The 64,637-nt window shown below is 38.4% G+C and overlaps 2 protein-coding genes across 2 annotated transcripts; one reads left to right on the forward strand and one right to left on the reverse strand.

Moving 5' to 3' along the window:
- Positions 1 to 4,851: 4,851 nt before the first annotated feature.
- Positions 4,852 to 41,062, reverse strand: PPAT (phosphoribosyl pyrophosphate amidotransferase). The gene is made up of 11 exons (XM_052642321.1): positions 40,935 to 41,062; positions 16,637 to 16,703; positions 12,923 to 13,129; positions 11,570 to 11,682; positions 11,321 to 11,466; positions 10,590 to 10,662; positions 9,690 to 9,841; positions 8,844 to 8,971; positions 7,779 to 8,000; positions 6,351 to 6,471; positions 4,852 to 5,117 (listed from the first exon to the last, which is right to left on the reverse strand). The coding sequence occupies exons 1-11, from the start codon at positions 41,060 to 41,062 to the stop codon at positions 4,852 to 4,854; spliced, it is 1,623 nt and encodes a 540-aa protein (XP_052498281.1).
- On the forward strand, positions 18,304 to 59,233 carry PAICS (phosphoribosylaminoimidazole carboxylase and phosphoribosylaminoimidazolesuccinocarboxamide synthase). The gene is made up of 13 exons (XM_052642319.1): positions 18,304 to 18,685; positions 24,535 to 24,966; positions 34,728 to 34,793; positions 37,253 to 37,389; positions 41,888 to 41,954; positions 46,450 to 46,647; positions 51,766 to 51,944; positions 53,061 to 53,240; positions 53,339 to 53,452; positions 54,865 to 54,948; positions 55,809 to 55,989; positions 57,431 to 57,589; positions 58,993 to 59,233. The coding sequence occupies exons 1-13, from the start codon at positions 18,304 to 18,306 to the stop codon at positions 59,157 to 59,159; spliced, it is 2,346 nt and encodes a 781-aa protein (XP_052498279.1). The 3' UTR covers positions 59,160 to 59,233.
- The last annotated feature ends 5,404 nt before the right edge of the window (positions 59,234 to 64,637 follow it).

The raw sequence follows: 64,637 nt of genomic DNA on the forward strand, positions 1-64,637 counted from the left end.
ATCTGCTTTACTCAGTTTACTGATTTAAATGTTTATTACATCTAAAAAATACCTAGACAGGTGTTTCAACAACAACTTGGCACCAGAGCCTAACCTAACTGAAACATAAAATTAACCATCACATCTAACATAACCATCAGTGAAGCCAAACAGGCAATTTTCAATGATTGAGGAAGGGTGTGAGGACCAACCCGGGTCTCCTTTGTGTCATCGTTTTCTGTTTGACATAGTGCAGTGAGAAATTCCAAAACAGTTAATCGATTCCTGCCATCCAACCACTGAGCTACATAAGAAGACAATTTCTGCACACAAAAACAAGCTTACATTGCATGCTGCTGTTTACTCTGAAGTGTCTGTGCAGTTCTACTGTTGAGGGGTCTGGATTCTCTCTTTGATCAACATGAGGGCTGTTTTCCTTAGAGAAGTTGACTATACCTACTTGAAACCCAAAGAAAGGCATGAGAAACTCACCTGATGCTCTAGGGCAAGATTCTGAGAGGCAATGATATTAATATGATTAAGTGGATTGTTTGTCAAAGCACACTTTGCTAGATTCCAGGGAAGTAGAGATAATATCTCTTGCCTGGAGAATCCCAGGGACGGGGGAGCCTGGTGGGTTGCCGTCTATGGGGTCGCACAGAGTCGGACACGACTGAAGCGACTTAGCAGTAGCAGAGATAATATCTAAAATTGGTAGAGTAAGTACTATGAACTAATTATTTAAAACATACAGAGATTAATGACAGAAAAAATATTTAAAATGTGGATGCACTATAGAAGCCTGGAGATGGCCTCTGCTTTCTTCACTTTAACTATATGCATCTATTTTTATTGTTTTTGTTTTTTTGTTTTGTAGGACGCTGGTGTCTTTATTTTGTGATTTTTTTTTTTGGCCATGCTGTAAGGAATGCAGGATCATATTTCCTGACCAGGGATTAAACCTGTGCCTGCTGCAGTGGGAGCTCGGAGTCTTAACCACTGAAGACTGATTAAGTCCCCTGGTATCTTTATTTTTAAACAGACTGTTTTTAAAGCAGTTTTAGGTTCACAGCAAAACTGAGCAGAAGGTACAGAGTTCCCATGTGCCCCCTGTGCTGGGCTGTGCTTAGTCATATCCAACTCTTTGCAGCTCCATGGGCTGTAGCCCACCAGGTTCCTCTGTCTATAGGGATTCTCCATGCAAGAATACTGGAGTGGATTGCCATACCCTCCTCTAGGGGATCTTCCCAGGGATCGAACCCAGGGGTCTCCTGCATTGCAGGTGGATTCTTTACCAGCTGAGCTACCAGGGAAGCCCCCCAAACGCCCCCTACCCCCACATATAATAACCTCCATTGTTATCAATCCCCCCCCCCCACCCTGAGTGGTCCATTTGTTACATCTGATGAACCTACACTGACACATCATTATCACCCAAATTTTCTAGTCTACATTAGGGATCATTCTTGGTGTCATATGCTCTATTCAGTTCAGTTCAGTCGCTCAGTCGTGTCCGACTCTTTGCAACCCCATGGACTACAACACGCCAGGCCTCCCTGTCCATCACCAACTCCCAGAGTTTACCCAAACTCATGTCCATTGAGTTGGTAATGCCATCCAACCATCTCATCCTCTGTCGTCCCCTTCTCCTGCCCTCAATCTTTCCCAGCATCAGGGTCTTCTCCAATGAGTCAGTTCTTCACATCAGGTGGCCAAAGTATTGGGAGTTTCAGCTTCAGCATCAGTCCTTCCAATGAACACTCAGGACTGATTTCCTTTAGGACTGACTGGTTGGATCTCCTTGTAGTCCAAGGGACTCTTAAGAGTCTTCTCCAACACCACAGTTCAAAAGCATCAATTCTTCGGTGCTCAGCTTTCTTTATAGTCCAACTCTCACATCCACACATGTCTACTGGAAAAACCATAGCTTGGACTTGATGGACTTTGTTGGCAAAGTAAAGTAATATATGAGAACCCGATATATTCTATAGGTTTGGACAAATATATAATTACATTTATTCACCATCATAGTAATATAGAAAATAGTTTGACTATCCTAAAAATTTCCCCTGTGCTTCACCTATTCAACTGTCTCTCCCCACCAAGGCCTGGCAACCACTGATCTTTTTATTGTCTCCATAGTTTTGCCTTTTCAAGAATGTCATATAGTTGGACTCATACAGTCTGTACTCTTTCAGACAGGCATCTTTCACTTAGTCATAGCCATTTAAGTTCACTCCATGTCTTTTCATGGCTTGACAGCTCATTTCTTTTTAGGATCAAATAATATTCTATTGCCTGGATGTACCACAGTTTATTCATTTATCTACTTTATTTTTATTTTAAAGAGTACTCCATTCCAACAATGCACACAGTTTGAAAATCTAAGCCTCCTCTTCTGTGACACCTTCCCTGTTCTTGCTAGTGTTTCCCAGAACTTGGCCACTATCACAGTGCTTACTCAGCACTGCATTTCTAATTACTTTATTCATGCCTCCTACTCCATCAGCAGTTTGCCTGGTTCATAAGAGATGTCCTATTATTGAAATGCCTGAATCAGAGAAGTAAGATATAGGTGAAGCCAAGAACGGATCCTGAGCATGACTGTCACTGTGCTGTTCACCATGATGCACTACCCAAAAATCTTATTTAGAAAAAGTACACCCACATATTTAAATGTACTCATTACATGTATTTGTCACCAATGCATCACAAGGAATTCACAAAAAATAGGCTTAGTTTGCTTCACAGTACAGATTCTGTGAAAACATATTTCTCATTTTCTCTGCAGTTTACCATACCTATATAAATTTAAAGCAGCTAAACAACATTTGAGATTACACTGATATAAAACTGTAATTCACAGTTCAGAAACTTGTGAAATAAAAGGTCATGGTAGAGAAAGAGTCAGAAATCTGTAAAAGTACTAAAGTGTCACAGTACCATTTTCTTTTCTAAAAACACCTCAATAAAACCAAAAACTATGGAAAACACAAAAGTCAAATCAGAGATTTTGGTTTAGTACTTTCCCTGAGTCTCTTGTTTTATTTTAAAAAATCAAATGTAAAAAATGTAAGTAAGGCTAGTTTAAAAGCGACACAAAGGTCTCGCCGCCTCCATGGTGCCACAAAGAATACATTTAAGACCAGAAGCTACACACACAATGGTCCCAGGGTGTCATTCAAATGCCAGTGTGCTTGTGTTCCCACCACAGGGTTATGTGGCCACTGCTGCCTGCCACATATGGGCTTAAAGAGCTGTCAACAGTTTCTCGTGCCTGCCATGACACAACATATGAAATTACTGAACAAAGAGAAAAAGACTATGGTTATTAATAAATATTATAATTCTGGGTGGATTTGGACACTATGTACACCATATCAAAGTAATGCACCTAAAAAAACACTTTTATGTTTTAAAAATCTTACATAAGCAAGGGCTGAGGGTAAGTCACCTCAGATGTTAACAGTTAAAAAAAAAAAACCTTAAAAAAAATGCAATTATTTAGATCTCGGTAAAGTAGAACAAGTGTTTAATGCTTGGAATTAGATGAGTACACTAACTGGAAAAAGTTGTCTCCTTGTTCCTTAAAATTGGCCCCTACAGTGTTTCTACTTGATCATCTCATTGCATACACATGTTTGCAAGTGATCAAGTACTTCATTAAAAGGCATATAATCCAATGAAGGATAAAACGTTTGTTAGGATCTAAAAAAAATGTATCTTTTACTTCAAATGTACTAGGTTACTTCCTGTGCTTCTACTATAAGGGCACTAAATAGTATGGATCATATTAACACTTTCTGGTCAAATGTAGGAAAATTTTTTGCACAGACATCTTTTTACAATCAGGGCATTTCAAAGCTAGGTGGCGAACTATGTCTCCCTTTTGAAATCTTGACTGCAGACCAACAGCAAACATTTCAAAAGCTAATTTACTGTCTTAACATTGGGAGGTGGAATGATGGCTCTAACCACCAAAATAACTGCTAGTTATTGAATTTAATAATATAAACACCTCATCACACAGGTGAGCAAAGTGAGGCACAAAAGGTATTTTTTTTTTAAGAGAACTCTAGATGATAGATAACTTTGGGGTATAATAGATTCAAGTTTAATTGAATCTGATGTATTGAATTGTATGATATATAATGAACAATGAACTCACAGGTCCTGTTTGCATCACAACACCTTAGTCTAACCTCTTGCAAACTCTTTAAAGCATGGACCTGGCTTCATTAACCACTTGTCTTTTGACCATTAACCACTTGTCTTCTCTAACCAAGCTAGCTAATGCTTGAGTGAAAAAAAAAAAACAACACACATACTGTTGTATTAAATGCAATTAAGCTAAGCTAAGTCACTTCAGTTGTGTGCGACTGTGCGACCCCATAGACGGCAGCCCACCAGGCTCCCCCGTCCCTGGGATTCTCCAGGCAAGAACACTGGAGTGGGTTGCCATTTCCTTCTCCATGAAAATATTCCATAAATGAATTTCAGTAACTCTTAAACATTCCACAAAATTTCCTAACAACCTGTGAGAGTATAATACCTGGCAATCCTCTCTAAAACAGAAATTCACCTATCTGCTACATTACTGCTGATGATCTGAAATGTACATGATCTCTAAAAAATAACAGTACTGAATAAAACTGAAAGGATCATCCAAGTTCCTATGTAATACCAAAGTATTTATCCAGGATTACTGAATAAATCATAGCAATTTGGTATCCTTTTCAGAAAAAAATCTCAGAACTTACAAGCATGTGGCATTTCACATTGTACCAACTGAGTAACAGTAAATGAAGGTATAACCACTACAACTTCTTCACCAGCTTTTATGTCCTGAAATATGATGTCTGCCCCTGGCAGCTACCATTCCAGTTCCACAGGGTATTTTCCAGTCAGACAAGCTGTACAATGATCATTCTTTTCAAAACATTCCAGACCATTCCCATTTTCTTGAATCATAATATCTTCCTTTGTACAATGACCATTGTTTTCAAAACATTCCAGACCATTCCCATTTTCTTGAGCCATAATGTCTTGCTTTTTCACTCTCTGTTTTTTCAGTGTTATTCCTTCTTGCACAGATGAAACCAGTCCTTCTACTGACAGATATACAACACTGTTCGCTCCTAAAGGGGGAAAGAAAGGGGGAAAGAGGGGAAAAGGTCATGACACTTCCTTTGGAAAGGAAGAACTGCCTAACAGAGAATAGTTACAAACAGAAAAACATAAGCCAGAATAAAAATGTCTCCTTTAACCTTTCTTTTTTTTTTAATTTATTTTTTAAAAATTTCAATTATTTACTTATTTATTGGCCACGTGGCTTCTGGGATCTTAGTTCCTCTACCAGGGACTGAACCTGGGCCCTCAGCAGTAAGAGCTCATAGTCCTAGCCACTAGACTGCTAGGGAATTCCCTCCTTTAGCCTCTCTTTTTAAAAAAAAAAGGAGGGTGGTGGTGGTGGCTGAAGCATCAATAAAACACAGGGTCTTTATTATTTTTTTAAGTTTTAAATTGGAATTTAAGGGATAACAGCACTGGAGAATTTGTGTCTAAAATGGATTCAAAAGGCTTCAGGAGTCAGTTTTCTTGAATAAGAGATTTTGAAGTCAGGAAGATCTGGGTTCTCATTTAAGCTCAAGGTCATTTACTTTTCCCAGGTCTATATTTTTCATCTATCAGATAAGGGAAATACTAACTATAGCATTTTCATAACATCATTACAATAATATAGATGTGGTCCTGGCAAAGAGTGAGTGTTCACAATGTATCAGTTGGGTAATGTTCAAAATACTTAACTGGTAAGGTACAGATACAACCAGGCATGACCAGTCAAGAGAAACACCAGCCGTAAACAGTGAATGTGGTGGACATACCACACATGGATGAACATGTAGATGATATTTATAGTTTATACCTCACCTGAATTTGAAAGGTAAATGTCTTCCCAGGCTGACCTCCATCTGCAAGTCTTCTGACCTCATTGTTAATGATGAGTCTACACAAGCTTTTCACTTTGATTTGTACTCACATCCAAATTGTTTTATTAGAAACCTGTGGTTAAAGTACTTGTTTTTCTTCTGATCTGAGCTTCGGGAGATGTGAACTGATAACACAGCTCTCTGCTGTGAAAGCCCTTCTTCCTTCTCCTCCAAGCTCACCTGGCCTAGCTCTCTTATCACAGCACTCACTATGGTGTCCATCTACACCAGGCACTCCCACTGTTCGTCTGCTCAACGTACATAACATCTTTTAACAAATACTGAACACTGTTTTTCATTAAAAGTATAAAGATTGATAAGCTTGGATTTTCTGTTAAAAAATGAATAAAGATCAAAGTTTATAGAAATTTTGATACCTACCTAGATAATCTGAAATATGCTCAAATTCTGGTTTATTGGCAATAAGCTCTTCTTTTGTTGGTATGTTTATTCCCATGAAGCATGGATATCTAATTGGTGGTGAAGCTACGCGAATATGTACCTTGGAAAGAAATCATGGCATGTGTTCATTAGTTCGACATTCACTGGAAGAACAGTTATGCAAAATTCTGTCACTGGCAAATGCAACATAAAATTGTTTTACAGAATGTTTTAAAAACATATGGGCAGCAAAGCACACTACAAAATTTCTTTCAAAATAATAGGTAGAAAAAAATCATGTGATATACATACAGACCTCCAAGTGTTCAGTCAGAATTACTTTTAGAATTAACTTAAAGAACAACCAAGAATCCTACAGGAGCAGCCCTGTTCTAGACCCTAAAGTGACCTGGGCACGAATTTTGAAATGTTAGCCACTTGTAAAGGGTTCTTTATACAGAGCTGTCCATTGTTTCTTTCTGTCACCTACTGACAAGGATATTTCTTTCTTCTGATCTCTCATTTCTCATTTATTACATTCCTAGGACCATCTTCATTTTTCTCTTCTAACACTTGAAAGGAACTTTTGCCTACTTCTTATTTTACCATTTTATTAGTAAAAAGAAAATAACACCTACCAGGATATAATTAAAAAAAAGAAAGCCTTACTATTACAAAGAACTATGTTTGTCTACTTTTTTTAATCTATCATTATTTTCTGACTTTTGTCAGGAAAATTTACAAAGCTATAATCAGTGTCCACATTTACTTTTTACCTTTCTTATAACAGCAAAGATTTCCCCATGTTTAGTAGTCTTTATAGTTTTTAATGGTTGCACTGTATTTCATCATACTGATGTATCAATTTACCAAATCATTTCCTGCTGGTAGATATATGAGCTATTTCCAGTTTTTGTATTTATTTGTGTCTTATTCTTTTTTTTAACTATAGTATGAGTGCTGAACTAACTTTACACTTCTTTGTCTTCATTACATGACTTTCACTGAATTCCAAAGAATATCATAATCATAACTAGTCATTAAAAAAGGCTAGAAATCTTAAGCATAATTATCTTAGACTGTCATATTGCTTTCTATATCATTTTCTTCACAGTGGATTTTATTTCTAAATCTGATCAACTATTAGTAAATGACACATCTCATTTAGTAATATGAATTACTGAAGTATTTAGTTAGAATAAGCTTTGTGACTTGATAATATAACCCACTGTGTCAAATTATTATAGTAGGACTGCTTCTACATCTTCATACAAAAAGTAATCAATATCCTACAAATTTAAAAGTATTCTATTTTGTGATTTGCTAGTTTTAAATTAGGTTTATAAAAATTTTAACATAAAATTTCACCGATTTTTATCATATTATAAATTATTGGTGCTTTAGGATAGGTGTTTTAATATTACTTACCTCTTTTGCACCAGATTCTTTGAGTAACTTGATTATGGGTGAGATGGTATTGCCTCTCACAATTGAATCATCTACAAGAACAATTCTTTTTCCTTTAAAGTTGTCTGACAGTACTCCAAATTTTTTCGCAACACCAAGTTGTCTTAACCTCATGTTTGGCTGAATGAATGTTCTTCCTACATACCGGTTTTTACATAGCACCTCCACGTATGGAAGCCCACACTAACAGAGAAGGAATAAAAGGACAATGAGCAGCACATATATGGAGAACTCAAGGGCCCTGTTTTCTCTGGGTCATGCTTCCATTAGAACATGTATGTAAAAATTTTAAATGCAGTTATAATTTTGAGCTCTCCATTGTCAGATTACAATTTTCTGTCACTATCTAAACTGTCGGGAAGACAAGGCAAAAAGAAAAATTATCAAAAGTCTTCTACTTAGTGGGGAAACAATTCATTTTACTAGAATTTGTAATGTTTCTTACGTATTGTTATTTCTCTATCTTAGAAGGAAATGCTAAGAATGTGAACACATGACACAGACTAAATCACTATGAGAAAAATCCATATATTGTATGCATATTATTTCTTTAAAAAGTTCATAAAGTGAACTTCCCAACACAATGAATGTTGGGTATTAAACCCCAGAATCACTATAATTATATAATCTACTCAGTTATGAAAAATGCAGTTAAGCATAGTACTAAGAACATTATACAAAATTTTTAAAAATAGCTTTATTACTAACCACACTCAGCAAGAAACAATACACCAGTGGCTTACGAGGGTACTTTATAGTAAGTAAATATTACCACTAAACTCAATATATAGTATGATGTTATCTTCCTAAAATGAGGGGATCATTCTCCTACTCTTTGGGTGAATTTTTTGTGGATCTACTAAAAAACAGTGCCACTAAATGAAAAGGCTGAAAAATAAGTAACTCTTATAAAGAAACACTGTCTTTCTCCTTTCTCATAAATTGATGAGTTTCTCTTTATATACATGAATTTCTAATCCCAGTGCTAAATAAGCAATTCACTGTGTGTTAATGAAGAGAAAATACCTTTGTTGCATAACCAAGAGCAGCAGGTGTAGCGGATTCTGGGACAGTGCTGACCAAATCTGCATCCACGGGGGCTTCAATGGCCAGCTGCTGACCACAACGATATCTTACTGTGTAAACCATCTGGTCTAGAATATTTGGAAAAGGAAATAGATTTTTACTTAGTATAATATAGCCCAGCATATCATTATTGGAAGAAACTAGCTTGTTAAAACTCTATTAGAATTGAGTACCAAAAGAAAAGCAAAACCAAAAAACATTAAAGTGGAAACTCATAAATCAGGGGGAATTCACTCTAAAAAAAAAAAAAAATTAACCTTGGGATTTCCCTAGTGGTCCAGTGGTTAATAATTCAACTTGCAATTCAGGGGACAATGGTTCAATCGCTGGTCAGGGACCTAAGACCTCACATGCTGCAGAGCATCTAAGACCGGGCGCTCTGCAGCCTTCATGCCACAACTAGAGAGCCGGGTTGCTGCAACTACTGAAGCCACAACTAGACAGCCAATGTGCTCCAACTACTGAAGCTGGTGCACTACACCTAGAGAGTCCATGCACCACCACAAAAGATCCCACGTGACACAATGAAGATCCGAGGGGCCACAACTAGGACCCGAAGCAGCCACATAAATATAAGTAAGTTAATCAGTTAATTTAAAAAATTAACCTTAATACATAGCTAAAAATCATAATCTTTACTCCAAAAAGGAAAAAAATCTGACAGTCAGAGGAACTGTGATCTTTTTACAACATGTAACTGTGCCTTCAAAGCTTTTGGGCCTAAGCACTTTCTTGTTTTAATGAGATAACAGATTTATAACAATAGTTAAGAGATATTTTACTTACCTTCAAATATACTATCTGGTCTTGCAAAATAAACGTATTCAAAGATACAGAAAGCCATTGCGTTTCCTTCAGACCTTGGTATAATGTCAAGAGTTTGGACTTTATGTCTGGATATTTCCACAATTTCTCCAGGCAAGACTTCACGGTAATATCTTGGGAAACAATGTTAAAGGAGACTTTAAACCAATCCTTAAGGCTAATTATCTACTATAAAGTGCACAGAGTCCCTTTCCTTATAAAGGAAAAAGGGTTCAGTTTAATATAAAGTCTATTGGCTTAAAAAAAAAAAAGTATTTCTCCAACAGTAATTTCTATAAATCTGCTACCCTACACTTGAATTTAGAATTTTAAAAAATAAAAGTCCTGCATTTTATTGATTTGCAGCATAATGAAGGTTAAAGAGAACATTTTTATCCTGGCTTAAATTTTTTTGCTCATAACTATTCCTTGTTGAGGAGATTCTTCCTTTCTAAAATAAGTCTCACGGTATTTTGAAAACAAGATCCCAGTTCCAGGATGAGAAGGTACTACCGGCACGTTAGGGTTTCCCTAGTGGTTCTGTGGTAAAGAATCTGCCTGTCAATGCAGGAGACATAGATTCAATCTCTGGGTTAGGAAGATGCCCTGGAGAAGGAAATGGCAATCCCCTCCAGGATTCTTGTCTGGGAAATCCCAAGGACATAGAAGCCTGGTGGCCTACAGTCCATGGGTTCACAGAAGTCAGACATGACTTAGCAACTAAACCGAGACATTAATGTTAGTGCAACTGGTGAGCACAATGTACAAAAGAAACTGCATTTAAAAGCATGTGTTCCTGCCGACATCAGAAGCAAAACTTTCATGTAAAAATTTTTTTAATTGACATGGAAAAGTTGTTACGTTGAATGATACAAAATTTACCTTGCACCGATAGATAAAAAGCTACAAGATTCTGAAGACACCACCCATCCTTCCGTTTCTGATGTTTTTTTTTCTGTAAATCACAAGACAATCAATTAATTCAGTTATTGAATTCAAGAAATTTAAAAGGGGCTACCTATTTCAGGAGAACAGTTAAACACCAATTTTATAAACAAAAGAACTCATACACTATCCATGACTATGACCTTAAGAACTCTTCATTTGACTAGTACTGAAGATAAGATCGCAAGCTTCCTTCAAACAAAATGATTTCATGGCTTGAATAAGACATCTGACAAGTCAAAAAGAAAATCACTGAAATCATACTACACAAATGAAAAAGCTGGGCAAAGGATATGAATAGGCCGTTCAGGCAGAACCAAACAGGAATGCCCATTAAATATATTAAAAGTGGTTCATCCTCAGAAATATTCAAGGAAATGTACTTTAAAAACTAAGTGCCAAGACTTCCCTGGCAGTCCAGTGGTTTAAAAGTCGGTGCTTCCAATTCAAGGAGTACGAGTTCGATTACTGATCAGGGAACTAAGATCCCACGTCCTACCTGGAGTGGCTAAAAAAGAGGAAAAAACTAAGGGCCACTTTTTTCTTTTTTACCTAGCCTTTTTATTCAATAAGTTCCTAATACCTAAAGATTTCAGGGTGTGCCAATAGTAGGACAATGACTTGGAAAAGCATTATGAGATTATTGTATTTCTTTTGAAGTTCATTACCTTTATCATTTATATCAGAAATAGGAATAAGACGACCAATGCATAAAGGACGATTTCCATAGGGATCTCGGACTGCATAAATCACATCTTTGTGCATTATAAGCAGAGAGTATGCTGTGGGTGCTTCCTTCATTAAATTTTTAATCCTGGAATCAATTAAATAATTCAATGAATAATTTTCATTATAAACACATGCAAGACAAAGGTCTCATTATCACAGCTGCAAGCTCAGTCTACTTTTACAATTACCTTGCTACCCAGTCTGGGGTGTCATCTTGTTCCTGAGGAGGGGTATAAGCCAGTAGCTGGGTGATCATTTCACTATCAGAACTTGTTGACAGACCAATACCATGACGCAGAAGCTATTTAGAAAGGAGAAAAGTCATAACCATTAGAGGGGAAGCTCCAACTCAACCTTCACCCAATAGCCTGCCATCACAGAAAGAGATCAGATATTGTGTGGATGCTGTTATGAAATCCTGCATTCTACCAAAGGTGAAAGAAAGTGAAAAGTGAAAGTTAAGTCATTCAGTCGTGTCTGACTCTTTGTGACCCCATGGACTGTAGCCTACCAGGCTCCTCCTTCCATGGGATTCTCCAGGCAAGAGTACTTGAGTGGGTTGCCACTTCCTTCTCCAGGGGATCTTCCCGACCCAGGGATCGAACCCAGGTCTCCTGCATTCCAGGCAGACGCTTTAACCTCTGAGCCACCAGGGAAGCCCACCAATGGTAGGTATATATATCTAATAATATACTAATAATAGACTGTATATCTACTGCTGGAGGCAATGGGAAGTCTCTGAAGCTTTTCAAACAGGAAAAAAAAGTGCTTTAGGAGGTATACAGGAAAGCCTTTGAAAACTAGGTCTGAAGGAATGTAGACCTGCAGTAGGTAGGTGGGGAGGCAGCTGGAGACAGCATGAGGGTTTGGGATTGTGGTTCTAACTTTTTCAGTCCACTCCTGAAAAACAGGACACATTCCCATAAGAGTGGCACACTGCAGCAGGGATTTTTAACCCACGTTTGCTGGTGGTGGTGATGGTGGCTACCTACCATCAGCCCTGATGCAGTGAAATGTGCTGAGATGAAGCTGAGTACCTGCGTAAGGGGTTAGGTCTAGAAATAATGTACAAGGTATTGTTTGTAATTGAACTTTTGCTGGTGATCTCTAAATAGTGAGTTTTAAAATAATTTTTACTTCATACTTATATTTTTGATTGAATAAAATATTTGTTTTCATTTGGTAGCAAAAAACTGTATTATTACAATGACAATGCCAGAGCCTAAGAAAAGGGTAGGACAAAGTTCTGGGAATAATTAAATCAGTTTTCCAAATCACTATTCCAAAATAATGCATCAGAATCACCTCAGGAGCATATTACACTGCAGATTAAGCCACCTCATTCCCACCTCAGGCTCTGGGGAGAATATCTTAGAATTTGTAATGAGAAAGAAGTACTCCAGGTAATTCTGTTACAGTTGTTCTTTGCAATTAGGTAACAGGTGGCAACAACAAGACAATACACTTTACCAAGATCCTCCATACTTCTTTTCAATAATTTATCACAATCATGAAAAAAGCATTAAAAAAAAAAAACTTACCTTTTTCCTTAAGCGCACAGCATTAACTAATTCGCCATTATGTGCCACAGCTATTTTTCCATGAAGTGTTTCAACAACAAAGGGCTGGCAATTTTCTAATTCACAGTTTCCTGTAGTGGCATACCTTGTGTGTCCAATTCCAAGATTTGAAGTATATAATTTCTTCAAATTGTCTTCAGTAAATACGTGATTTACAAGACCCATTCCCTTGCAAAGTCAAAATAAAAGCTCATCTTAGGGAAAAAAACACTAGTAGCACTTTTATAAGCTTCTGCTCAGACAATTCCAAATTAGAAAATGAAGTTCACTTAATTTCCCTGTGCTTCAGAATTCTAATCTTAAAAAAAAAAAAGACTAACCTAATTGTAAGAACTGTGAAGCATTAAAATATATCTCTGAGGTGGAATTCATATAAAAAAATTAATCATGCTTGTTTTATAAGATTGTTGTTTAGTCACTAAGTTGGGTCTGACTCTTTTGCCACCTCATGGACTAGAGCCCTCCAGGCTCCTCTGTCCATGGAATTCTCCAGGCAAGAATACTGGAATGGGTAGCCAACCCCTTCTCCAGTGGATCTTCCTAACCCAGGAATTGAACCCGAGTCTCCTGCACTGCAGGCAGATTCTTTACCTACTGAGTCACCTGTTTCATAGGATACTTCTTGATAAAACATTGAAGAACAGATGTACTAAGAGGTAACATTTGTCAGCTATGATCAACTAAATTATAATTTAAAATTCAAAGTATGTTAAAGTATTCAAATAAATGATAACTTATCTGAGTCAATCTAGCAAATTATCACTGGGAGAGAAATGCACCGTAGAAGAACAAATAAAAACGTTGACCCTTGAACAAAACAGGCTGGGACTGCACAGGTCCACTTATTCATGGATTTTTTTTCCAATAAATATATCAGAAAAAAAATTTTTGAGATTAAAAATGATATAAAAATACAGTAATCCATGTAGCCTAGAGTAAAAAATTTAAGAAACTGAGTATGTCATGGATGCATAAAATATTTGTAGATACTAATCTATTTTATCATTACCATAAAAATATACAGAAACCTATTATAAAATGTTAACATTTATCAAAGCTTATGCACACAAAAAACACAAACCATAACTGGTGCTATTTCCTTTTTCAAGAAATGTAAACAAGCATAAGGGTGCAGTCTTAAGTAACTGCATAAATGAACTATAGTCCATACTGCACTACTGAAATTATTTTGGAGCCACCTCCTGTTAATATTGTGGGGAGTTCAAGTGTTGCAAGTATCCACTTGAATGCAAGTATGCCATCTGATGTTAATCACCTCTGGGTGAGCCACTCATCTCTACATCAGGTTGCTTATTGCAGTGAAAAGTCTCCTCTCCCAGTTATTGAGTATTTTTCTTCGTGTTTAGTGCAATACTGTAAACCTTGAGTAACACCATGGGACTCGTACAAAGTGACCCCAGTGACACTGAAAGTGCTCTCAAGAAGTAAAGCCGTGACTTTACAAGAAAAAGTTGAATTGCTTGAGGTCTACTGTAGATTGTGGCCTACAGCTGTGGCGGCCCTGCCATTTCAAGATAAGTGAATCCAGCATAAAGACCATTGTTAAAAAAAAAAAGAAAGGGAAACACATGAAGCCATTGTTGCAGCTATACTAGCTGGCACAAACACTATGTACTTTTTGTGAAACACTCTTTTATCTCATATTGAAAATGCAGCTCTTAGGTGGGTTCAGGATTGCTATAAGAAAGGCATACGTATTTAATAAGATTTGAGAAAAAGTGTAGTTATTTAAATGATGACAATGCAAAAGGAAGGTGAAGGATCTAAAGCTGGAGAATTAAATGTCAGTGAAGGATGGCTGGAGATTTTTAGGGAGAGGTTTGGCTTAAAAAATATCAAGATTTAAGGCCAGAAAGGATGGACTAACTCTCTGGTTTTATGCAAATACAGTAGTGTTTATAATTAGGACTGCCCTTATCTACAGGTTTCGAACCCCTGAACCTTGAAGGGAGAGGATAAACAGCAGCTGCTAGTCTTCTAACTCATGACTGAACCATAAAGCCTGCACAATATGAACTCTTTTTCTGGATTGGTACCATTCATTGATGCTTTATTCCTGAAACCAGGAAGTACCCTGCCAGTAAAGCACTGCTTTTTAATGTTCTTTTGATATTGGGCAATGCCCTTGGCTACTCAGAACCCCATAAGTTCGACAGTGTTGAAGCCAAGTGGTTGAAGCGATCTGCTTGTTCCCAAACACGACATCTCTAATTCAGCCTCGATGTCAGAGGATCATAAGGACTTTCAAGGCTCATTACACATGGTACTCTACGGAACGGACTGTCAGTGCCATGGAAGACAACCCCAACAGAAAGAACAGCCTGAAAGTCTGAAAGAATTACACCACTGAAGATGCCATTGTTGTTACTGAAAAAGCTGTAAAAGCCATCAAGCCAGAGACAATAAATCCATGCCAGAGAAAACCATGTCCAGAGGTTGTGCATGAGTCACAGGATTTACGATAGAGCTAATCAAGGAAATCACGAAAGAGATTCTGGATATGGCAAAAATTTAAAAATATCTGATGGAGACGAGTGCTTTCGAACCAGTGCCAGGTGATGAGGAAGAAAACATGAAGAAAGCAGTGCCAGAAAACAAACTGACCTCAGACAGTCCAGCAGAAGGGTTCTGATTGTTTAAGACTGCTTTTGACTTATTTTACGATATAGGCCTTTCTATGGGCACTAAGCTAAAGCAAAGGGTAGAAGGATGGTATTGTACAGAAACATGTTTAGAGAAGTAAAAAAGCAAGTGAGTGAGACAGAAATTATGACGTATCCAGCAAGTTACACCCAGTGTGCCTGCCTCTCCTGCCTCCCCTCCCACCTCCACCATCTCCTTCCACACTCGAGACAGCAAAACCAACCTCTCCTCAGCCTACTCATTATGAAGGATGACTACTAGGATGAAGAACTTTATGATGACCCACTTCAATTTAATGAACAGTGATTAATCATTATATTACACAATAAAGTTTTCTTATTGTGGATGTGTGAGAGGCTTTGTGTGAAAATCTAATAACTATATGGTGAAAACCATATGGACATTTCTGTGTCAGTACCATTACTGTCACCTAGGCAGTCAATGTGTAGAACAATATGTGCCAGACTGGTGTTAAAGTGGATAGCCCATCCTTACACTGGCATAAAGTAATGATATTTTATAACAATTCACTTATTAGTGTATAGGCTAGGCAACCAAAAAGCAATCATATTGCTATTTCTTTGTTATCAATGCATGAACTGTTATACCCTAAACAGGAATTTTTTCACATTATCTTTTCATTTTCGAGGTCTACGTTAGCAATACATATACCATCTACAGTGTTCTGTACCAACTTAAGACTATACTAACATAGATACTGACAACTTACATTATAAAAAGTCAACATAAGCTTATTGTATCAACAAAGACAGTACTGTACTATAATTTCTATTCCTTATGATTTTAATATTTTCTTTTCTCCAGCTTACTTTATTGTAGAACACTATATATAATATGACACACAAAATATGTTCCTATACTGTTAAAGGATCAACTATGCTTCTACATACAAAGTATTTTTATTCAAAGTCCCCCCCCCCCACCATATACTAGCTGTCTTCTGACTATTGTTAACTTTTATCATCAACGCTTGTCAATGTTTAAATATACCTTGTGTGTTTTGAATGTGGGTATCGAATTTCCATCACTGGTCACAATACCAGCACTCTCCTGACCCCTGTGAATATAAAAAGGTGTCAAACTGTTAAATTTACCCCATTGATACATTTCTTAATGAATCTTATGGAACATACTTTTCTCAATAACATCCACGAACTCAGTCTGACAACACATTAAATGCTACTTCTACTCATGATGATGACAATGATTAGAAGAGCAGATCAGACTGAGTTATGACTAATAAGCCAGGCACTGTCTTAAGCATGCATATGAATGATCCAATTTATTAGGCTTTCAAAACAATCCAACGGAAGTAGTAACTATGATTACTATTCACATTTTACAGATAAGGACAACACTAGAGAAACAAAGTCAACTCATCCAGTATCACACAGAGAATGGTAGCATGGCCAAGATTAGGACACAGACAACCTGACTTCAGACCTTGTACTTGTAACCTCTGTAATAGGTGACCTCTAAATAAGGTTGAGTATGTAGATATAAATTAAAAGCCCCAAATAAAATAGCAGGTAAAATGTTTGTGGGTACTGGAATCATAAAATTTTTTTGTTTGTTTTGCTTTTTTGCACTTCCCAAGTTTCTTCTGACATATAACTATCTCTTTTTTCATCAGAAAACAAATGCTGCTTCAAAAAGCCCTAAGCTGATCAGGCACTCTGTATCTCATTTCCTGACAGTGCTATTAGGTGAGGATACAGAGAAAGCCAGAAGCTAGGTTTTTAGCTCAGTAGGGTAACACACTGGTAAGACTTTAAAGGATCTGCACCACAGTGGAGTATAAACTCAAAAGATAAACTAAAAGCTCCACTGCTTAACAATTTTTAGTAGTTCTGAACAAGTGCCATAAATACTAGATGTCTGTTAACAAATTTTTGTTCCAAAAAATATGTATCAGGGTAGAAATAAAAAATAAATCTCTACTATATATGTATATATATACATTAACAATTACTAACATGATTTATTTGGTAGAAAGGATCTTTTCTAAAATTATAATAGGCATTTTAATGACAAGAGAAACTACAACATTAAATGCATTTGCAAAGGAAAAATCTAGAAAATTAAAAGTGAAGTAATTTTGCTAAATTACCAATGCATTAAATACTATGAACTATTATGCTGAAAACAGACATACATAATACTATACATCCTATACAACTGAATAATTTGTGACTTAAGATTAATTTATTTGGGGAAATCATGTGGTCTTCGGTTAACCAATGTCAGAAGAACTAAGTGATTCATATCAGAGGGGAAAAATTAACCTTAGTCACAAACCTTTGTGGCAGAAAGAACCTCTGCCAACCATTTCCAAAACAAACAAGCAAAAAAATCAACAATCGTATAGTAAATTAGAAATAAACAAACACAAAAAAGGTTTTCTTTCCCTTTTGTCTCAAGGGTAATTTGTTCTTTAAAGCTGAAATGAGTAACCTTAGGGATCTTTTAGGTCTAGGCTTCTTTAATCAGGAAGCCTGCTTATTTGGCAGTTTCTCAAGTTACTCCCCTAGGGCAGCTTGAACCAGTTAAACTAGATCCTTTCAGCGCTTCACAGCTTATTGACAACCAGCCGTCTGGTTTCCTAGGAAACAAAACCTTGGCTAGAAATAGTGAATCATTTCCAGGTCACTTTCAACATGGAGAGTGGAGCAGGAAAGCACTGGACTGAGGAAGAGGTTAAAGCTTTGCTAAGTGTCTGGGCAGAAAAAAATATACGAAAACAACTTTATGGAACACTGAGAAATAAAGGAATATTTATTTACATTGCTAAAAGGCTGCGAGCACTAGGAGTATACAGAGATTGGAAACAGTGCCGGGCAAAGTACAAAAATCTCAAATATGAATACAGAACAGTTAAATATGCCCACAACTCTGGAGACAGCTCTAAAACTATGAAGTTCTTCCATGATTTGGATGCCATCCTGCAGTATGAATCTGCCACACCATTAACAGAGGAAGATGCAAATGACAGGTGCCTGGCAACGCTGAGCCCAAGTACAGCCTCAGTGACCACCGAAGGTAAAAAGAAAAAGTACCATTCTTTTGTTTTTACCTAACAAACCGTAAGAGAACCAGACTTCTGAGTCCATATGATAAATATAGCCTGAAATAGCAAGGTTGAGAAAAACAACTGACCTGTATGTATATGCTATTTTGCACAAGGTAAAAATTAATTTTAAAAAATAATTGAAATAATGCCACCATTCAAAAGATCTGTAAAATAAAAACAAACACATTAAAATGGTACCAACTGTTAATGCCAACTGCTCCTTACTCATGTCTGATATGGTTTTTGGAAAATGGATTGGGTTCTGAAAGTATTTTTAATCTTAATTTTATGAGTACTGAAAAAAATATGTATGTATTGCTCAACTGTTGTTTTCCCAGCTCCAAAATAAGACAGAACTTTCTGCTCTATATTAATGTTCCCACTTTCCTAAATTTATAAACAAAAGAACTAAAATACTAGTAACTGATAAAAATGTCATTAGTAGTTTGGATGAACATCTCCATTTTAACAGAAAGTAAAACAAATAGATTTGATAGGTTAAATTATGTATGATTAAATGATTTAAATACTGACATACCTTGAGGATATTGTGTATTGGGTTCTAGATCTCTGCAATAAAGCAAATATCCCAACAAAGCCAAGTCATACAAACTTTTTGGACAGGGAAGCCTGGCGTACTGCAGTCCATGGGGTTGCAAAGAGTCGGACATGACTTGAGAGACTGAACTGAACTGAGTGCATATAAAATTTATATTACCCTATACTGTAGTCTAAAAAATTGTAATACCTTAATTAAAAAATACTTCATTGCTACAAAACACCATCATTTGAGCTAACAGTGAGTTGTAGTAGTTTTCATTTAAAAAAAAAATTTATTCATTTATTTTGGCTGCACCAGGTCTTATTTGCTGCACTCATTATCTTTGATAGCTGTAGCATGTGAACTCTTAGTTTCAGCAGATGGGATCTAGTTCTCTGACCTGGGGTAGAACTCAGTCCCCCAGTCACTGGACCACCAGGAAGTCCCAGAGTTGCTATTTTTAAGGGCAGAGTTGTTCAGTTCAAAATCTGTGTTCAGTTGTGTCAAAATCTGTGCTATCTACTGTCATTTCCCTCTTATATATGGCATAATCTACTTCCTCTTCCCTGCTGCACAGCTTGTGGGGTCTTAGTTCCCGAACCAGGGACTGAACCCAGGCCCCAGCAGTGAAAGAGCCAAGGCCTAACCACTGAGACACCAGGGAATTTCCTACAACTAAGTATATAACTTTTATCCAATTTAAAATTATCCCAGTAGGATAGACTATCAGAAGTTCAATTTCCGGTCAACATGTGGGGTATGATTACTCTGAAACATATTACTAAAATAACTTCTTTCTAAAAGAACTGTACTTTAACAATGAAACTGTCCCTTTTGTAGAACAGGGGGTGGGCGGGGGAGACTTTGCTGATTTAATAAATAATGGAGTATGCTAATCTGGGGCTTCCCTGGTGGCTCAGTGGTAAAGAATCTGCCTGCAATGCAGGAGACCAGGGTTCAATCCCTAATCGGGAAGATCCCTTGGAGAAGAAAATGGCAACCCACTCCAGTATTCTTGCCTGGAGAATTTCATGGACAGAGGAGCCTGGTGGGCTACAGTCCATGGGGTCACAAAGAGTTGGACATAACTGAGTGACTAACACTTATTTACTTACTACGCTAATCTAATAAATACATAGCCACATATAACAGTGTATGCAATCAATAACTGTTTATTTTGCATTTGTTTAATTAAAAGTGCTGTGGAACATTTTATATATATTTATTCAACTTTATGAACTGACGGTTCATGTCAGTTAAGGTCTTAGAAAAATTTGCATGACGACCTTTCACCTTAAAATTTTGGCTGATTTTTATTTAACCCACAAAAGTCAAAAGTTTTAACACAGTCAAACAGCTTCTTTTCTAAGGCTTTATGTGAAGTGAAGTGAAAGTCACTCAGTCATGTCGGACTCTTCGTGACCCCATGGACTATACAGTCCGTGGAATTCTTTAGGCCAGGATACTGGCGTGGGTAGCCTTTCCCTTCTCCAGGGAATCTTCCCGACCCAGGGATCAAACCCAGGTCTCCCACGTTGCAGGTGGATTCTTTACCAGCTGAGCCACAAGGGAAGCCCTTCTAAGGCTTAGAGAGCCCTCCTTTCTCCAATTCTGATTCATTTATGACATCTTCTGGTTTTTCTAAGGTGGAACCAGCAGAATTTTTATTGGTGTATCGTAAAAAGAAGGCAAGGAAGTGAATGTGTGTTTTCTACTGTTGGGATCAACCTGTTTCACGCAAGGGGTCCTCTTTCAAGGACAGAGGATCTGGCCCCTTTCGTTAGGCAGCAGGTAGCCTGACTAAGCCTTGGGAAAGGACTCTAAGAGGCTTCATCTTCTAAAAACTATAATCATCCTCAATCTCAGAATACCTTTGGCCTACTGCTGCTGTATCACATTCCTTCAGTGACCAATTTCCACTCTTTCCCTTTTCTTACTGTATACAAATGCATTAAGAATAATGATTTAAGGGTTTCGATTGAAAAATCTCCACCATGTGGGTCCCCTGCGTACAATTTTGGGATTCTTGCTAGGAATGATCAACCTGAGGGAAAAAAATTTCCTGAAGAAGGTGGAGAGAGAGATTTCTTTTTTGCCCCCACCTGTATGTGCAGCTCTAAGACCTTTTCAATAAACAGAAGCAGGCCCTAAAGCAGATAAAAGAATAGTAAGCCCTACCTTTCCTTGCTGTTCTCATCAAGCTCAGTCGATAAATTACCTGAGGATGTCAGTATCTTTTCTTCTTCTCTCTAAAGAGAGTTCTTATGTAATTTAAGATTTTTATTTTCCATATTCCCAACTAAATCAAAAACATTCCCTAACTGCAACTTAGCCTCAAATAATTGTGAAACTCAATTTTAAAATGACAATTTTTAAAATTATGTGTATGTGCTTTGTGGTAAGTCGCTTCAGTCATGTCTGACTCTGTGTGACTCCATGTACTGTAGCCCACCAGGCTCCCCTGTCAAATGGGATTCTCAAGGCAAGAATACTGGAGTGGGTTGCCATGCCCTCCTCCAGGGGATCTTCCCAACCCAGAGATTGAACCCATGTTTCTTATTGTCTCCTGTACTGGCAGGTGGGTTCTTTACCACTAATGCCACCTGGGAAGCCCTTTTAAATTTATGTAACTGTGCCACTTTAATTGAATTATGGGCTTTATTTGTAGCTCAGTCGGTAAAGAATCTGCCTGCAATGCAGGAGACCTGGGTTTGATTCCTGGGTCGGGAAAATTCCCCAGAGAAGGAAATGGCAACCCACTCCAGTATTCTTTCCTGGAGAATCCCATCGACAGAGAAGCCAGGTAGGTTCCCAGTTCATGGGGTTGCAAAAGTGGGACACAACTTAGCGACTAAACCACCATGCCACTTGAAATCATTGAGACTTCCCTTAGTTTTCACTTTTCTCTTTTAATATAAGAATCCCCAATATAATCTTTAAGATGATAAACAGTATTCCTTTTCTTATTCTTTAGTGGAATACCTTGTAATTATAATGGTAAATAGTGATTTTAAATGAATGTTTATGATATTAAAATCATACCCAACATTTGATCCCATTCATGTAAAATATAATGCTAATTCTGTTACTCAGTAAACAGCATTAGAAAAACATGGGAGAAGGCAATGGCACCCCACTCCAGAATTTTTGCCTGGATAATCCCGTGGATGGAGGAGACTGGTGGGCTGCAGTCCATAGGGTCGCTAAGAGTCGGACATGACTGAAGCAACTTAGCCGCAGCAGCAGAAAAACATGTGAAAATGATATAATCAAGGAGGGACATCTTTATCTTTTAAGGTTAGCAGGGTTCTTTTATTTTAACACATTGCAGGATTTCTCTTTCACATTACTAGTATTACTTAAAGGGCCTACTATGTTGAGGCACCTAAAATAGAAAAATGAAAAAATATCTCACTTTAAAGACATAGTTTAACTTGAAAACTAACTGCGACCGTCCTCAGAAACTTCAGTGCTAGGGGATGCTCAAAATGTCAGAACAGAATGGAGGAAGATAGATTTCTCTTTATATACATAGATACTTAAACCACATTATACCACTATTTTAAAAAACATCTATCATAAATCTATGATCCTTCATGAATATGATCATATTCAACTAAAACTATTAGCGTTATCAGTTGTTAATCCAATTTTAATTTTCCTTGGGACTTATTTCTAAAAGGAATTCTCTCTTTTCAGGCAAAATGTCAGTTACATCAGAAGACAAGGAAGACATCTCCGGAAATCCTTTACTTCTGGTTTCTCAAGTCAGACCAATGGAACTAGGTAGGCATGGTACAGGCTGCTCAAAAATATAATGAAAATGATCTACATCAAATTGGAAAGTAAGACTGATACCAAATCTGAGAAAATGGGTGATTTTTTCCTGGTAGAAATACTTTGGAAATATTAGCTTCAAATCCCCAGTCTTTACGCTTTAAATATAGTAAGGAATCTAATGGCCAAAATTACACATAGTAAGTGTGGTACTTAATATTTAATGAGCATATGACTTCAGCTATCCTGGAGGCTAAGAAAAGTAGAACTTTACATTTGAAAGTAAATACAAAATCCATAATGAAGTCAAGGATGATTTTATTCAACAAAAAGTCAACATAAGTCCCATTCTTGCTTATAAATTCTTACTGAAAGTTAATGAAGTGAGGAAAAGTGCTCACTTGATTTAAGATGAAAAAATCTTAAATTTAAAACTTTAAAAAATTTTAAAATAAGAACATCTTAAAATTAAATTAATATTTAAGATGAAAACCATCTTAAAACAAAGACATTAAATACAGCACAAAATAAAACACCTCCGTACCCAGGTAAATACTATGGTATTTTTTTTTAATGACTAATGTTATAGATGCTGAGGTCCAAACCACCTTTTTATTAAACATGAAATCTGAGTAAAATAATATGGTTGTGAAATATCCAATATAATGTCAAGAAATGACATTATTGTAAAATGAGTTGCAAAACTGTGCAGAGATCTAACACAAAGTTATTAAAGGATTTATAACTAAGTGGATACATTCTGCCTAATGCATTATGAAATTTCTGGCACATTTCTTTTCATTAAAAGGATATAATACTTCACTTAAAATGGCATTTGGTCTTTAACCAATGGGACATCTTTTATTTTCACAAAGAGTTAAGAAGCACCAATTATTAATGTGCTTCTTCTAAACCCTTCATTCATGAATAGTCTTGGCTCTCAATCCTGAATTGCACACTAGAATCACAATCTGGGGATAAAGGATGGGGGCAGTGGTTTAAAAAGGCTTCCCCAGGAGATTCTGACATGGAGCAAATGGAAATCATTAGATACAGAAAAGGCATGGGGAGGAGATAAATTGCTCACACTTATGGAAAAATTGTCTTCAACAAGCTGTTTTATACATAATTATATTGCTTTAAAGAAGTAAATATTACAAAATTATATATTCAACTTTCACTCTACACTATATATTGTGGGACATTAATCCCACATACTAAAGGAGCAGAATGGAAGAGAAAGAAATGCTAAAGAAGAAAGATGATCAAGATGTAACTAATTAAAAACACAACTTTATTAAAGTCAGTCACCATCACAATAAGGAACAGATTCACGTTCTGTACTTTGATTTCCCAACTAGTTTAAGACAAAAGCTATATTACAATTTGCATTCCATCTCCCATAGAGAAAACTACTGTCTTTAGTAATATTGCATCCAATTATTTATCTTGTCTGATATATGTAACCCATATATCTCTTTCCCTCCCCACCCAATACAGGTGACTCTACAGCAATAATGGAACCCCCTAATAATCCAGCTGTCATTCCAACTGTAGCAAATGAAGGAGGAAAACACTGGACTGTACCAGAAGTCAGGGCTCTAATAGGCATCTGGTCTGATCAAGGAATACAACAACAACTAGAGGGAACAATGAGAAATAAAAGGATATTTGAACAAATTGCTGCCAAGCTTCAGAAACTTGGAATTGAGAGAGATTGGAAGCAGTGCCGAACGAAGTACAAAAACTTAAAGCATGAATACAAGATTGTAACAACGGCTAGAGACCTAGGCATGGCTAAAAGCATGAAATTTTTTACTGAGTTGGATGCTATTCTAGGAGACAAGAAAACAGAAAACTCACAACAGGAATCCCAAGATGAAGAACAAGCCACAGGATGTGCCCATGTAAAGATGGAAGAGGATCAGACAGGTAGGAAAGCAAAGAAATCTTAACATCATGCCACCATATAAAAAAATGTCAATAACCTGAATATAGTCTAAGGTAAATGGCAACTCACTCCAGTACTCTGGCCTGGAAAATCCCATGGACGGAGGAGCCTGGTGGGCTGCAGTCCATAAGTCCATGGGGTCGCTAAGAGTTGGACACGACTTCACTTTCACTTTTCACTTTCATGCATTGGAGAAGGAAATGGCAACCCACTCTAGTACTCTTGCCTGGAAAATCCCATGGATGGAGGAGCCTGGTGAGCTACCATCTATGGGGTCGCACAGAGTCGGACACAACTGAAGTGACTTAGCAGCAGCAGTCTAAGGTAAATAGGTTTTACTAAATGAGACTCAACAAGCTAACTGCTCAATTTATCATGAAACAGATTTCATGCAAATTTGATCAGAACACAGCATGGTACAGAGTTATATAAAACAAGGAAAGAAAATTGGATTTCTAGAAATTTAAAAAGACCAATTTTACAGAAGCAAAAATAAAATTCTTGATGGCAGAAATTTTTTAAAAAATTTCATATCTGTTGTGGTAAAACTGTGAGTAAACAGAAAAAATGCATTGAAAAACTCAGAAAAATACAAAACCTGTGAGAATGTGAGTTCTACGACACATCATAAAATTCTTCAAAATGAGTTTAATCTAAAGAATTGAGATGCAATATACACAAAGACATGACTGCATGAAATAAACTGCATGAGTTCTAGGCCAGGAGTGAGGAAATACAAGTTCTACCTCAGTCTCCGTGGAACTCTGAACTCAGGAGTACCTCCTTCAGACTTGCTATGTAAAATGGTGGAATGGAAGAGATGTCATTAAAGACCTCGAGTGGTCACAATGTTTCTAGATCTTAATATCAGCCTTAAATGATACAGTCTTAATTCTTTTTATTTGTATTCTTAATTGGCGGATAATTACTTTACAATATGATGATAGTTTCTGCCATACATCAACATGAATGAAGTCCCAATTCCTAAAAGAATGAGTGGGAAAAGAGGGAAATGACAAAGAGTTAGGATTGGGAAATGGTGGTGAGAAGTCCTAAAATGTTTCACTAGTAGACAAGGAAAGAAACTGGTCTGCTAGAGAACTATACGTCTCCCCCATTGAAATTAAAATGTAAAATAACTAGTGATCAAGTAGCCCAAAAGCAATGGCATGACTGTGTTCATACAGTAACTACTGGAGATGCAGGTGAACATAATCTTGTCAGTTTTATGTCAACACCTAGCTAGAGACTTATAACACCAGATGTTTAGTGACCTAAGACTAAAATATGTTTAAGGATGGGCAATCTAACTACAGAAAAATAAACAACCACAGTTTTTAGTATCAAGTTCACTCTAAAAGGGAAAATACTATATTAGAGCTTAAAATATAGTTCTAAAAATAAAAAAACACACCACCATATATCCCACTGTATTTATACAGTTATTGCTGGAGATGCAGCTGAAGATGACTTGGTCAGTAATATGTCAGAAGACCTAAGAGAGACAGTTATGAGACAAAGCCCTTGCACAGGTAAAACAATATTCTTGTTTTTATGTGTGTGTGTATGTAATGAAATACATGTTACTATAAGATGCTGCTACAGACTCAATTGTGTCACTCCCAAGCTCATATGTTGAAACCCTAATTCCCACTGTTACTACATTTGGAGATGGGGCCTTTGGGAGAAAATTAGGTTTAGATGAGGTCATAAGGGTGAGGCCTGCAGTATTATGATGGTTTAATATACTTATATACACTGGGCTTCCCAGGTGGCTAAGTGGTAAAGAAACCGCCTGCCAGTGCAGCAGAGGCAAAAGACATCGGTTTGATCCCTAGGTCAAGAAGATTCCCTGGAGGAGGGCAGGGAAACTGACTCCAGTATTCTTGCCTGGAAAAATCTCAGTCAGAGGAGCCTGGCGGGCTACAGTCCATAGTGTTGTAAAGAGTTGGACATGACTGAACGCACACACACCCATTACATACATTATATAATAGCCACACATCTAACATTGTTATTATAAGAACATATACAAGCATGTTATAACATTATACAGTATTGTTGGATAATATGCACATTTCCAAAATGCAGAAATGGAAGGTGGAAATTATTAATGACAGTGAAGTGCCCTGTGGCTGCTGTTCGTAGTAGCATCGGCATCACCTAGGACTCATTCAAAATGCAAATTCTTGGGCCCCCTCCAGAACCAGAAATGTGGGGTGAGTTCCAGCAGTCCAATATGTATTTAAGGTGATTCTGATACATGCTGAAGTTTGAGAACCACTGCCCTGTGGTATAGGGCACTTAGGGAATGCAGAGTGTGCTTCCTCTCTGATAGTTTGCCTTTTAGACAAAATTGAGGGAAGAGGGGTGACCAAGCTCCTAAGCAGAAAGCCTAGCCATCATAGACCTTGTGCTAGTCTTTCAGTCCAAAGCTTCATGCAGCACTGAAAAGTTTAAAAACCAATTCTGATCCAAAAACCAGGTGCTCCACAGTCTTGGCAAACTTCACATTAAAAAGCTCCATGGAAGGAAAGGAAAGTGGCTAGAACACTCAGTGACAGGTGAAAATGGAGAGAAATTAAGGAGACTAACCAGACAGGAATGTGCAGCTGACTAGTAGGACAAAAAAGGTAAACAAAACTCTGTGCTCCTAAGGATTCTAAAGGAATAACTGCAATGACCCTTTGTCACTGGAAGTTAAAATCAGATTACCACATACAGTGTTTAAGAAGAAAGAAAGATTTCCATGAAAAAAAGTTTTAAAACTTTAGAATATTTTTTATGATTTTTAAATCTTAAAAAAATTTTAAAGATTTTTCAAAAAAATTCAGAAGATTAAAGCTCATTAGTCCTCTGGAGAACTCACTTAAATACACAACACCTCAGTATAACTTCTTTTATGTAAAAGGAAAATATTAAGCCAGATATAAACTGACAGGTTTTAAAAAATGGTACATTTACATGTTAGTATGGAATATATCTAGAAAATATGAAACAGGATGTTTACAGTCGTTTTAGAAATAATGGTATTTTAAACTTTCAAATGAATATAAAAGTAAAGGTATAAACCCACACAGATCCCAGCAGCTAAATATGTAAGAAAACACTTTATATATACTTCATGGTGCATAAGTTGCTAGTCCACTACTTGGAAGACTGCTATGTTAAGCTTAAAGACATGGATATCTATCTTTAGGAAAAAATCAGGTCAATAGGTAGAGGTCGGCTCATTTTGTTTTTACGTGCTTAGTTGCTCAGTCATGTCTGACTCTTTGTGACCCCATGGACTGTAGCCTGCCAGGCTCCTCTGTCCATGAGGATTCTCTAGGCAAGAATACTAGAGTGGGTTGCCATGCCCTCCTCCAGGGGATCTTCCCAACCCAGGGATCGAACCCAGGTCTCTCTCACTGCAGATGGATTCTTTACCATCTGAGCCACCAGGGAAGCCCATTTTGTTTTTTACAGATTTTACTAATAAATATTGTTATCGGAGTTGTCATTGCTCCGTATTGTTAACATTCGCACTTGGTCAAAAACCTGATTTCCCCAAAAGTAACACTTTACTATCTTAAAAGTATACTAAGCTGCTGCTGCTGCTTTTTTTTTGTTATTTCAAGTAAAAATCCAGCTAGAGCTGTGGACCCCCACATTCCGGAAAACTAGTTAGTTTCCAACTTAGAACCCCTGGAGATTTGGGTTTAGTATTATGTTGTAGAGTGGATTCAAGCTCCTGTATTTTTAGAGAAGATCATCAAGCATAGCCAAGGTGTCATGATTTTAGAGAATAAGACCAGCAGAGGGCTGAAAAGAGTAACACATGAGATTCAATTTGATTCCAGTCGGGAGAAAATTAGCTACTTCGAGTAAATTATCACTTAACAAATGTATGACCAATGAAATATGAAGAAGCTAATCACTGGGAATTATCATAGAACACTTAGGCTCTATTATAATAAGTAAAAGGAAATGATATCTTGGTATCTCTAATTTTCTTGAAGAGATCTCTAGTCTTTCTCATTCCATTGTTTTCCTCCGTTTCTTTGCAAAGTGAAGGCTTTCTTATCTCTCCTTGCTTTTCTTTGGAACTGTCCATTCAGATGGGCATATCTTTCCCTTTCTCCTCTGCCTTTCTCTTCTCTTCTTTTCTCAGCTATTTGTAAGGTCTTCTCAGACTACCATTTTGCCTTCTTGCAAATTTCTTTTTATTTGGGAAGGTTTGATCCCAGCCTCCTGTACAATGTTAGAAACCTCCATCCATTGTTCTTGAGGCACTCTGGCTATCAGATCTAATCCCTTGAATCTATTTGTCACTTCCACTGTATAATCATAAGGGATATGACTTAACGTCATACCCAAATGGCCTAGTGCGTTTCCCTACTTTCTTCAATTTAAGTCTGAATTTTGTAATAAGCAGCACATAATCTGAGCCACAGTCAACTCCTGGTCTTGTTTTTGCTGACTGTATAGAGCTTCTCCATCTTTGGCTGCAAATATAATCAATCTGATTTCAGTGTTGACCATCCAGTAATGTCCATGTGTAGAGCCATCTCTTGTGTTGTTGGAAGAATGTGTTTGCTACAATCAGTGAGTTCTCTTGGCAAAACTCTGTTAGCCTTTGCCCTGTTTCAATCTGTACTCCAAGGCCAAACTTGCCTGTTACTCCAGGTATTTCTTGACTTCCTACTTTTGCATTCCAATCCTCCGTGATGAAAAGGACATCTTTTTTTGGTGTTAGTTCTAGAAAGTCTTGTAGGTCTTTCTAGAACCATTCGACTTCAGCTTCTTCGGCTTTAGTGGCTGGGGCATAGACTTGGACTTCTGGGATGTTGAATAGCTTGCGCTGGAAATGAACTGAGATCATTCTGTCATTTTTGTGATTGCATCCAAGTACTGCATTTTAAACTCTTTCACTGACTATGAGGACTAACCCATTTCTTCTAAGGGATTCTTGCCCACAGTAGTAGACATAATGGTTATCTGAATTAAATTTGCCCATTTGTTCACTGATTTTTCAATTCCTAATTGATGTCTAAAATCTATTCCTAAAATGATTTAAATGAGGTAGAATACTTCAATACCTTGGTAATCAGGCCAAAGTCACTGATTTCTAGTATAAGACAGTCACAGGTAGATCAACTCTGGCTCCAAGCGGTGGTTTGTTGTTCAGTCACTAAGTCATGTCTGACTCTTTGTGACCCCAGAGATGGGCACATATATTCTATTAGAGGCCACCCTTATCATCAGTCCAAAAATCCTATGTGAAAGGCTACATGGCTCTTTTAAGAATAATCAAAAGGAAAAGAGCTTTATTTTCCTTTTGGCTGTAGTAAAATGTATTTCCAAAATGAAAATATTCACTATCCTGGCAATTTAACAAAAATTAGCAACATGATGGCCAGCAGAGGGCATTCAAGTATCTATTGTTAGTATCTCAGGTGTGCCAAGCATCTTGTTTTCTCCAATTCATTTATTTCTTTTAATAGACTGAAGATTCATCTGTAGTTTTCTTTAAAATGGAATATTTAATTACTTCTGTGTATTTTGCATACATTTGAATAATCTTAGGAGTAAAACTGTGCTCACTTCGCAACCCCATGGACTGTGGCCCACCAAGCTACTCTGTCTGTGGGGTTTTCCAAGCAAAAACACTGGAGTGGGTTGCCATTTCCTCCTCCAGGGGATCTTCCTGACCCAGGGATTGAACCTGCGTCTCCTGCATGGCAGGAGATTCTTTACCACTGAGTCACCCAGGATGCCCAGCACTAAAATTATTATATAAATTAATGTACCTCAGTCATATGAAACAATGTTGAGAACTTTTAAAAAATTAAATAGCTCAGACATAGGTAAGCTGATAAATTTAAACAGTCTACTTGTTAATTTAAAAAGTATAATTTCTATAATTCTTACTGTTTATACTTTAATAATCTTTAAAAAAGCTATGACAAAATAAAGCTTATGGCTGGTCTTTGCCCCTAGCTCCTGGCACAGAGTTTCAAAAACCTTTGGAATTTCTAGTGGTAGAAGTGTCTTTTTGTTTTTTGTCTTAACGATAGAACTTAGTACATACTGCAAGTGCACATACACACATTCATAGATGAGTACAAACAAGATTCCTAAATCGTAGTGGGGGATTATACCAATGTACCTTTGGATTAACAGAATATTATGGTTTATAAAATGTTGTTGTTTAGTCACTAAGTCATGTCCAACTCTTTGCAACCCCATGGACTGTAACAAGACTCCTCTGTCCATGGGATTTTCCAGGCAAGAATACTGTAGTTCGTTGCCATTTCCTTCTCCAGGGATTGAGCCCATGTCTCCTGCACTGGCAGATGGATTCTTTACCACTGAGCCATCAAGGAAGGCAAAGTGTAGAAGGAATCGTTATTATTTCTTACAATTCTGTTAATCTATAATTATCTCAATAAAAATTTCAATTAAAAAGACAAACAGTAGATTAGGGAGCCCCCAGTTGATGAAGCACAAGCTGGAATCAGGATTGCCGGGAGACATATCAATAATCTCAGCTACGCAGATGATACCACCCTTAAGGCAGAAAGTGAAGAACTGAAGAGCCTCTTGATGAAAGTGAAAGAGGTGAAAAAGTTGACTTAAAACTCAACATTCAGAAAACTAAGATCATGGCATCTGGTCCCATCACTTCATGGCAAATAGATGGGGAAACAATGGAAACAGTGACAGACTTTATTTTTCTGGGCTCCAAAAATCACTGCAGATGGTGACTGCAGCCATGAAATTAAAACACACTTGCTCCTTGGAAGAAAAGCTATGACAAACCTAGACAGCATATTAAAAAGCAGAGGTATTACTTTGCCAACAAAGGTCCATCTAGTCAAGGCTATGGTTTTTCCAGTAGTCATGTATGGATGTGAGTTAGACTATAAAGAAAAGCTGAGCACCAAAGAATCAGTGCTTTTGAACTGTGGTATTGAAGACTCTTGAGAATCCCTTGGACTGCAAGGAGATTCAACCAGTCCATCCCAAAGGAAATCAGTCCTGAAAATTCACTGGAAGGACTAATGCTAAAGCTGAAACTCCAATACTTTGGCCACTTGATGGGAAGAACGGACTTATTTGAAAAGACCCTGATGCTGGGAAAGATTGAAGGCAGGAAAAGCGGACGATAGAGGATGAGATGGTTGGATGGCATCACCAACTCAATGGACAAGAGTTTGAGCAAGCTCCAGGAGGTGGTGATGGACAGGGAAGCCTGGCGTGCTGCAGTCCATGGGGTTGCAAAGAGTCGGACACAACTGAGCTACTGAACTGAACTGAACTGATATGGCTCTAGACCACAGCCTGTCATTTGAAGTCTTGATATTGCTAGAAGCTAAACTTCGTCCTAGTCCCCTGGTCCAAACATGTCCTCCATAAGAAGATGAGGTCCTACCCTGATGTACATCTTCACACACCCACTGCGGCAATATGCTTATAGCCCTCTGTCTATACTTTTGCCTCAAGGTTATTAATATAAACCATTGTCTAATTATAGAATAATCATCGCAAGTAACTATATAGACACCTATACTTAATAACATAGAGTATTTTTTAAAAAATTTTCCAGTGTATAGGGAAGTACAGCTGAGACAAAAGAACACTACCATAACATTGTGATACTTCAACATAGCAATCCAACATACATATATGAGGAGGAGCTTTCCCCAAATTACCAACAGCGGGGTTGTAAACATCCTGAACATATACGGGTCCACCAGGACAAATTCCTGTTACATTTACCATGCTAAGCATTTTAAGTTCCTTAAAATGTTAATCACTGTCTGCTCAATATGAAGACTGCTAAAACCACTTTAGAGTCTTTTATTCTTTTACATGTATTGCAATAAGGATTATTCTGAGTTACAATGAGGACTGAATGAAAAAAAACAGCTGTAAGAGCTCTTTGCCAAGCATTAAAATGTAACAGTGAAAGCTGTTAAGCAAATTAGGTCACAAAGCACTTTCATACTTTCAAGCCAAGCTTCCTGCCTTGTGACTTTTAAGGCAGACTACCTTCCAACATTGTGTTGGTGGTGAATCCTCTTAAGGCCATCTTCACATCTGGTTCAAGATGGCAAATGTTCTTGGCTTTGAGGTTACACTTTTGATGCTGGGATCCAGACTTACTACGTTTTCAGTGCAGTCTTCACCTGCCAAAGTGCATTAGGGTTCTGTGAACAACACTGAAATTACTGCTCTCTTTGTTTTTCTGACAGAGGAAGACACTGCAAGTAATGCCTCAGATGAGGTGGGCGGCCCCACAGCACCTCATGGTATCCCTGGGTCAGGTAAGAGATCTAAATTGTTGAATTTTAAATGTACTTTTGATTTTTAAAGTCTAATATATATACCAATTGCAGTAGTTATAGGGAAGATGTCTACTAGATGATCCCAAATGCCTCATTATATTGAATACCTGAGTTGGTAGAGTATATGGTAGGGGAGTAAAGAAATGTGTATTCCTACTTCTTACTAAAAAAAAAAATCTGTAAATACCGAGACACTCTGTATTCATAAATATGCAATCAAGGATACCTGTTGATGAAAAGCAGCTAAATCATTCTCACTAATATTGGGGGTTAATCTGTCTTATTTTAAAATATTTGAATACGAATGTATGAAAAAAATTTTGATCCTCACATTGAAATTCTCAATGCTTTACGTCAGTCCAGTTTGCTTTAAATGAATGATACTGAAATATAGGATGTATCTAAGTTTGAATAATTGTGAATCATATTGATTCATAGGAAATCATATTCCTTTAGAAGATGCTAAAAGTCATTTACAGATTATAATAGTGAGTGACACAGGCTGGAAAACACTGGTGTGACAAGGAGGTCAGAGCACTTATAAACATAAGGTCTCAAGAAAAAATTAAGCAAATGCTTGAAGGGGCCACAAGAAACAAAGAAATATTTGAGGGAATTGCCAGAAGATGAATGCAGTTTGGAATAGACAAAGAGACTGGAAACAATGTCATACCAAATACAAAAATTTTTAATTATGAATATAGAGTTTTACCAAAGAAAAATGTCAACCCTCAAAGAAAAATGAGATTTTATGAAGTTGATGGCCTCCTAAGACAACCATCTCTCAGAACTGCCGGAATTAGACTTTTTAAAGTAAAAATTCTATAAACTTTCCTCTTTGCATTTAACTTAGCAAAAAATTCAATAATAAATTCCTAATATTATTTTATGTTCAAATGGTTCCCTAAATTATTATAAACCACATACCTATTAAGTCAAGAATTTCAATTTCTTTTCAAGTCTTTCCTAAAGATTTAGCGAAGATTAGTACCAAAATCTACCCACTCCAGTGTTCTTGCCTGGAGAATCTCAGGGACGGGGGAGCCTGGTGGGCTGCCGTCTATGGGGTCGCGCAGAGTCGGACACGACTGAAGCGACTTAGCAGCAGCAGCAGCAGCAGTACCAAAATCTGGAGAAGGCAATGGCAACCCACTCCAGTGTTCTTGCCTTGAGAATCCCAGGGACGGGGGAGCCTGGTGGGCTGCCGTCTATGGGGTCGCACAGAGTCGTACACGACTGAAGCGACTTAGCAGCAGCAGCAGCAATACCCAAATATTCCTAATTCTTAAACTCTTTCATCTGTCCAATCACTTAAATATTCTAACTGTAGTATATTTGAATGCGTGAAAACTAATGCACTTTTAGACGATGTCATATAATGACTCTTTTCCTATGTTCTCTTGTTTAAGAATTATTTGAAAATCATACCAAAAACCCAAGAACTTTGAGCATCAAGAGAAAAGCACTTGAAGATGGTAAGAGTCTGAGATATGCCAACTTTTCCCACATTGATTAAAACTTCTGTAGCTTTTTCCTGATAGATGTTTATTCTTGTCCTTGACAAATCAAGACTATTGTTTATGAGCTGTGTGAGAGCAAAAAATGCTGAAAAATTATTTCTTTCATAGCTTATTAAGAGTGAAAGTAACAAAGTAAACAGAAACTTTCCCACCTCAAATTTCTACACTTTTCTGTGATTGCCATTAGAATACTAGGATGTAAAAGGAAAACCCCCACAAACTAGTAAGTTCTGAATTTTGCTTTTCTCCAAAGGTAACTAACAATGGCCATAACTTTTTAGTAATTCTACAAAAACTGAGAAGCCAGCTAATTATGAAGCTGTCATTCCAAACTGACCTATTATAAGTAACAGAAAAGGTTACTTATAATGTGGGTGCATGCTAAGTGTCTTCAGTCATGTCTGACTCTGTGTGACCCTATGGACTGTAGCCCACCAGGCTCCTCTGTCCATGGGATTCTCCAGGCAAGAATACTGGAGTGGATTGCCATGCTCTCCTTCAGGGGATCTTCCTAACCCAGGGATCAAACCTGTGTCTCTTACATCTCCTACATTGGCAGGCAATTTCTTTACCACTAGCACCACCTGGGAAGCCCAACCTAATATAATATAGCATAAAGAAAAACACAGAATATAAGAAAAGGCACTGGTCTGAGAAACAGAAAACCTAATTTTTCTAGTTTCTCTTTACCCTTAAAATTCAACATGGAGCAAATGACTGCATCTCTCTAGATGGCTAAGATAATCCAACTTTAGCATTTTATAGATTTATAATTGATCTAACTGTCTTGAGTTCACATAAATAGTTGAACACGTCAGTTTTTACAAAGTGAAGACACCTGTGCACCTACCACTCAAATCAAGATATAAAACACCACCAGCACCGTAAACACCCCCCCCCTTCATTAATTATCCTGTTAGCCCCCATGCGTCCATGCTAAGTCGCTTCAGTTGTGTCTGACTCTATGTGACCCTATCGACTGCAGCCTGCCAGGCTCCTCTGTCCATGGAATTCTCCAGGCAAGAATACTGGAGTGGGTTTCCATGCCCTCCTCCAGGGGATCTTCCCAACCTGCATCTCTTACATCTCCTGCATTGACAGGTGGGTTCTTTACCACTAGCAGCACCTGGGAAAAGTTATCAGTGTTCATTACCATAGGCTAGTTTTATTAATAGAATCATACAATTGTCTTTTCCTTTAGTATGTATTTTGTAATGTCAAGTTTCTTTCACACAGCATTGTTTGAGAGTCATCCATGATTTTCCTTGCAGCAGGGGTTTGTTCCTTTTTACTGCAATAGAATATTCCATAATAGGAACATACATCCCTCTACCTTCTCTATCCAATGTTCCCAGATTGGGGCTACTAAGAATAATGTTGCTATACAAATTCCTGTGCATGTCTCCCAATAAACATATGTATGCATCTCTGTTGAGTACACACCCAGGAGTGGGATGCAGGGTCACAGGGTATGCATATATCCAGGTAGTGTTCTAAGCAGGTTATATATTAATACATTTAATCCCTACTACAACTCTATGAGGTAAGTGATACCATTATCCCCATTTACAGAGGAGGAAATGGAGGCATGAACAAGTCTGCTCTGTTGAACCAGTTGCTCTACTTGCCTCTCTGTGGGGGCAGGGACCATCAGCCTTGTGTAGTACAGTATTCCTAGTGTCAACCACAGGGCCTTGCATACACACAGGAAGGGCTCAACAAATATTTTTCGAATGAAGTATTAGAAAATAGCAGGACTCCACTGTTCCCCAACCCTGCCCAACAACACTTATATCTCATGAAAGCTGAAAACTTTATTCTCCATTTTTTGACATAAATTACAAATCAGATGAGTTGCCTCATGTTTTCCTTCTCTCAATGCCCTTTAATGGATGTGTGACTGAAAAGGGAAACTGCTAAGGATTAACCACACGAAAGTATCATTCCCAATGCACTGAATTTGTGCACCGGACCTTTAAAATATACAAGTCTAGCCCAACAGGTGAGAAACAGAGTCAGAAATTAGGAGACTTTCCCAAGATCAAACTATTACTAGGAAACCTGGTAGACTTCAAGTCTTACGTTAAAGAGGCTGTTCCCAACACTCGCCAGAACGACAAATCAGTAGTACCTTAAGATCCTTTGGGGGATAAGTCACTTTTCCAACTAAGGGAATGTAAAACACTAGAGGAATGTAACAAGTTTGGCTATTATTTCTAACAGATAAAAATCAAAAAAGTTAAACCCAGCCTTAATATGGCAATTCAAAGCAAGTTCTCTGATAATCTACTCCTGGGTTTCCCAACAAACTAAATGAAAACAACTGGGAACAAATTCCATAGGTTTGTCTGAGTGCATCCCTCCCCTCTACCTCCCAAGTGCCTTTCTAGTGATACATTATATACTTTTTACAGAACCAGCATCTGTATCTCTTAAGAAAACTGCTTCTGAGATGGCTGCAAATCAGTTTCCTCAAAGAACAACAGAGCCAAAAGATTCTTCAGAATATTTTTGCAGTCAGGAGACTCCCTACGTGACCCAACTTCATCAGGTAAATGTCATAAATTTTTAGAAAAGGTATGAAAATGTTTACCAGTTATAGGGTTCAATTCCTAACACAGGAAAATGATAATTCACTTGAAGGGCATTTTCATCCCCTAACTAACTAAGGAAAGGCTAACTAGCTGATTCATGTGGTAAATGTCTGAAATTTTAGTAATTCCTTTTATGGAATCTTCAAATATGTCCATGTCATTCTAGTCTCCATTAACTGTGAGAGATCTTTAAAGATAAAGATCTCTGATCTACAATGGGGTGTATGGTTTGTCCCAACTCTGCAAACCTCAGAACTCATTGATGTTTTCAGGCCCGAAAAAGTACTTGATTCTATTTATCTGGCATGAACAAGCATACACAGCTTTATAGCTGAAGAGGACAACCAATTAGCTTAACACTGAAAATTCCCCCTGACAGAAAGCAGAGCTATGGTATAAATCCGCAAATAGCCAAACTACTAAAAAAGGACTTCTGGATGAACCCATCTGGATTAAGCATCCAGTGCATGACTATCTGGTAATTGATATTCCATTTGTTTTTATATATAAAATACATAACACCACAACATTCAGGGGTTCTGTCATCCCTGACACTAAATATCTATGCCTAAGAGAGAACCAAAAACCATGCAAAAGTGATAGACATTTCAGTTTCTAGAGCCTTCTGCAATAGACCACCACCTGCCAATGTACACTGTATATAACTAATTCTATACTAAATTATAACAACCCATCTAGGCTTCAAATTTTGACATTCCTTGATTTACTGTCGAATGAAAACATTTTTTGAAAATTTATTTTATTGAAGTACAGTTGACTTACAATGGTAATTTCTGCTGTATAGCAAAGTGATTCAGCTATATTTATAACAAACATTCTTTTTCATATTCTTTTCCATTATGGTATCACAAGATATGTAACATAGTGTCCTGTGCTATACAGGAGGACCATGTTGTTGTTATCCATTCTATTAAAAACATTCTTTCTTAATCTTTCACCCCTACAGCAGCAGATTTCATCTTCTAGACATAAAGAAGTTTCATATTCTTAGAATCAGTTCCCCTAATGTGTGAGGACTTTTGCTAATTTAAAATTGTGAATTGGATAGGATTATGGGCAAGAACCAGCGCTCTCAAAGAATCTTAATGATTTTATGCCTGCTGCTGCTGCTAAGTAACTTCAGTCGTGTCTGACTCTGTGCGACCCCAGAGACGGCAGCCCACGAGGCTCCCCCGTCCCTGGGATTCTCCAGGCAAGAACACTGGAGTAGGTTGCCATTTCCTTCTCCATGCATGAAAGTGAAAAGTGAAAGCGAAGTCGCTCAGTCATGTCTGACTCTTAGTGACCCCATGGACTGCAGCCTACCAAGCTCCTCCATCCATGGGATTTTCCAGGCAAGAGTACTAGAGTGGGGTGCCATTGCCTTTTCCGGATCCTATGCCTACACAAGGCAAATTTAAATGGTTTTCCACTAATACCTTTCTTCTCCAGAAGCTATTGAGTTTTTTGCCACTATTACTGAAAGTATCACAAGGTCAATCTTCACCACCACAGTTTAGCAAATACTTGCTCTGTCAAATAAGCAGCCTGATAGAATCCATTTAGTTTTCTCTATCATCATGTAGTAATCACATTTTTATTGCCCTTCAGTTCAGTTCAGTTCAGTCGCTGAGTTGTGTCCGACTCTGTGACCCCATGAACCGCAGCAGGCCAGGCCGCCCTGTCTATCACCACTCCCGGAGTCCACCCAAACCCATGTCCATTGTGTCGGTGATGCCATCCAACCATCTCATCCTCTGTCGTCCCCTTCTCCTGCCCTCAATCTTTCCCAGCATCAGGGTCTTTTCAAATGAGTCAGCTCTCCACATCAGGTGGCCAAATGATCTCCACATCATTATTGCCCTTAGCTTGTATCAATATTATCTAATTTCATTAATTCTTTCAACTAAAAGCAACTGTAGAAAAGTGCATATAATTAGGAATAAAGTTATTCATAAAAAAATTACCCTCCTTTTCTTTATACACACATTTAAATAGCAGATCTTGGGGATGAACTTTCTGAGTTAACTAAAAAAGTAAATAGTTAAAAAAAACTCAAGGTCAGTTTCATATCATCCTCACAGACCACCAGGCAACTCTAAAGATCCCTTGTGTTTGTACACCTCTTCCCATGACAAGATATCCAAAATAACTTCTCTGAAGAATGTTATAAACTCATGGTGTTATGGAGTACCATATGAACAGCTTTTAGTTTTTCCTTGGATTATATATATATAATCCTTAAATAACATAAATGTATTTTAAAATAAGATTTCTATTATGGTCAACCCACAATTATCCAAAATTAATTCAAATTAAAAATATTCTTTTTGATTCATCCTAGAATTCTAAATTACTCTCAGCTTTTAGTAAACAAGGAATATACAAGATGTGAAACTCAAACCCAACTATTCTGGATCCTGAAAAAAGCAAAAAGCCTACTTCTACTTTAAGTTTTGTGGAGGGAAAGCTAATCATTTGGAATGCATTTATACATATTTCTCCCATATTGCTGATAAGTGCTTATCACCAAGTTCCTTAACTGTTGTAGAAGTTGTTGCTGAGGTATCCTCTTATAGAAACTGTAATACTTTGTGATGTCAGGCTTAGGTTTATATTTCTTACCCTTAAGAAAACTGTTTATATTAAAACTTAGTTCAGTTAGTAGGAAATGGAAAGATCACAGAAGCAAAGTTATTTTTTAACTCAAAGGATCTATCAGTTTTTCAAAGTCAGTGTGTATCTTGTCATACAGGTTCTCTCCCTCTTTTAAAGAAGGGAATTGTTTTGGCATTTCCTTACTACTAATCTTTTCATTCAGTATCTAAAATGTTTACCGAAGAATTTTTTGCACATTCACTATTCCTCCGTGATTGGATTATTATCTGTTGGAATTATCTATCCGGAATACCGGATCTAGAACCGGTAGTTCCTTTTGAACATCAACCGATTCAGCTTCCCCGGGTTTGAATCCTTACGTTCCCACAGCTATGACTTCGTTCAAATACACCATCTGCCCAATAGCTCTGCTCTTGCAAACAAAAGCTTGTGGTGGTTGCAAGCTCCCCGCGAAACCTCAAAGTGTATTGTAGGTCCAGGACTAGCAAACACCCCACACAGTTCTATCACAAGAACAGCTTCAGGCTCTGGGAGATCAAAACGCGCAAGCAAACAAGGAAAAACCCCGACTGGGCTAGTCCTGCCGACTGGAGCCTTACAATCTGGTCAGATCCGGGAAGGGTGCACTACTCCGCGAGCGCGGAAAGCCCCTAAAGACCGTTAAGGGTGGCGGGGGACAGGCTGAAGTCCAGGGAGACAAGAGAGCCCCGGCGCACGCCCTGGCAATCTGGTGGATGCCACAGGAAGGTACCAGTCCAGGTAAGAGAAAGGTCCGGCCCCTGGTTCTCAGGCGCCCGCGAGATCGCCAGCTCCCGCCGCGAGAAGCGGATCGGGCAGATGGAGAACACGAGCCGCCATCCCCACCCCTCACCCAGTCGCTCACCGGTGCTGCAGCCCCACGAGTCCCAGAGTGATCACATGTGGCACGTCTAGCTGCGTGGGCCACTCTCCTGAGGCGATGCACCCGAACACGCCACATTCCTCTCGGATCCCTAACTCCTCCAGCTCCATGTCGCCGCCGAAAGCACGTGGTGGGACCCGCCGCCGCGGCAGGGGTCTAAGCACCAACCAGTAGACTGTTCGGCCTGCAAGCCTCCGAAGCTCCGGCCGGAGACAGCCGCTTCCTTCGCAGCAGCTCGACCCTCGCTACTGCGGCGGCGCGTGCTTTCCTCTAAGTGAGAGGGATGTGTCGCCCCCCGCCCCCGCCACTCTGCCCCGCCACTCCGGGCCCGCCAATGAGCGAGGACGGAGGGCGAGGCCCCGCGGTTGAGGGGAGGAGTCACCGGCCCTGTGGGGGTGGAGCTAGCCCTCCCCCTGAGCCCTGAGGGAGGGTAATTTTTCCGCAAGTGCAACTCTCCGTTATTTTCTAGCACCCAAGACGGAGGTAATGGTACTAACGGGGTTAATGTCATTTCTCTCCCAGAGGATATATACTTTGTATGTCCCTCCTCATATGCTTTCCCCTGAACCGTCACTACTTGGTATGCTCCAACTTCTGAGCCGCTCTCTCTGGCGAGGAGGGGCCCCGGTCAGCAAGCGGCAGTAAAGTGGGGAAGGGCCGCCAGTGCGCGCCATTTTTCTTCTTTCCAGGAACTGCGCCCGCGCGGGGCGGGGCGGGGGGGCCCGCGTCGTTGCGCCTGCGCGGCGGGAAGCCTTGCTCCGGGGTCCAAATTTCTCTGGGTAGGTTAGGGACCCCCGAAGTTCCGTGGCCGCAGCGATGTTCGAAGAGACCCGGAGGGGGCGCTATGGGTCACGCGGCCCTGCCAGGGGCGTGTCTGTGGGCGGTGCCTCGCTCCCGCGCCCCGTGAGCTTCTCTGATCTCTCTTCTTTTTCCAGAGTCCTGCGTCTCTTCCCAACGCGGCCGAAACCCCCAGACCACTCCGGACAATGGCGGCAGTCGAAGGTGAGTTAATTGGCGTCCGCAGGAGTTGGGACTCCACGGTCTTCCCGCCTCTCTCACGCTGGCCTGTGCGCTCTCCCTGGCTCCCCACGGCATCCTTCCCCGGAGTGTGCCCAGCCTCCCTGCACCCGCTTCTCTAGGCCACTGCGCGGGCACGTGGTCCTGACGCTGCAGAGCAGTGCGTTGGAAACAAAGCGCTCCGGGGCCTCCGAACTTTTTGTAACATCCAGAACTTCTCATGGAATGAGGAAAAGGCGCAAAGGGTCATTGGAACGAGAGATGGCCAGAAGCTAGAGAGATACCGGCAAATTACGTTTGCAATCAATAGGTATTGCAAAACAAACGCAGGAACATCTAATGTTGATTCCCGAAACCAAAGTCTTGCTTTTCCCTTTAGGTTAATAATAACCTGTTTCAGAAAGTTAATAACTGAACCTTCTGAAAAATTTTCTATTTCCTGCCGAGACTTTGTTTTTAGCCATTTTATGCCAATGACAGTTTCAAAGTGAAGTGAAAGTGAAGCCGCACAGTCGTGTCCGACTCTTTTCAAAACCAGGCAAAAAAAGTTTCCTGCTTCACTTTGCATTTATCATGTTACATATTTATAACCGTATTGTTCATGCGTAATGAGGATCCTCAGGAAAGATAGTTTGTGCTATTTTTACTGATAAACTACATCCAAAGTAGTACCATTTCAACGCATAATCAATATAAAAATTGTGATTTTTGTGAGTTTTTAAAAAAATATTGAAATCCACTGTGTATTTTACACTTACATCATCTCAATATGGAGTAGCCACATTTCAGATGTTTCATAGGCACCTGTGGCTAGTGACTGTCTATTGGACAGCACCATTCTAGATGGTGCACCATCTTATCTCTTGGCGGAAGTTCTGTAGTTTTCAGTACTCTTAAATTTCAATTCCATGAATTATTCTCAGTCCTCATCAGCCTCTTCTGAATTCATCTATGAATTTATAGCAAGCATTTTGGCACTGGTAGCAATTGTCTTCATGATGTTATTTCTATTAATGAATAGAAAAGCAATTAGGTAATAAATAATGATTCAGGGGATTCCCTGATTGCTCAGTGATTAGAACTCCATGCTTCCATTGCAGGTGGCAGTTTGGCAAACTAAGATTCCACAAGCCACAGTGGTATGGCCATAAATAAATAAATGCCGATTCAACTAAATTGAGAGGGAATAGCATTGGGTACAGACTTCTAACCTAGGCACCATCCTTAACTTTCCATATTTCCCATATTGAATCAAATGTTATTAAAACTTTTACCTTTTAAATAGCTTGAGTGTGATCCCACTTCTTTTTTCTTTAGCCCAGGTTATTTGTCACCTGGCTTGCTGCTGCAGCATCCTAACTGGCCTGTCATTCGGTAGTTTTCTTCCACCCACCCCTGATTCATCTCATTCTCCACACAGCAGCCATAATGGTCTTTGTAACAGACATCTGCCATTTTACTGCTGTGGTTAAGCTTTATGGTTGTTCTTAGGATAAGGTCTAAACTCAACCAGGATGGCTTGTGAGACCTGAAGAATGAGTAGTGGAATGGAAGGGCAGGAAACAGTGTTTGGGGCCTTTGGAAGAGCATGTCAGAAGCCTGAGAGGAGGATTTAGAGATTACAGGAAGTTAGGGTTCTCAGTTCAGTTCAGTCACTCAGTAGTGTCCAACTCTTTGCAACCCCATGGACTGCAGCATGCCAGGCCTCCCCGTCCATCTCCAATGCCTGGAGTTTACTCAAACTCATGTCCATTGAGTCGGTGATGCCATCCAGCCATCTCATCTACTGTCGTCCCCTTCTCTTCGTGCCTTCAATCTTTCCCAGCATCAGGGTCTTTTCCAATGAGTCAACTCTTCACATCAGATGGCCAAAGTACTGGAGCTTCAGCTTTAGCATCATTCCTTCCAAAGAAATCCCAGGGTTGATCTCCTTCAGAATGGACTGATTGGATCTCCTTGCAGTCCAAAGGACTCTCAAGAGTCTGCTCCAACACCACAGTTCAAAAGCATCGATTCTTCCGTGCTCAGCTTTCTTTATAGTCCAACTCTCACATCCATACATGACCACTGGAAAAAAACCACAGCTTTGACTAGACTGACCTTTGTTGGCAAAGTAACATCTCTGTTTTTTAATATGCTGTCTAGGTTGGTCATAGCTTTTCTTCCAGGGAGCAAGTGTCTTTTAATTTCAAGGTTGCAGTCACCATCTGCAGTGATTTTGGAGCCCAGAAAAATAAAGTCTGACACTGTTCCCACTGTTTCCCTGTCTATTTCCCATGAAGTGATGCGACCAGATGCCATGATCTTCGTTTTTTGAATGTTGAGTTTTAAGCCAAGAGGCTCTTTAGTTCCTCTTCACTTTCTGCCATAAGGGTGGTGTCATCTGCATATATGAGGTTATTGATATTTCTCCTGACAGTCTTGATTTTAGCTTGTGCTTCATCCATCCCAGTGTTTCTTATGATGTACTCTGCATATAAGTTAAATAAGCAGTGTGACAATATACAGCCTTGACATACTCCTTTCTTGATTTGGAACCAGTCTGTTGTTCCATGTCCAGTTCTAACTGTTGCTTCCTGACCTGCATATAGGTTTCTCAAGAGGCAGGTCAGGTGGTCTGGTATTCCCATCTCTTTCAGAATTTTCCACAGTTTATTGTGATCCACACAGTCAAAGGCTTTGGCATAGTCAATAAAGCAGAATTGATGTTTTTCTGGAACTCTTTCTTTTTCAGTGATCCAGCGGATGTGCACAGTTTTGATCTCTGGTTCCTCAGCCCTTTCTAAATCCACCTTGAACATCTGGAATTTTCATAGTTCATGTACTGTTGAAGCCTGGGTTGGAGAATTTTGAGCATTACTTTACTAGCACGTGAGATGAGTAATTGTGTGGTAACTTGAGCATTCTTTGGCATTGCCTTTCTTTGGGATTGGAATGAAAACTGACCTTTTCCAGTCCTGTGGCCATTGCTTAGTTTTCCAGATTTGCTGGCATATTGAATGCAGTTAGGGTTCTAGGAAGGGAATAAAGAAATCTGAATTTGGAGCACTAAGCTAGTGCTACATCTTGGAAGGACCTTTTAAGCCTTGTCAGCGAATCAAGACATCGCAATAAGAGGATGGGGATTCATCCTCTGAATTATGTACCCTGCAGATGCAGCCATTGAACTGAGCTGTAACTGTTTGATTTAATGGTTATCTTCACTCCCTGTTGATGTGACCTCTGCCCCTTCTCCAGGTTTATCTTCTGCCTTTCCTTTCGACTTCTCAGCTGCTGCCCCCAGCCCCTTCTCTGCCTGGCAGGAGTGTACACACACGCATTGTTGCAAACTTGCTGAAGTTCTGCCATGCACTCTCACCCCCTGGTCTTCGTTCACTGCCACTCCCTACCCCTTGACCGTTCCTCAGATCTCAGCCTAACCCTCACTTTGTTCTAGATGACAGAGGTTAGGTTAAGTGGTCCTGCTGTGAACCTGTGATCCCGTAGTCTGTGTATTTCTCACATTATACTTATTATGATGGTTAATTTCAGCTTCTCTCAGACTCTGGCCTCTTGAGAACAGGAACGTGGTTTACTGGTACATCCTTGGGACCTGGCACATGGACACTGAAAAATTGCAGATGCTGAGAATGAGTCAATGTTTTGGAAGAATGAGGGGTGGTGATTTCTCCTCTTGGAAATTTTAAGTCCTTAAACTTCCATTATCCCTGATCTTCATCAAAATCATTCTTTCTAATGACCAACGTCTAATGACCTGCATCAGTTGGATGCTCTTGTCCTTACTTCTCACAGTTTTCTATAACTGTTAGTGAGGAGAGGGGTTCAAGGGTGGGGGGCAGGGAAGCAGGGAAGCAGGATTAGAAAAATAGAAGTGCTTCCAGGTCGGTTGACTGCAGTGGATGGAGGTGGCTCCTCTTGCACATTGACTTGAAATCAAGAAGACCACCTGGCTGAACTTGCCCATTTTGCTTGCCATGGAAAACAGAAGTCGGGAAAAATACAGCATTTTTCCTCCTGCAAGCTATTTTAGTTAATTGTATTATGAGTATATATATGAAATTACTAGTGTTGTCACATTAATTTTAATGTATCTTAACTAATTCTACTTCAGTTCTACTGTGAGAGACAAATTGACAGTAGAAAGACCACAACATACCATTAGATATCAGAAGACATAAGGTTTTTTCTGGTTCTGCCATTTCTTAACTATGTGGCATCTACCTTTTTGGTACTTAGTTTCCTAATCTGTATGATAATTCGCATAATTGTAATTCTTGACAAAATTGTGTGGATGAAGTGTGATGGTGCATTGAAAATACTTTGTAGGGTATAAGGATCTATGCAGATGAGTTAATTTTTTATTAAAATTATTGGATTGCTCTGTATGCATACCGATTCATCATTCTAGATAATTTAATCTTCTCGATTATCTTTTACACGACATTTCCTGAAATCTGATGTTTCCATTTTATTTCCACAGTACTGAAGATTGGTAAGAAACTCTATGAGGGTAAAACAAAAGAAGTCTATGAATTGTTGGATAGTCCAGGAAGAGTCCTCCTGCAGTCCAAGGACCAGATTACAGCAGGAAATGCAGCCAGAAAGAATCACCTTGAAGGAAAAGCTGCAATCTCAAATAAAATTACCAGCTGTATTTTTCAGTTGTTACAGGAAGCAGGTGAGTGGCTCTTCCCAGTAGCCTCCCTCTTTGTGGTCTCTCTCACATATACTTACTGGTCCTTTTTATTGGGAAATAACATTATTTGGGCTAATAAGATGTTGATTACCAGTAGATTTTTTTTTTTCCGGTTGTTTTAGGAAGCGGGTAAGTGACTCACCGGAAAAGGCAATGGCACCCCACTCCAGTACTCTTGCCTGGAAAATCCCATGGACGGAGGAGCCTGGTAGGCTGCAGTCCATGGGGTCTCTAGGAGTCGGACACAACTGAGAGCGACTTCCTTTTCACTTTAAACTTTCATGCATTGGAGAAGGAAATGGCAACCCACTCCAGCATTCTTGCCTGGAGAATCCCAGGGACAGGGGAGCCTGGCGGGCTGCCATCTCTGGGGTCGCACAGAGTCGGACACGACTGAAGCGACTTAGCAGCAGCAGCAGCAAGTGACTCACCTCTCACACACACCACTCCGATCTCTTTAAGGAGATATTTGGATTAATAATGTGTTTGGGGATGCCTCACATGCTACACTTATTTAAATTAAACCAGAAATTTAAATACCACTGTAACACTACTTGGTTTGGAATTACTAAGTAGTATCATTTAGTTGAGAGGAATTTGAACAGTTTGCTACAGTTTTTGTCTGGAATGTATATCTTCTCTGCAGCTTTCCTCTCCTAGGACATCTTAGGAAAGGCTTACCTATGAAGGAACTTAAGAAACTTAACCTGTGAAAGAAGCATATTGTGGTGTTTGGCAGCTCTGATTGGTGAATTTAATCCCTAAAATTCTGTGTGCATAAATTTGCTCTGCCCCTTGGAGATAATACAGAATTTCAAATCCCTCTTCCACTGGAAGGGGCTTCCCTGGTGGCTCAGAGGTTAAAGCATCTGCCTCCAATGCGGGAGACCTGGGTTTGATCCCTGGGTCGGGAAGATCCCCTGGAGAAGGAAATGGCAATCCACTCCAGTATTCTTGCCTGGAGAATCCCACGGACGGAGAAGTCTAGTAGGTTACAGTCCATGGGGTCGCAAAGAGTCGGACACGACTGAGCAACTTCACCTTCACCTCACCTCTTCCACTTGAAAGCCCTGAAAAGTAATTGAAGACTACAACCACACCTTCTCATCCTGCCATTCCCCACGTGAGGGATTTGGACTAGATCAAGATCTCCAGGGTTACCTCCTACTCTAAAACTGAGTAAAGACTGTTTCCAATAGTGAAATCTATTTGAAAGATGAAATCCGGAACAAAACATTCTGTGGAGGGCAATTGGAGTGAAAGAAACAAGTTAAATACTTTGCATCAGCATGGAATAGGTTCTTGAGTAATTTTGCCTTTTCCAAAGTACCCCATTTCCCCATTTTTAATTACTGTGACAAAAAAAAATATGTTTAATTGCCAACCTAAATTATCATCCATATCATAAATCGCTCTATACATTGAAGGTAAAAATATTACATAATTTTAAAGCACTTCCTTCAGTTCTTAAATAATGTAACCCATGATTTTTACTTCAAGGTTTCCTTGAGTGGTGGTTTTCCAGTAATTGAGTAGATTTCGAGAGAGAGCATCAGACTAGTGTTAGGTTCCTCTTGCAGTACAGATGAGTGATCCTTTGATCTTTTTTTAACCTCACAATTTTTTATAGTTGCTTAACGCTATAAGTTGTTAACAATATAACTAGCTTCTGTGTCCCCATAGTAGTATGTAGCTATGGGATTAAAGCAGTGGAAGATATGTACAGGCCCGAGTTCTTTTATTTGCTTATTTAATACGACACCATTCAGTGTACTTGCTGGGGCTTCAGGAGGGTGAATTAAGGTGATGCAGTTCGAGTCTGAAAGGCCTGCATCCAGCTGGCAAAGTTGGTCACACAAATGAAGCACTCCAGCAATTATCTACTAGCACACTGAACATACCTACAAGTTACTTGGTTCACAGAAAGTGTGGAAAGGTGCTTTCCAGGTTTTATATACTGTGAAATTAAGGCAAATCTAAAAGTTTTTAAAATTCATAATAGATTGTTAGTTTTAGGGTACAGATTAAGAGTTCTTTTAAGCCTTATTTATGCAATTTTTACTTGCTAATAGTTAAATGCTATGTCTAGTTGACCATCAGTGGTCTGTTTAAAACTGCTTTCTTTATAACCGTGGATATGTTCCAAATTAAGGTATTTCTGGATACTTGAATGAGAAAAGCACCAAAATGAGAATCAGTACATCAGGATTCTACTTTTCTCTTTGTCACTCATGAGCAAACTGTAAAAGATGACACAAATAATAGGTATAGATATAGGAAATAACACTGTACATGCTATGTAGTGAAATAACACTTATACAGGAATGTTGAAGTTCCTAGATTTAGTTTCTGTACTTTAAAATCAAAATTTAACCTTTTATGTTTCAGTTCCTTCTTGCACAGAAACCCACTGTGGTTACATTTAGATGTGATAGTAGTGATATGACTAATAGTCTCACAGTTGTTTTCTGTGAGACGAAAACACAATTGGGGAACTTGGAACCTTAATACAGAGGTGGTGCCGGGATTAGCTGGGCTGATTAGCTGTCGTACTTGGATGTTGTAATTCATAATGTGAAGTGACGTTTACATTTTCTTAGTAGTCTTGATAGGAGTTTTGAATTTTGTAAACAACTGAGACTAATGGGGGAAGTTCTTTTGTATATGTGTTAGAAGCAATCATTATACCATCCAAACTGAATCCCTTTTGTTAGAAGCAGGTTTTTTTTGTATGACTACCATTAGTTGATATTATGTAGTTTTGATTCCCTTAGATACAGGGGAGGACTTTGCTCTGCGTAACGGTAACTATTGTTTATGTTTAAGCAATAGATTTGGACACTAGTCTGTAAAGCTTGATAGACAATGAGTAAATATGACTACTGGGTAAAAAGAGCTCTTAGACCTAGTTATGTAGTTACCACCTCAAGTCAAGGATTGGTTTAAATTCCTGACTGCCCACGAGCCCAATCATTTGTTAAAGGTTAAAGTGGCCTAAGTATTTTACATACACTTTTAACATTCTTTCCCAGAGTTCCTGTCTACATAGTATACAACAGTTTATACTTTTCCCTATTTTAATTGAATCTTCCTGGTCAAACCCAGAGGGAATACAAAGAAAACCATACAGGTTTAAGAACTGCACAGTGCATTTTAGGTCCAGGCTCCATTACTTACTAGCAGCATGACCTTGCTATTAAATTATTTCTGTGAGCCTCTACTTTCACTGTAAAATGTGAATGATAGCAGCTAGTTCAAAAATTTTATGTATGGTTAAATGAGATAACATGTAAAAAACACTTAGCATGATGCAGGGTTTCCATAAATGTAGGTTCCCTTCACCTGTGGATACTCAACATATATATGTAAGATCAAAGATCTTCAATCCTTTGATGATAACAATTTGATCTTATTAGAGGTTTAAATTGGGATTGGAGGTACTAATATTATAGCCTAAAGATGAGCATAATTATGTTAAACCCATGCAGGTTTCCCGGAGATATTTTAATTCACATTAGTGTGATGATATAATAACACCTCTAGGAGAGTATAGCATAAAGCAGCCTACAGAGAGCCTACATAACTACTGTGTCTCAGTGTTACCTATTTCTTGGGAAGATCATCACACCTTATCAGGTATTATGAGGATTAAGCAAAAAGAAACCGAATTTATAGTGCCTGACCTAAGGTAGGTCGTGCAAACTGTGGTAAAATATACACACATAAAATTTACCATGTTAACTGTTTTTAAGTGTACAATTCACTGATGTTTAAGTATGTTGACAGTGTTGTGCAACCCATTGCCACTATCAATTTCCAGAACTTTTTCGTCATTCCAGGCTGAAACTCTGATCCATTAAACAATAATCTCCCCAGGTAACCTCTGTCCTACTTGCTGTCTCTATGAATTTGCCTACTTTAGGTATCTCCTCTAAGTAGAATTACAGTTTTGACCTTTGCTTAACTTAGCATAATGTTTTCATGAATCATCCATGTTGTAGCATGTATCAGAAAGTCCTCCTTTTTGTAACTGAGTAGTAATTCACTGTGTGTAAACTACATTTGGTCTCTCCACTCCACTTATCTCTTGTTGGACACTCTGGTCCTTTCCTCCCTTCTGGTTACTGTTAATACCCAAAACATCCTGAACATAGTGAACAGTGGTGTTCAGATACCTGCTTGAATCCCTGCTTTCAGTCCTTTTGTGTATATGTGGAATTGCTACAACATACAGCTTATGATATATTGTAACTGTTATTAGAGAAGTTATTTTCCAAGGCCACCACATAAAGTAGCCCCAGTCCCAAACATCACAAGGCAGCTGTTTATCTTAGTTTCCCAGTAACAGTTTGAGAAAGAGAGAGGAGAGGAAGGACAAATATTTTCTTTGCTCTTAGCCAGATTGGTCACTGTGTTCCTGCTGGTATCTGTTGAATGCCTTTTTCAAGGATTATTTGCTTTAAATATTAAGAGAAAAATGCTGTCCAAAATTTAGGGCTGTATCTGATTGTGATAAATTAGTATTTTACAAGGCCCATATAATACTGGGCCAATGAATGTGACAGTCCTGCCACCAGATCTGATTTAGAGATAATTCAGTGCCATTTAGGTATTTACATGCCTTGTGCAGTTAGGTGCACAGTGGTAGAGAAGACACTAAATATTTTTTGAAAGAATGAATGAAGAGACACTGGAACTCAGATTTTTAGAATCAGTTTATAATTTGCCTTGCAACATAAAATGAAATATTCCTGAATATTTTGATGGTCAGTAGAAAGCCATATTAAAATTGTTTTCCTACTTCTGCCTGTTTTTAAAAAATTATATTTATTTTTGATAGTGCCATTTAAGGATAATGTATTTGGCTATGCAGCATTTCTTTTTTTTAATTGGAGGATAATTGCTTTACAATATTGCATTGGTTTCTGCCGTATATCAACATGACTCAGCCATTGGTATTGGTATGTCCCCTCTCTCTTGAACCTCCCTACACAGTTTTTTTTTTTCTTTTTTATAAAGGGTAGAGTTTTATTATGCCTCAGATCTAACTTTTTAAATATAATTTAATGCTTTTTTTTTCTTTTTGTCATCAATATGTAGGTATCAAAACTGCTTTCACCAGAAAATGTGGGGAGACAGCTTTCATTGCACCTAAGTGTGAAATGATTCCAATTGAATGGGTTTGTAGAAGAATAGCAACTGGTTCTTTTCTCAAAAGAAATCCTGGTGTTAAGGAAGGATATAAGTTCTACCCACCTAAAGTGGAGATGTTTTTTAAGGTAATTATTTTATACCTCCCTGTCTTAACTGTAACTGAGCAACAAGTTTATCACAGAGTCAAAAGATTTAAATACTATTTAAGCTTTGTTTTTTTCTATTTAAGTTTTTGATACTAAAATTATCATTCCAGAAATATTTGTGGAGAATGTACACTTCAGTTAGTAATGATAATTCAAAATTTAGGAGAAAATGTCTTTGAAAATCTATTTATCTTACATTGGAACAAGACAACGAATAAAAAGAACAAATTGAAATTAGCAGTTAGGAAGAAGAGAAAAGGAACAATTCAGTAAATTTTAAAATCTACTGTTGAAGACTAATATGAGGGATCTTTTTATAGTCTAATACAGAAAATTGTTAATGTGTCTTATAAGCAGAATCATACAACAAAAGATGTTGTATGAGTCAACAGTTAGGAATTTGTATTGGTTTTCTTTACTGAAACTGCTTTTCTCTTTTCATCTCTTTTCATGCTTTTAAGAATATTTCTTCTATTTCAGAAGCAGGGTCATTGTGCATCAGTGAACTGCACAGTTTAAAGCATTTGTCTTATGATTATAATTATACAAATCAAGAATCCATAAAAGAAAACTTCATGTGCAGTTGGGACACTACTTAGAATAAAATGAAAGTATTTTATTTTTTTACCAATCTCTCTATATTGTATGAAGTCTCTTGAATTATCGAGTAACATTCTTGAAGACTTACAGTCTTGTATAAATTCTTACCAAAAGTAAAGTCAAGGGATTATGAAAGTTGCATTCTGGAAGGATTTTGTTCGAGTAGGATGTGTTTTGGTCTTCTTACCATCTCTCTTGACTGATTAAGAAAAAATAAAAATCATAAACTTCTATTTATTTATATAGAGAAAACAAATTCTTTAAAATTACTTTATGACTTAGAATAAGTTATTCCAAAATACTGAATTTTAAAGTAGCTATTGAAAATAGAAAAGTTTGAAATGATTGTTGTGAATTAAAGGGTATTTTAAACAAAATTAAATCTTTAGCGAAAATGAATGTTTCTGAGGAATTCATCATGCTCAGTTTATCTGAAAATTTCAAATATTTTATATTTATATTTAAGTTTCTTGTACTCCTATACTTTTTTCTCAGGATGATGCCAATAATGATCCTCAGTGGTCTGAGGAACAGCTAATTGCTGCAAATTTTTGCTTTGCTGGACTTGTTATAGGACAAACTGAAGTGGATATCATGCGTCATGCCACACAGGCTATTTTTGAAATACTGGAGAAATCCTGGTTGCCCCAGAACTGTACACTAGTTGATATGAAGGTACAAATAAAATGGAGATTTGAAAGTAAAGATTATAACTGAGAAATGTCTTTAGTAGTATAGTTTTGAAAAACTCTTTGTTGAAATGCTGTTTCTAGATTGAATTTGGTGTTGATGTAACCACCAGAGAAATCGTTCTTGCTGATGTTATTGATAATGATTCCTGGAGACTCTGGCCATCAGGAGATCGAAGCCAGCAAAAAGACAAACAGGTAGGTAATACTTCAGGCTTTCTTTAATCCTTTGCAAGATCAGGCTGGGATAGAAGAGAAAGGGAAGATGCGAGGAAAAGGAAGGGCAGTTATTGTTTCTGACAACATGAGCCCGAGTTGTTGATTGCTATTTATTTTTAAAGATAAATATCTTCTATGTTTCCTATATCCTGGAGAAAAGGATAGGAATAATACTTTACATTTATGAAGCAGATTTCTCATTTATTATCTCAGAGCAAATATTATCCTTTTTTGATTAATTGAAAACTAAGGCTCTTAAGATGATAGATATCTTCACAATTAACAAGAGTAAGTGACAAGGCTTTTCTGATAAATGGCCTGACCTGAGGTGACCTCTAAAAATGGTTTGCTATTTACTTGAGCCAGAGAACTCTACAAAATCATGCAAATCAAGGGGTTCAAATCTTCATGTTAAGAACACTCATAAAAATGCCCAGGGTATGCATATTTGAAAAGCCGTCAGTCTGAAAGATGTCCCTTTATGGAAGCTATCTGTGTCATCCATCATTACAGTGGTGGAGTTGGTAGGTCTGCCGAGGCCAAACAGTGGGGCTGGACGCAGGGTCAGTGGCCCAAAAAGAGTGCTGAATTTTTACTGCACATGCTCCAAAATGCAGAGGGTAGTGCTGAACTTAAGAGCTTAGGTGTGGATTCTCTGGTCATTGAGCACATCCAAGTGAGCACAGCAGTCAGATCATCCCATACATGAGCTCTCCCTGCCACACTGAGATGATCCTTCCTGAAAAAGAACAGATTGTTCCTAAACCAGAAGAGGAGGTTGCACTGAATAATTGCTGCACCACCCCCCCCCCCCCGCCCCCCAAAAAAGGCAAATAAAAGGTTTTAAAAATGAGCAAGTGGCAGATGTGGAACTCTATCCCAGGTCTTAGAGATCTTACCAAGCTCCAATTCTGTTCTTTACTATAAAAAAAAAAATTAGGGCAAGATCTTCTCTATACTTAATACGTAAGAATTATCAGGGCAGCTAATTATAATTGCTCGTGTAGGAAGCAGTTATCTTTGAATGAAACTGCAAGAATTCATCACTATCTGAACTTTCTGTAGTCTAATTCAAGAAATTAGTTTGTAGGCTCAGATATATTTTTCAGATATATCTTTTGCTATGCAAACTTCATAATCTATACCCTAAACTCAGAAACCAAGTCATTTCAGATAGGAAGAATATTACTAGTAGAATACTTTACCCAATCTCCTTTTCAGTCAAACTCTGACTCTCTGAACTGACTTGGGTGTGGGAATTGGGTGTGAGGTCATGAGTCTCTATAATGGTGGCTCAAATCAACCCTGTTTGCCGGATGTAGTTGCTGGGTGTTTGGGGTTGGGTCTCATGCATGTCTGGTATTTATGTTCTAAGCTTTCTTATTTTCTAGTCATATCGTGATCTCAAGGAAGTAACTCCTGAAGGGCTACAGATGGTAAAGAAAAATTTTGAGTGGGTAGCAGAAAGAATAGAGGTAAGCCTTTCATTGTCTTCTGTATTTTTCTCCAAGAAACTTGTGCTTCAGAAAGAAACAAAAATGAGAGGGTGCAGTGCTTTTCTTTTTTTCCAATGACTTTTAACAAAAGGAGCACTTAAAAAAAATGTCCCAGCTGAACTATCCTCACTGGGACACTGGAACCCCCTGCAGTGAAACTGGCCAATCTGCTTCTCCCAAATACTACTGGGAAACCTGGAATCCTTTCCTCCTTGCCCCCTGCAGGGGAACCTGACATTTCCTACTCACCTTTCTGTTGCTGCTCGGAGTCCCTTGCAAGAGTATAGAATTGGAACTCCATGTGACATTAAAATATCACTTTATAAAGTTTATGTTTTTATTATTGCTATACTTCCATGGAAAATGAATGGGGTTTATGGTTATCCAAGGGTAATAACTACTTTTTAGAACATCATTTCCATGGGAACGTGCATTTTGAATTCCATACAACTAACTTACAAAGATTTATAACATGACTTCTGTCTTGGCTGATTATGTCTTAAAACGTGTTAAACAGAATGTACTAAAACTCTTCGATGAACTATTTTACAGCTTCCTGAATATTAATTGTTTTTTATTATAATAGTAAACATAATTTATCTGATTAAAAATCTTACTCATTAGGTCTTAATTAGGAAGGCCGCTTTCTTTTATATAGAGAGGTTATTTTGAAAAATAAATCCTCTATCATTTTGTTCTGCTTGTCTTAAATTCAGTTTCTTAAGGAAATACTGTGTCAAGTTGTAATTTTACTGTAAACTGTTCTTACGGTACTCATTCCCATATTTATCCATTTTTATCTTTGCCTTCTTTTGCATATTCATATTTTTCTTTTCCAGTTGCTTCTGAAACCAGAAAGTCAGTGCAGGGTTATAGTATTGATGGGCTCAACCTCTGATCTTAGTCACTGTGAAAAAATTAAGAAGGCTTGTGGAACTTTTGGCATTCCATGTGAACTTAGGGTCACCTCTGCCCATAAAGGACCAGATGAAACTCTGAGGATTAAAGCTGAGTATGAAGGTAAATGTTGAATAAATAGAGCATTTCAGGAAGTCCTCCTGATTCTGCCCCAGAATTTTATGTTTAGACTAATAATGCTGAAAAATAATTTTCTACATTTCCAAGGGAAAAAATTTTAAACTTTGATGATGTTTGCCTCCAGAAATTTTAAGGTGCTCTAGGAGCTTATAATGGAGAAGGCAGGAGCTTATAAAAGAATGGATCAGGGAGAAAAAATTGAAAATGCAAGCATGGGAGGAAAATGAAGACTAGAATTAGTCCTTACCTAATCCCCTCAAGCGCTGTTTCTAGTACCCTGTAACAGAAAATAGACCCCAATTACAGAAGAAAGGGCGAGGTTGAAGCCGCAGGTCCTCTCAGGTATCTCTAATGGTCGGCCTTTCCTGGGAGACAGTCAGACATGAAATGAAGGAACAATTTCAGAATATAGTATATAAAAGAAATGTCTTGATGGGATAGCATCTAAAATAAGGAGCCCTATAGACTGGAATGATTCTCAACTGGAGAAAATATTGGTTGTATATTCCTTCTAAAGGTAGTTGGTATAAGAGTATAGTTATTGAATTTTTAAGAGCTTTTTTGGGGGGCGGGGTGGAGGTCAGACCCCTACGATAAGCTAATAAAAACCAGATCTCTTTGTCTCCAGAAAAATGCAAACATAACATTTTGGATTCCAAGTAGACTGCTGTGGGAAACAGAAATAACTTATGAGTTTATGAAAGAATAAGATGTTTATGAGATGTGATAAAAAAAACTTATTGAAGAGTGTTAAATATTTGGGTACTCTATTATTGAATTTAATTCCTCAAGAAGTGTCACTCAACCTCTAGTCTCTATTAACTGTGCGTCTCCCATACCCTGCTGGTTGAAGGACAGCAAGATAGATGCTGGTTCAGGTGGTGTCATTCTTTGTTTCAGTGAGCCAAGAAGGGGCCTTTGAACATTTCCCACTCTCATAGAGTGAAAGTGAAGTCGCTCAGTCATGTCCGACTCTTTGCGACCCCATGGACTGTAGCCTGCCAGTCAGTCTCCTCTGTCCATGGGATTTTCCAGGCAATAGTACTGAAGTGGATTGCCATTTCCTTCTCCAGGGGATCTTGCCGACCCAGGGATCAAACCCAGGTCTCCTGCATTGTAGACAGACGCTTTACCGTCTGAGCCACCAGGGAAGTCCATACCCGTGTGTTAACACCTCCTTAATGCTACAGATCTCAAAGATGGTCAAAACTATTCTTGCTACTTCATTACTTGACATCCAGTAAGTGGCAGGATGAACCTTGTATTTTGAATATATTTAATAATAGTGACTTAATATAGTGTTTTATCTAGAGACTACTATTAAAGGAACTCAGGGAGTTACTATACAGGGACCCCTTTTTAAAAAATTACCTTGAAATCTGTTTTGAGTGCTTAGTGTAATTATAACTTGTCATTTACCTAGGGGATGGCATTCCTACTGTATTTGTGGCAGTGGCAGGCAGAAGCAATGGTTTAGGGCCGGTGTTGTCTGGTAACACTGCATATCCAGTTATCAGCTGTCCTCCTCTCACTCCAGACTGGGGAGCTCAGGATGTGTGGTCTTCTCTTCGATTACCCAGTGGTAAGATAACTGAATCTTCTAAAAACTTTTATTCACAAGCTTCAAATATGCACAATGGTAGAGAGAATAACATAATGAAATTTGACATAGCCGTCAACCAGCTTCAGAAATTCACATCTTGTTGCATCTGTAGCCCTCTCCTGCTGCATGATGTAAAGCATATCTGAGACATGATGGCATTTTATACTTAAATACTTATTTTCTAAGTGATAAAGACTAATTTTAAAATCATAACCATGATATCACATTCATAACTGTCCTCTGACATGTTCCCGTAGGGACTGACTTTTCCTAATTTGGCTGATATTAGTTATGTAGTAAATAGTGGATCTATATAAATTGAGTTATTAATACAAATTAAATATCCTTGTGATTTATACTTGATTCTTATTGGAGATCATGAGAATCAAAGAGCCTGATGAATTCCAAGAGTATTTCAGGAAACTGGAGCTTTTGGATCTATAACCTGTCTAGTCCTTGACTAATGACATAATAGTCCCACCTCAAGAAACTCTGCATGAAGAACTTGCTTGGTTACCAAGGAGAGAAGGGGGGTATGGGATGAGTTGGGAGGTTAAGATTGACATATATACACTACTATGTATAAAATAGATAACTAATGAGAACCTACTATATAGCACAAGAAACTCTACTCAGTGATCTGTGGTTACCTAAATGGGAGGGAAATCTAAAAAAGGAGATACATGTGTATGTATGACTGATTCACTCTGCTGTACAGCAGAGACTTACAGTACATTGCAAAGCAACTATACTCCAAAAAAAAGGGCGGGCCACCATGGCTTTAGCTGAAAAAAACGAAACTCTGCCTGAGCAATGTGTGGCCCCCTAAGAAGTTACTTACTCTACTGTCTTATAGATCTATTAAATTAGTATTGAATGTATAACCTAGTATTTCTTAAAATTATTTTGTGGATTTGACTTTTATCACTTCTTAAAACTGTTAGAATGATTCAAGTGCAAAGACAAAAGGAATAGCTAGAAAATTACCAAAACAACAAACCTCGAGTTTGTCTAAGAACAGATGATTCTACCCAATTAACCTCACGCCTTATTTTATTGTTTCTGTTGGCCTTTTACCAGGGAGTTAAAGGGATAGTATATATGAAAAGAACTTTGCAAAAGGTAAATTTCTTTGCAAGTAGATTCAATGAGAAGAGTGATAGTTGTATATAAAATACCTGTTCCTAGCTGATGAATATTATTTATCACTCCAGATAGTAAAGATGGAAACTCCATCCACAGATCCTAGTTTAGAAAAGGATAATATAGTAGCTTTATTGTCTGTGGCTGGTGGGGCTTCTGAGAGTATAGAATAGTTTGCTAGGTGGTATTTTCATTTTATTAATTTACAGCTCAATTTTCCATCTTTTCTGAACCAATAGGTCTTGGCTGTTCGACCATCCTTTCTCCAGAAGGATCAGCTCAGTTTGCTGCTCAGATATTTGGATTAAATAACCATTTGATCTGGGCCCGACTGCGAGCAAGTGTATTAAATACATGGATTTCCTTGAAGCAGGCTGACAAGAAAATCAGAGAGGCCAATTTATAAGAAAGAATATCACTGCATTTTTTTAGGAGGAAAACTATAATTTTCTAGTTTAGCTGCCCCCCCCCCCAAATCAAGATGAAAAGATTTTAAATCATTGAGAGAAAAATAAAATTTGTAAGTGAATAAATGCTTTTCTCAATTCATGGAGTAGTAAAATGTGCACATATTTATTAATGTCTCTTTATAAGTAGTGAAATTACATTCAAAATTAATCTCTTACCCACATATGGTCATTATTAGGTAGACAGTATAATTAATTATATTTATTAAATGCTAATAATGTCCTATTACAGAGTTCTCTAGTTATTACTTGACTTTCTACATTTCAGCCCATCAGTTTTAGAAATGTAAAATGGTTGTATCTTAGGGTGGTTAAGCACAATATAGGCCTTTTTCACAGTCTGATCTTAACAAAATTCTAAGGGCATGGTTTTTTATTTGCAGTCACTATGTCAGAAAATGATGTTGTATTTAGCTATAGATAGAGATGAAGTTTGCGTTTGATATTGCCTTTTTTTTGACAAAAGCCAAGATTGTTGCTAGGGCTAAGAAAGACAAGATGAAGGGGCACTGAGTACGCCATATAGAGAACTTCTCTGTTAAGTGTTAAGGCAGTTTCCAATGGGAAAAAAGTAGTTACCTTTGCCATTGCAAATGAAAGATTTAGTAAATCTTACTTGGCTCTACTGCTACTGCTACTGCTAAGTCACTTTAGTCGTGTCCAACTCTGTGCGACCCCATAGACGGCAGCCCACCAGGCTCCCCTGTCCCTGGGATTCTCCAGGCAAGAACACTGGAGTGGGTTGCCATTTCCTCTTCCAATGCAAGAAAGCGAAAAGTGAAAGGGAAGTCGCTCAGTCGTGTCCGACTCTTCGCGACCCCATGGACTGCAGCCTACCAAGCTCCTCTGTCCATGGGATTTTCCAGGCAAGAGTACTGGAGTGGGATGCCATCACCTTTCTTTTCATTCTAATATATATTGTAGTCAGACTAACAATTCCCAGCCTACCATCATTTTCAGAAATTGGAATCTCCCAGTTAATGACCATAACTAGTTTCTTTCTTGTTAATAGTATTAAGCCTGGGCAGTATACCCAGCAAAATGTACCTCTAAAGGAAGTCATTACTGAGAAGTATTGCAGTTCATCATGAGTCTATAAACCGTATTTGGAAGTCAGTATTATATTATGCAGCCTTCGGAATTTTACAGATGATTTAAAGTTTTATCCAAGTGTCCACACAGCCCTTAAGCTTGCATGTAAAAATTTATGTAGATGTTCACTTGGAAAAGAGGGCCGTTTTTACCAATTAATCTGTGTCCCTCCATCCCTTCCCACCCACCCCACCCCCCAGCCCCCAATACTGAGTCTCTGCTACAGATGAAATCCTGAAAACTTTTGCCGCTGGCCTACACTGTCTGTGCTTTTTCACCTTCCTGTCAACTGTTAACAAGCTAGCATCTTATCACTTTAACACGATCTCTTTAGGGAATAATTGACCTGATTATTCCTTTTCTTGGGCTAGACACCAAATTGTTCCAACCTCAGTCATGATCATTCCTCTTTCACTTAATTATTGGTTTTTCCTGCTGTTCAGTCCATTGTTTACAAATAGTGCTAGAACAATCATGTTTATAGTGAATGTCTATAGACTTGTATTTTCAGCTTTCCATTTCCCTCTGAGTGCTCCAAACTTAACCCATCTTCCAAGCCTATAGCTGGCTATACTCACTGTCCCAAATCAGAAGCTTAATTTTATCCCTGATAGTTTTCTCTGGGAGAAGGAAATGGCAACACACTCCAGTGTTCTTGCCTGGAGAATCCCAGGGACAGGGGAGCCTGGTGAGCTGCCATCTATGGGCTTGCACAGAGTCAGACACGACTGAAGCAATTTAGCAGCAGCAGCAGTTTTTTAACTCATCACCAAGTCTTGAATTTACCATTTACCCATCCTCTACAAAAATCTCAAGCAAGGGTCAAATTCTGTTACTAGCCTGGTCTAGATCTTCATTCTCAACCTAACCTTTTTGAAGATTGTCCAAGGACTTAGAACATAAACTCTTAAATAAGCTTCTTTTGCAACATAGACTCCTTTGAAAATAAGAACACTACTGATCCTCTGTCTAGAAAATTGCACAGAATTTTTCAGTGTGTTCCACTGGTTCCTGGGTTCCCTTGAAATCTGTCCATAGTCTGTAGGTTAAGAATCACTGATGTAACCTATCAAGGGAACTTGCTTTTCCCATAGTTTTCAGACTTAGAATGTCCTCGTGTCATTAAAATCATGTTACTAGGGCTTCATCTTCACTGTCTCCATTAAACCTTCCCTAATAAACCTTCTAGCAACAATGACTACAAGTATTTTCTCTGTTGGATTGTAAGTTCCCAAAGAGGAGAAAATAGAGTTTTACAGTTTATTTGCCTTATGCTCTGATGTGCTATGCCTAGCTATCTGCTAGAAGTGGGGGGAATTGTAAAAATCATATCCTGCTTAGTTTTCTATCTTAAGTTAGATCACATTAGATCACAAGAACAATTAAAAAGATTTGATCTTAACATCTTTGAACTTGGGATTCTTAAGGTCTCTGAATAGTTGTTATAGTTGTTGGCTGCTATTTCAGCTCTTCTCTCCCCACCTAGCAAAAGCTCTGACTGTTTTTGTGCAGTACATAAAAATGTCAAACATTGAGACTGGTGGGCAGGACTGACCTTTATTAATGGTCATCATAATTTTCACCATTAGTTTCTTAATAGAGTACATATATCCTCAATAGTATAGTTCATCAATGCTAGAGTAAATACTTGTTTAAAACTATTTTAACTGTGTTCTAAAAAGTAACTTACACAAACCTACCTGGTTTGCCATCTTTGGATGTTTATACTTTGTGGGCTTATAGTTAAAAAGAGGAAGAAAAATTGTGTCCAAATAACTCACTAGTTTATATCATAAAGCCACACTTAAAATTGCTTTGCTTTAATGCCTTCTGAAATGTAAACAATGCAGCCAAATAAAAGACAAAGATAAGCTCTTGTGTGAAGCTTTATTCATTTATCCACGTGTGAAATACATGTTTTGCCTGATTTTATTCTAGGTCCTAGGAAAGTAACAGAGACGAGGACTTCAAGCTCACAAAATTTACATTTTATTTGGGATAACCATAAAAGATAAAGCAGATAGGTTCGAGGAAGTATAAGTGCACATGAAGAATAACCAAGGTGAGAGGACAGTGATTGGGTAGGAATGTTTTTGAGGCAAGCAGGGCAGGATGTAAAGAGCAAGCCATGCAAAGATACGGGGAAGTAGTTTCCCAGACTAAGGGAACAGAAAGTAAAATAGCTTTGCCTTTTTGAGGACCTGCAAACATGCTAATACTGCTGGAGCCCTGTGAGCAAGGGAAGGGTTAAGAGTGGAAGGAAATGTTGATGGAAACAAAAACTAGATCTCAGGGTCTATGGGCTACCCTGAAGTGTGACAGGAAAAACTATCGGTAGGTTTGAGCAGGAGCTGACATAATGTATTCAACAGGTTTCAAAGCATTCTCTGCTGTTGTGTGGACTAGAGGAGATTGGTTAAGAAGTTAACTGTATCCAGTTATCCAGTTGAGAAGATGTGACTTTCAACAAGTTAAATTTTGTGCTTCTATTTCCTCATGTGTAAAGTGGGACTAATACTACCTATCTCAAGTGACTATGTGAATTAAATGAATCAATATATGTAAAGTACGTCCTAGCACATGAATGCATCATATAGAAATTCCATTTGGCTGACTGTAGAGGATAAAATAACTGGAACTGGTTCCATGAAAATTACCTTGAATTTGATATCCCTTCAGCTGATTTAATCTCTTGAAAATAGGAAAATAAGCACAGAGCATGATGTGACTTAAATAAAACATGACATGCCATCGAACATTCACAATTTCTCCCTGCCATCTTCTGCCCAGCAGTCCTCAGAAAGCCAATGAAAACTTACTTTCAGTGGAGCTTTTTGCATTTAACTTCTCACAACTTCAAACAGTTGAGGAAGAGTTAACCTAGCATGGTGGTACAGTAAAGATAGCAGTGGCCATGAGCTGGACATAGTTTCTGTTCACAGGGAACTCAGATCAGAGGAGAAATAAGCAAAAACTCATTCAGATAAAAAGTTGAGTACCAACTATATGCCAGGATGTGGGCTAGATACTAGGGATGCTACAGTAAACAAGGCAAATATAGTCCATCTGGAGAGAGGTCTTAAACAATGAGCAGTGCTCAGAAATAGAGAACTCTATTAGAGCCTGTAATGAGGAACCTTGCATAGTCTGCAAATACAAAAGAGGTAACTTTTAACCTAGGACCGGATAAGATGAACAGAAATACCGAAGGATGAAAAAGAATGAGCTAGATTGCTGGCAAAGAGGGCAGGGGAGTGGCAAGAACTGGTAGAATCAGGGCAAGAAATGAGTGCAGACTAGGCGTTCAATAAAATGTTCAGTCATTCTCATCAAGAGTACCCAACAAGGACTTCCCTGGTGATCCAGTGACAAAGACTCGATGCTCCCAATGCAGGGGCCTGGGTTTGATCCTGGTCACGGAACTAGATCCCATACACCCGCAACGGAAACACCGGACACCCCCACCCCTACCCCGCCACAACTAAGACCTGCCAAAGTCTTACATGAATAAACAATTTTTTGTGTGTATATGAATAAACAAATGTTTAAAAAATAAATATTAAAATATTCAATAGTATTCCGTCCTGACATTCAGTACTGTTGCCTGGAAAATCCATGGATAGAGGAGCCTGGTAGGCTGCAGTCCATGGGGTCACTAAGAGTCGGGCATGACTGAGCGACTTCACTTTCCCTTTTCACTCTCATGCGTTGGAAAAGGAAATGGCAGCCCACTCCAGCGTTCTTGCCTGGAGAATTAGAGGGACGGGGGAGCCTGGTGGGCTGCCGTCTATGGGGTCGCACAGAGTCGGACACGACTGAAGCGACTTAGCAGCAATAGCAGCAGCCTGACATTCAAACACATCTTAAAGTCTTACAAAAACTTCACCCCGCCCCGATGTCTACTTGAGTGCTTACTATGCCAGGAGGCATGAAGTATCGTTTATCTCTGAAACAATGATATATTATCCCTATTTTTACAGCCGGGAAAACTGGGACTCTAATAATACGGTCACAAGCCAAACATCTAGCGAGTCACAACGCCAGGAACTGAACCTGGGTATTCTCACCTCAAAACAACTTTTTCTTACTGCTAACTGCTCTCGAAATGCAAAACAAAGGATAGACAAAGGGTTCTCACCAAACTGTTTTGCACTTGATTCTTTTCTTCCGTGCGCCTCCTCATATTCGCTTCTCTGCGTGAACTTGACCCAGAACTAACCCGTTTTCCTAATCACCTTTCAAGATCCCCTTCAAATACCAATACCTCTATGTAAAGTATGCCCGAGCAGCAAGAAGCCGTCTGTCTCTTTCTCCCCTTCTCTCCT

This window comes from Budorcas taxicolor, chromosome 6, assembly GCF_023091745.1.
Source record: "Budorcas taxicolor isolate Tak-1 chromosome 6, Takin1.1, whole genome shotgun sequence".
In the NCBI taxonomy this organism is placed as follows: Eukaryota; Metazoa; Chordata; class Mammalia; order Artiodactyla; family Bovidae; genus Budorcas; species Budorcas taxicolor.

Bases quoted from the DNA above. Each gene is read 5' to 3' on its own strand.
- PPAT (XM_052642321.1), bottom strand. From the start codon at position 41,062: ATGGAGCTGGAGGAGTTAGGGATCCGAGAGGAATGTGGCGTGTTCGGG. The intron at 13,130-16,636 runs GTATATTTAAAC...TGACTTTGCAAG, and splicing joins CCACATTCAAAACACACAAG to GGAATGGGTCTTGTAAATCA. The intron at 6,472-7,778 runs GTAAGTAATATT...TTTCTTTCCAAG, and splicing joins AAGAATCTGGTGCAAAAGAG to GTACATATTCGCGTAGCTTC.
- PAICS (XM_052642319.1), top strand. From the start codon at position 18,304: ATGGAGAGTGGAGCAGGAAAGCACTGGACTGAGGAAGAGGTTAAAGCT. The intron at 41,955-46,449 runs GTGAGTTAATTG...TTATTTCCACAG, and splicing joins GACAATGGCGGCAGTCGAAG to TACTGAAGATTGGTAAGAAA. The intron at 53,453-54,864 runs GTAGGTAATACT...CTTATTTTCTAG, and splicing joins GCCAGCAAAAAGACAAACAG to TCATATCGTGATCTCAAGGA.